Source organism: Lontra canadensis, unplaced genomic scaffold, assembly GCF_010015895.1.
Source record: "Lontra canadensis isolate GAN:19392208 unplaced genomic scaffold, GSC_riverotter_1.0 scaffold66, whole genome shotgun sequence".
Taxonomy (NCBI): Eukaryota; Metazoa; Chordata; class Mammalia; order Carnivora; family Mustelidae; genus Lontra; species Lontra canadensis.
In genome coordinates, this window is record NW_022631060.1 from 501062 (window position 1) to 573150 (window position 72089).

The 72089-nt window shown below is 41.5% G+C and overlaps 2 protein-coding genes across 2 annotated transcripts; both read right to left on the bottom strand.

Annotated features, from left to right (window-relative positions):
- Window positions 1-9721: 9721 nt before the first annotated feature.
- PATL1 (PAT1 homolog 1, processing body mRNA decay factor) lies at window positions 9722-40306 on the bottom strand. The gene is made up of 19 exons (XM_032879111.1): window positions 40095-40306; window positions 37714-37825; window positions 30094-30311; window positions 29717-29797; window positions 28966-29160; window positions 27928-28029; window positions 27382-27471; window positions 26943-27163; window positions 25624-25713; window positions 22766-22946; window positions 22168-22291; window positions 21401-21498; window positions 20781-20840; window positions 19594-19742; window positions 17924-18083; window positions 14154-14309; window positions 11962-12053; window positions 11713-11862; window positions 9722-11400 (listed from the first exon to the last, which is right to left on the bottom strand). Exons 1-19 carry the CDS (start codon window positions 40107-40109, stop codon window positions 11379-11381), a joined length of 2316 nt encoding a protein of 771 aa, XP_032735002.1. The 5' UTR covers window positions 40110-40306; the 3' UTR covers window positions 9722-11378.
- Window positions 40307-47259: 6953 nt separating this feature from the next.
- Window positions 47260-48198, bottom strand: LOC116880585 (olfactory receptor 10V1-like). The gene has a single exon (XM_032879895.1). The coding sequence runs from the start codon at window positions 48196-48198 to the stop codon at window positions 47260-47262; it is 939 nt and encodes a 312-aa protein (XP_032735786.1).
- Between the last annotated feature and the right edge of the window lie 23891 nt (window positions 48199-72089).

Genomic DNA, 72089 nt, shown 5'->3' on the forward strand with positions numbered 1-72089 from the left:
AGCCAAGAAAAAGTAATACTTACTCTGGAATGTGCACACACACACACGCACACACACACATTTATATCTGTGTATCTATTCTATGCATCTGTATATCTCTATAAAGCAATACAGCCCCATTTTTTTAAATTGATTTTATTTATCTATTTGACAGAGATCACAAGTAGGCAGAGAGGCAGGCAGAGAGAGAGAGTGGAGGAAGCAGGCTCCCTGCTGAGCAAAGAGCCCAATGCGGGGCTCTATCCCAGGACCCTGGGATCATGACCTGAGCCGAAGGCAGAGGCTTTAACCCACTGAGCCACCCAGGTACCCCAAACCTAATAGAGCCCCATGTTAACTGTTGGATGTTGGTGAGAAGCATATGGGTGTCTACTATTATTTCTACTTGTATATCTGAAAAGAGCATTTTTCTTAATGTTTTCAAAGGCTGAGTTGAGTCATCGTCGGTCACCACTGCCTCCGGAATGCAGCCCAGATCTCTTAGCCTGGCAAATCAGGACAATCTGTAGTGACTTCTTTTCAGGCAGTCTCTTGCTCTAATGTCTTGATGTATTCCGTGCTCCAGTTAAATTGGTCCCCCCGTCTGTTTCCACATCTGCCCTGTGCTTTCCCACGTGGGTGCCTCTGCGAATGCTTCCCCTTCTTTCAACACCCGGCACAATATTCCCCCTACACAGCGTCTCCTTTGATTCCTTGCCTTGAAGTAATGCTCCCTCCACAGGACTCATAGGATTTGCGGTGATATTTGTTGTCTCGCCTTAAGTCATTTGTGTTCTCCACATATGATAGCTGCTACAGGGCGAGTTCCTCCAGCATGTGACCTGTAGATCTGTGCCCACCTTCAGTTTCCGCATGCCGGGTAGCACACAGCCTGGTCTATTCACCATGTAACAAATGTTTATTGAGCATCTGCTAGAACATCTCCAGGCCTGAGCCGGGCGTTAGGGACAGGATAGTGAATGTACAAATAGGTTCTCGTTCCTCATGGAATATAGAGGATCTTGGGAACACACAGGTATTAATCAGGAAACACAGAAATGAATATATATAGTATTTGCATAGAGAAAAGATGTAATCCTATACATACATACAGTAATGTGGAGGGCAAGTGAGGTGCGATCAAAGAATTAACAGGTGTGACCTGTTTCAAATAGGGATGAACTTTCTCTAAGATCTGGGGACTGGGGAGGAGTTAGAGAAGGAAAGAATGAATAGAGATAGTAATTAAAAAAAAAAGATTATTTATTTGAGACAGAGAACATGAGACAGGGATGGTCAAAGGGGGAAGCAGACTCCCTGCTGAGCAGGGAGCCTGATGCAGAACTTGATCCCAGGACTTCAGGGTCATGACCTGAGCTGAAAGCAGTTAATTAACCAAATGAGCCACCCAGGCACACAGGATAGTCATGTTTTTAAAAAGACTTTTCTGTTTAAGTAATCTCTACATTCAGTGCAGGTCTCGAACTCAGAACCCCGAGATCAAGAGTCTCACACCCCTCCCTTGAGCCACTGACTGACCCCAAAGATGGTCACTCTTGTGTGAAGGCCCGAGGAGGAGAGGAGAGGAGAGGCGGTAACTGAGGTGGAGGGATGAAGGGCGGGGGGCACAGGCCTCCAGAGTGGTTTGGGTTCTATCCAAGTGTAATGGGAGTGATTAGGGGTTAAAGTGACCCCAATTTTTGTTAAAAATTGTCACTGGAGTCACAAGAGGGGAAAAGAACCAGCACTTGGGGACCACTTGCAGCTTTCTACAAGAGGTGCTGAGTCTGGATTGAATGTGGCGGCAGATGCACACGTTCCAGAGGCTCACTGTAAGCAGGCAGAGGAAACTGGATCAGAGGGAGAAGAGGACCTGAGAGGCACTTGGCTGCGCCCATCCCAGGCTTCCGCCCTTGACACAAGGGCTGGGGCACTTGAAGCACTGCACGGTCCGTTGTTGCTTCCAGGCTGCATCCAAGAAGGCGGCCCAGCCCGAGGCATTTCCCTGGGGTGAGGGTGATTCCCAGAGGGAGACAGGCTCAGCGGAGAGCCCAGAGCCACTGATGTTGTCAGCAGCTGGGTTGAGTACCTGCTCCTAAAGAGGGCGTTTCCAGGGCACCCACAACAGGAAACCATTTCCCCCCATAGGTCAGGCTTACATTATGTGGTTCCCTCAACCCACGGGAAAGGCAAGGCAGGCTGGACCCCTGACAGATACTGCCCTTGGTGGTAAGCCTGGACTGGGACTGCCATAGAGTCACGGGGATCAGAGCCACTCATGCACGCTTTGTCCAAACAATGCTTAAAGCCTTCTAGTTTCAGGGCTACACTGAGCGTGGAAAAGAGGAATGAATGGTTCTCTCTGTGGTTACCAAGGAATGGTCTGCCTGGCTGTCTCACTTTCCCCAGAGCAAGTACTTCATCTGTTGCCCATTGTTCTTCCACTTTAGGTCCAGTTCGAGCAGCAGGCTGATGAAATTCACCGAAAGTAGAAAGACACAAAGTGAGGCGGGAACTGCCAGGATATCAGAACAGGTCTTCAACAGAACTTCCCGGGAGGTCATTCAGCCCTCTGCTCTGGGGTGACCAAGGGGAACGGACGGTCCTAGAAAGGAAGACCACATTGTGTATCTATCTGGTAGACAGTCCCACAGGGAATAATTGTATACTTAAAAAATGGGACCTGACTACTATCAGGGAAAATCTCTAACCCCCCAGCAGGAGGCGGCATTGGCTCACTGAGGCTTTTTAAGAGTGATGCGTTACTGTGCCTCGGGACCCTGATCACTGGGGTCCCGGTTCTGCTTGTGCAAAGGGAATGCGATCTTGGGGGGATTTACTTAAACCTCTCAACAGTTTCCTAATGACCATGTGAACAGCGTTTATTTCTCAAGGTTTTGAGGGAAGGATTAAATGAAAATGCATGAATGAAATCTGTCATATAGTAAATGATCAGTACATGCTAACTGTAATTATTAATTATTCAAGACTATCTTTGAAGCACAGCAGAGCTAACCCAAGTGGGGCCCAAGACTTCCTTGGGAATATTACACATGCCATAGAGAAGCCTAGAAATACTGGGACTTCATATGATGCAGGAGTGTGTTAATACAGTGAAGCTTTATTAAAGTTTTTTTTTAAAGCTTTTACATGATTTTTAAAAAAATGTATTCATTTATTTGAGAGAGAGAGAGAGCACAAGCAGGGGTGGGGAGGGGCAGAGGGAGAAGAAATAGATTCCCTGCTGAGCAGGGAGCCCAACGTGGGGCTGGATCTCAAGACCCCAAGATTATGACCTGAGTCAAAGGCAGATGCTTAACCGACTGAGCCACCCAGGTGCCCCACAGCTTTTACTGATTGTTAATCACACTCACAAATATAATTGCATTTTTTCTTTGTCACAACCCCAGCTGCTTTATGCCCCCTTTTACAGATGGAGAAACAGACTTGAACAAGTAGGTAATTTGTAAGGGCAAAGCCCTGAACAGGCCCACAGCTAAGGCAGGCTGTCCTTTGTACCATAGTGCCATAAAAACTCTTCTCTTCTTAATAACCTAAACAACTTAAACAGTTACAGCCGGTGTCATCAACAAAACGACATGGCATTTGTTTTCATTTTGGTAACAGAAAATAAACATATTTTCTTCTATTTTTAAGAAGTATCATCAGCCTGGTCCTGCCTGTTACTCCCAGGAAAGATACCATTTTGCCATCCCTCCAATTTATAATAAATTATTAAAAGATTATTCAATACTGCTTTTCCCCTCAGTAACTTAACTCTAATATGGAACAACTGAAGAAACTGTGTAATAATTAGGATTTGGTTTATTTGCAAGTGAAAGACTTCATTTATGTTGGCTTAAACAAATTTGGAGTTTATTCTCACATATAAAAGAGATCCAGAAGTAGGCAGGAAGCTCAGAATTGGTAGAGTAGCATTCTGGGCAGCAAGAAGAAGGAAGGAGGGAAAAAAGGGTTCCCTTCCAAGGAGCAATTTTTGGATGTCCCACACAATATGTCTCCTTACTTGTCTGTTAATGAAGAAGCAATGGGAAATGATTGTACACGTGATTCAAGTTTTCTTTCTTGGCCACTCAACTCACTGCAATCTTGGACAAGTCATGTCCATGCTCTGTTTTCTTTCAAATACAAACCCCTATTATCTTCATTATGAGAGATATAAAAGGTTCAGAAATGGGGGGCGCCTGGGTAGCTCAGTGGGTTAATGCCTCTGCCTTTGGCTCAGGTCATGATCCCAGGACCCTGCATCGGGCTCTCTGCACAGCAGGGAGCCTGCTTCCCTTCCTCTCTCTGCCTGCCTCTCTGCCTACTGATCTCTCTGTCAAATTAATTAATTAAAAAAAAGAATTAAAAAAAGGTTCAGAAATGTAAATATAGAAAATGAAAACTCCCCATAATCACACCTTTCAGAGATGACCGTTCTTAACATTTTGATATATATTCTTCTACTACCCCATGGGATTTTTAAAAATAATTAAAACTTTTTACTTTATTTTTTACATTTTTTTTTAAGATTTTGTTTATTTAATTGACACAGAGAGACATGGCAAGAGAGGGAACACAAGCAGGGGGAGTAGGAGAGGGAGAAGCAGTCTTCCGCTGAGCAGGGAGCCCGATGCAGGGCTTGATCCCAGGACCCCGGGACTGTGACCTGAGCCAAAGGCAGACGCTTAATGACTGACCCACCCAGGTGCCCCGATAATTAAAAATTTTTAAAGATGAAATATTTGACACCTCTACTTACTAGTTTTCCAGGGCTACTGAAACAAAGGACCACAGACTAGGGGGCTTAAACAATAAAAGTTTATTTTCTTACAATTCTGGAGGCTAAAAGTTTGAGATCAAGTTTCAGGTATGGACAGAACTGGCTTCTTCTGAAATCTCCCTTTCACTTTTAGATGGTCCTTTTCTCTGTGCCCATGTCCCAATGTCCTCTTAAAAGGACAACCATACTGGGTTCGAGCCCACCCTAATGACCTCATTTTTCACTTAGCCTCTTCACTTTGAAGACACCATCTCCAAATACAGCCACATTCTGAGGCCCTGGAGGTCAGGACTCCAACGGGAGTTTCGAGGGACACATTTTGGTCCCTAACAGACACTGAATGCTGATACACAAAACGACACACAAAAGCTGTGAAGCACATTAGTAAAGCGAACACCTACCAATCCACCACCCAACAGCTGGTTTCCTACAACTTTATCTGAATCCCATTCCCCTAAACGCTCCCAAAGGTAAGCGCTGTCCTAGACCTAATTTTAAAAAAATGACTCTCTCGGTCACCTTGCCTGCTAAAGGCTTCGTCTTCTGCAGACCAGGAGTAGTGTTGTGAGGCCCTCTCTCAAGTAGCCCCTTCTCTTGCCTGTTTCCATCTCCACGCTGCAGTGATTTTCACAAGCACAAATCGGATCATGCCTTTTTTTTTTTTTTTAAGGATTTTATTTATTTATTTGACAGACAGAAATCACAAGTAGGCAGAGAGGTAGGCAGAGAGAGAGGAGGAAGCAGTCTCCCCGCTAAGCAGAGAGTCCGATGCGGGGCTCGATCCCAGGACCCTGGGATCATGACCTGAGCCGAAGGCAGAGGCTTTAACCCACTGAGCCACCCAGGTGCCCCGATCATGTCTTGTTTTGTGCTTTTTCCTCAAATACTCTGCAGATGAGAGCAAATCCCTTCAAGGCCCTGTGTGGTCCCTCTATCCCTGCTTCATTCCAGCAACATCAGCCGCCTGTGGTCCTTGAGCTCCTCATTCTCCTCTCAGGGTCTTGGCCGTCTTCTTCCTTTTGCCTCAGCCCCTCGCACCGCTGTCCTCTTGTCACATTCGTGCACCTACGCGTCAAAGCCTTTCCTGACCACTGTCTCAAGTACCCGTCTTCCCACCACTCGACTCCCTCGCCCTTTGTTCTTGGAGCGCCCGTCACTACCTATGAGTGTCCTCCCGAGACCTCAGGCTGCAGTGGCGGGGGCCTCCATTTGTCTTTGTCACCACTGGGCCTGGCGTAGGTTACCAGCTTGTTCCTGACCTCAGGGTTGTCATGATAGAGTGTGGGAAAATGCAGTTTGATAGGCATTGCACAGGCAGACCAAGTTATTACAGTAAAGGACCATACAGATGCTGGACAGCCATAACTCTGATCTTCACAATAATGCAGTTGGCCCCAGTAACGACCCCCTCAACCACCCCTTCTTTGATGTTCCTGAGAGGCATCTGCTTGATTTGCCTACTGAGAATGAAGGCGTTAAAATCCCATCAGAAGGCTTTGCAGATGTGTCCTTAAATGCCTGGAGCTTTCCCGCTGCTCTCGGATAAAGCAGGGACCAGGCACAGGGGCCTTCTAGTGGCCGGGTCACTAGACATGCAGCCTAAAACATCCCAGTGTCAGCCCTCACCAGCTGGACGGTCTTCTGAGCCACACAGAGCCGTGGCAGTGTACCTGCAGAACGGCCCATCCCACTCCAAAAGGTTATAGAGAGGACTGGCAAGATGATGAGTGTGTTCTTTGTACCATGAAAGAGCTATAAGGTGATCCCCTTTGTGCACTGTTGGATGAACAATAACGAGAAGTATCTGAAGATCGAATCCTATTAATAGGGGAGCAGTTAAATAAGTCACGGTGCAATGGCACACAGTGGAACACCACACGACTTGTTAAAAAGGGCGGCTTGGGGTGCCTGGCTGGCTCAGTCGGTGAGCATGGGACTCTCAATCTTGGGGTTGAGTTAGAGCCCCATGTTGGGTATACAGGTAACTTAAAAAAGTAAAAAACAAAACGGGGGAGCTCTTATATAGTGACATAGAAAGATGCCCATGATGTATCATGGGAAAAAATGGTAAGAATATCTATAGTTCTAATTACATATGTATATGCATAAAAAAAATCACTTGGAGGACAATATACGGAACTGTTAGCAGTGTGTTTTTGTTCATTTATTAGTCAGAGAGAGAGAGAGAGCACAAGCAGGGGGAGCAGCAGGCAGAGGAAGTGGGCTCCCCGCAGAGCAGGGAGGCTGACATGGGGCTCCATCCCAGGACTGTGGTATCATGACCTGAGCCGAAGGCAGATGCTTAACCGACTGAGCCACCCAGGCGTCCCCATCAATATGTTTTTGGGGCCAAGGGTGTGAAATCTTGACACTTTCCCTGTGTTATATGCGGATTTCTCTCCACTTCTTTAGATTGACTTAACATCTAAGTAATTTAAGACAGTGTATTCATAACTGGCCAAGTACACACACCACCGATTCCCTAGGTCGCTTCTAGAAGTTTCCCAACCCTCAGGTCTGAGTGAGGGTAATACTGCCTTGGAGAATGAACTTGGCTAAGGTGGGAGCTGGTGGAGTCACAGAATAGCCTTATGCGCAAGTCACCAAGCAAAAGGAAAGCAAAGGCTGTTAGGAGACCTGCGAACGCTTCACAGTTGCGCTTCTGCAGGAAGAAGGAAAAAGGTCAAAACAATGCTATTAGCTGATTTTAAGATGCTGATTCCTCAGATTAAAGACTTGCTTCCTAAACACCCTCACGGTAGTTTCTCAAAGGTCACAACATTAATATACTTAAAATGTGGCCAGGCAGAGGAAAAGCAGAAGTTGCCTTCAACTCCCTACTTTCACTTCTCACACAGTGGACTTCCCTGCCCTTCAAAAGCAGATGGTAGATGGCATCCAGTTCTCTGTATCAAATTCAGAAAGTCGTGTGTCTTGGCCTTCCTAATGACGGACAGGACAACTTCAGTGCAAGCCAGCTGGCTTAATTAAGCTGACACTTAATCTTCCTGGAGATGGAGCTGGGATCCTTCCTGATTCAAGTCAGTTTGGAAGAAATGCAGCTTAGAGGAAATGGGAAGCTTGCTGGGAGCTACGGCCCGGCCTCACTGAAGCGGTTCTCCGACCCCCCAGTTGTAGGCCATCTCAATTACGGAGTACGGAACACCGGGCCACAGTTCTCAGGTAACTGCCTTGCTCTCATGCAGCATGTTCGTGGGCTGCAAAGTCAAACGCTTTGGCTCTGAAGTCAAGCACAACTAGATCAGATGCTTCTGCCCTGCTGTGACTTATTTTCTCACTAGAAACAGAAGGCTACTCCTATTTTTAGTTCTTACAGAGGAATCACCCTTTTGGTCATAGTAGCAATACATGGTCACTGAAGACACTGGAAAATACGGAGAAAGGAACAACCACCCCCAGACACAATCCCCTACCACCCTTCCCTTAAAGGTCACCACTGCTACTCTGTCACCTTTTCCGCTAAGACTAAGTCATATACATACATATACAGAACCTACCCTACACTTAACATTGTATTTTAGTATTTTCCCATGTTAACTGAGCTCTTTAAATGCAATTTTTCCTAAAAATATTTCTCCCAAAAATATAAGCAATGCGTTTTCTCTATGGAAAACTTGGAAAACACTGAAAAGCAAAAATTAGCTTCCCGTATTCCCATCACCTGGAGACATACATCAGTAACCAACAGGAACATAACCTCCCCTCACCAAGTAGCTTCCTCATTATATATGTGTATCATTCCTTTGGAATCTTTCTAAAACCCAATTAATTAGAGGCTGTGAATACTTCTGAAGGTCTTCACATCACCAAAGCACTTCCAGAAATGTTATTTCTCCTACCAGTATAAGTGGCAGTCTCAAACTCTCACTAGCATTATTTTTAAAGATTTAGTTGATTTGATAGGTTGAAAAGGTATCTTATTTGTTATTTCTCTGTTATGGGTGAGGGTGAAGTTCTCAATGTTACTCACTTGCATCTTCCTTTATAAAAATTATTGATCACAGCTCTGTTACCTACTACTTAATACGGTCTCCTTTTTCTTAGAGGATTATATTCACTGATTTTTTTTTTTTTTTTTTTTTTTTTAAGATTTATGAGAGCAAAGAGCGAGACAGAGTGTGAACGGGGGTGGGGAGAGAGGGGCAGCAGGAGAGGGAGACAGAGACTCTGAAGCAGGCTCCCTGCTGAGCATGGAGGCTGCCCTTGGGGCTCTATCTCACAACCAGGAGATCACAACTGGAGTGGAAACCAAAAGTGCCCGCCCCACCAACTGCGCCACCCAGGCGCCCTTGGGAAGGAGCTTTTAGTACTAGCTTCCATTTGAACCTGCTGAGGCATGGGATGACTCTGTTTCTGTTTTCTGGCCAGAAATCGCTTGATCCTGAAAGTCTCACAAGAAGACCCAGTGAGGAAGAGTTAAGTGCACACGCCATGATGGCGGTGTGAGGGGAGAGCGCGTGGTCTCTTATCTGGAGCATGTTAGAGTAAAAACCACACCCCCATCTGAAATAACACAAATTTACTACGGAAGAATTATCAACGCTTCCCCATCCCATGAGGAGACGAACTGCGCAATGCCAGGCAGAGCTGGCCACGCTCTCTGAAGCCTCCGCGAGTCCCATGTGCTGGGAGGTGGAGCGGATGCAGATGGACTCCACGGTGTGTCCCCACACTTCATAACCCGGTTTTGTAGTTGGGGGGAACAGGGGAGAACTGAAAGCACCTAGGTTTTTCAAGGAAGGTCACCATGTGAACATAAGGTCTTTGATCTGTCTCGCCTACGACAGTGCAAAAGTAAAATCCTCATCCATCCCCAACACCAAGACGTCTGCCAGTCCATCAAAACAGGCTAGAGACACATTTGCAATCAAGTTCAGCCAAGAAGTAACAAGAAGGAGAAATGCAGGCACTCGGTTCTTCAAGTATACAATTTGTTTTTATTTACAATACCCTATAAAAATGTAAATTTAGAAACTTTAATTTTTATTAATTAGAACCAAACAAAAAAGATAAAGCACAGAAAGGAAGAAATAATAGTCAAGTATTCACTTGATCAGTTGTGAGGGGAAGGGAGGAAAGGCGCATGGTGGAAACAGTCAGTAGGGAAGGGCAGAGGGAAGCTAGGTCATGTCACCGGGAGCAGCTGGCGGGGCCAGGGCTCCAGAATGGGGAGAGACAGAGATGGAAAGCAAGGACAGCTGGTTATAATGGAGGACTTTACTGTTGTATGAGACATGTTTGTGCAAAATGTTGATTCTCTTTAAATATCATAACCTGTCCCCTCACTAACATTCAAAAAGGTGAGAAAAACAAAAAGTTATCATCAGGACAGTCATGTGAAACTGACTGTGATTAAATTTTCCGGAGGGCTGTAGTCCCTGGAGATCAAACCCCTTGTCCTGCTCGGCTGCTGCAGAAGAGGGGGACGGGTGGAAAGGACCACAGTGGGCTATCCCTGCCAGGACTGAGAGCCAGGCCCCTGGCTGTCTGGGAGAGGGACCTGGAGACAAAGGGGAAGGGCAGCAGTTCTGCCTGTGGCGTGGAGGAGCCTGCAGAGCAAAGCAAGCCGAACTGAGCTTCCGTGGTTACCTTTGGAGGTTGCTACCCAGGACACCAAATAAAAATGGGGAAGCAGGAAGTAAAAGCATGGCTTTATTGACGTTGTCTCAGGAAGACAGAGCGAGTGTGCAAACACTACACTGTGGAAGCAGGCTCTAAGTCCGGCTCATCTGGGGCAACCTTGCACGCCCTAGAGGGGACAGGCTCAAGTGCACTGTAGTTGTAGCAGGAAAGGGCTTAACCGTGTGCCGTATCACCGAGGCGGACAGATACAAAGGAAATATGGCGGGGAGGAGATACAGGACTTCTCAGCCTAGAGCTGGGAGTCAGCCAATTACGAGTTCTGATTTTATTAATGTGCTGCATACCCTGTATTTATATTAAAACAAGTAGAACCCACCAAATTAATTACAAGATGGACTAGAAACAGATTAAAAATACATCAGCTGGTTTGATTTCAGAGGAGGGACGTGTCAACTATGTATTTCTCAATCTAAAACTCGTTCTTCAAGGATCCTCTGGAGACCACATGAACGTGTGTAGGGGGTGTGTGTGCATACATATGTACGTACATATGTATGTATATATATATCGGTTTCTACTTAATTGGTTCTCCTATAGTTGTATTAATATGGGGCAATGGAAAGAAGACTTTAACAGGATGAGGGAAGGAATCCTTTGGCAGGCTACAATCTACTCTGAACTGGAGTACTGGGGGTGGGAAAGGGGAGAGATTATATTTGTGTCTCTAGGGCAAAGAAAATGCAAAATTGAGAAGAATTGAGGAAAAGCAGGACATGCAGAATTGTAACACAGACGGTAAGAAGGAACCAGCCGAAGTATCACCCAGCCAAATTCCACAGAGCAGTAGGGAAACATCTGGCACTGAGAGCCAACCCCAGTTGACAGGAATCGGTCCCACAAGACGCTCTGGGAAATAAGCTACCTTCCCTCCCTCATTAAAAACACTCCATTGTGAGGCGGCAGTGCAGGTGGCAGCCAAAAGGAGGTACAGGACACATTTGGAGATCTTTTATCGGATCCCCTGAACTAGCCTATGGGTATAAAGAAAGAGAGAAAGGAAACTTGTATAAATGAGTTAAAACAGAAGGCAATATTTTGCATTAAAGTTACATCCTTGTTAGAATTCTCTCAACAAAACACCTACAGTATCTCTACCTTTCCTTACTGAACTCAAGGGTGCTTCTGTACCCCATACAGCATCTCGTATCTAGTAGATACTCATGTAGTTGATATAAGTCTTTAATGTCTTCCACTAAATTCAGTTTTATGCCCCTGATCTCCTCATTATAATGTCTAAAGTGCCAACTTTAGTAAGATGTGGAACTCTTCTGTTTCAGACTTACTGCAGCTTTGTCTCCAGCAAGTTCAGTTTCTGTCGGTCAACATAGCGAGAAAAGAGGGACACCAGGTTTGTGGGTATAGAGATTGGCTTGGCCAGGGCTGCTTGGGGAATCCGCAGAAGTTCTCGGGTTGCCATGAACATCACCTCTGTCCTGAAAGAAAAACCGTTAACGACACATGAGAACAGTATGAGAAAAAGAATAAACAATGATCTAAAAGAATGTGAAAGAAGAAACACAGCCCGGACTGACCACTGGTTGTTCTGTGTTGATTCTGTAGCGGGGTCTGAACTCTGGAGGTCTTCCCCACGGCTCAGGACGACGAGGAGCAGTGACAGGCCAAACTACAAGAGGAGAGAGAGGGAATCCAACTCAGCTCCTGATCCTCCACCAGCACTGAGAGGATCCCAGCACTAGCCCACAACGACCCCGCTGCTGTGCTCTGGCGTCAGCAAACATCAGACAACCATGAGCTGGGAGGTCGTGTCCTTCTGGCTTTACTTCAGGCAGAGCAGCAACAGCATCACCAAGGAAAAGGGGAAATCCCAGGGCCAAGCGTCCTCTCCGCTCCCCCACCCCAAAGTGAGATGAAATTTCTTCCCTGCCACAGATAATGTGGGATTTAGTTTTTCTTGCATTTACTAAAACAGAAATGGATTAAAAAAAGCCAAAGATAAACTTTGATACAGAACATTAAAGTTCACAGAAAAAGAAAAAACATTAAATAGATTGATATTCTGAATTAAGAAAAAAGATGTGAAAACCGGTGGGAAAATGTACAAAGAGGAGTGACGGAAATGATTAGGCTATGAAGAGACTTCCTTGAATCTCCTGAAAAAGTTCCCTTTACAAAATTTCCATAACACACTCCTAGCGGACAGATAAAGTTTTATGTAAGACGTTCAAAGCAGAGAAGGGATACACAGATACATTCATATATGTAGGACTATTAAAATTTACGCAACCTGCTCTAGAGATTAAAGATTTGTTTTATTCAATGGGCAGTACTGGCAGGAAACCCGTGGTCTAATGGGGCACAGAACGGAACACAAATAGTGACAAGCAGCACGAGATTAAATGTATGAATCACAGCAACAGTGGATCTGAAGGGAACCCACGTATCTGAGCTCACCTCACAGAGGAGAACCCTCATGTCATTGTCAGAAAAACAACACTGGGCTACACATACAATCACTTGTCTGACCTTGTGGCTTTCTATTGCTTTTATCAACATTAAACTCAGAGCCCAAGTAATGCAGAAGGCCCACAGCCTGTCACTCCAGAAACCCCATCTCTGTCACCTCTCAACTGCCCTTGAGTCCTGCTTTGGCAGGTTTTCAGGTGTCAGGGGGAAAGAGGCCTTGACTTTCTCACTGTGCTCACACAAGTGCCCACTGAGGAAGGGCATTACGCTGAACTATCACAGTGGTAGGCCCATCTGAGTAAAAGCACAGTTCTGAAATCACCCTTGTCACCTTCCAAGTCAGGAAACTGGCTCAGCAAAGTGAAAGAATGTGCTCAGTGTCACAAACCTAGAGACTGGCAGGCAAGGAATGGAAAGCTGCTCTGAAAGCTCATGTTCTCTCTTCTACCTTACACGTCCCCGGCAAGTCTCTGGATCATGAATCTGACGTAGATGAAACATGGGACGGGATGTTCTCTTATTCACGATCTTACGAGTCAGAGTGCGGGCTACCTGTTTCCTTCCTCACGTCAGTACTTGGATTTTATCTGCGATTACAGTGGTGTGAACTCAAAGATGTTTTCCAGCCCTCTCTGCACTTACGTGTGGCACGGGAGGAAAACCTGGCCACTGAAATTAAGCAGAAGTTGTTGGTTACAACTCTTGGAAAACGTCCCAACAAGGCAGACAGCTAATCCACACGCTTGGCCCCTCTGCAGGCACCTCTCTTCCTGAAGCAGAGTGGAGCTGGAGAGGTCACGAGGTGACAGCCACCGCTGAGGCTGTGGAGAAGGTGAGCCAAAGGAACCTATATCCCTGATGACACGTGGACACTATGCCAAAGCCATTCCATGTGAGAGACAGAAAAATCCCATTTTGTTGAAACCACTTATTTCTAGCCTCTGACACTAGGCGCTTAATGTAACTCCTGGCTGAGAGACACCTTTTCCAAAAAAGACTGAATGATTTATTTTAGAGACTGCGACAGAGAGAGAGGCCTTGCGTGGGCACACACATACAAGGGAAGAAGGGGCAGAGGGAGAGAGAGATTTAAGCAGATTCTGCACTGAGCACAGAGCCAGATACAGGGCTCCATCTCACGACCCTGAGCTGAAACCACGAGCAGACGCTTAGCCCACTGAGCCACCCAGGCACTCCTGAAAGAAACCTTTTTACAAGTTGCCACAGCAGCCAGTATCTGTATCTATAACTCAAATCTAGAAGGCTGGCCAAGTTCAGGGACCTAAGAGGGTGCGAGCACCTTGTTCTGGAGCACAGCAGCGAGGTGAGGGTTGGAGGGTGCTGGTGCAGCTGCGCTTTGAGGTAGGTTCATGAGCTGTTGCAGAAGGCTGGTGACAGTCACTGACGGAAGGTGATACAGTAGCAGAGAGAAGGGACTCAGTAAGCATGGCAGCACCTACAAAAAAATGAAGAAAAGCATTATGTGCTGGCAACTGTGACTTCAGTCAGGCTGCATCAATGGACTTGGACAGGAGGATGCCCAGGGGCACCCTCAAAAGGCCTCAGGCAAGATTTAACACAAAAGGGCTGTCAAGTCTAGCAGGTACTACTACTGGAGTCTCAACAATGGGTTCTCAGTGTCTACTGAGAACTTTTTTTTTTTTTTTTTTAATTTTATTTGACAGAGATCAGAAGTAGGCAGAGAGGCAGGCAGAGAGAGAGGGGGTGAAGCAGGCTCCCTGCTGAGCAGAGAGCCCGATGCGGGGCTTGATCCCAGGACTCTGGGATCATGACCCGAGCCAAAGGCAAAGGCTTTAACCCACTGAGCCACCCAGGTGCCCCTCTACTGAGAACTTTTAAAACTCCATTTGCACAGGAAACACGACTTGTGTGAACCAAGGTTGTAAAATCACTTCTCATATGGCAAGATTCACGATAAAACATCAGTATTTGGCTTCATCCCACAAATATTTCAATGTCTACAGTGTGTCAGGCATTGTGGGCTATAGTGAAATGGTAAACAGCCCAGGCCTGCAGGGATGTACAGTTGAGTGGGGAGTCATGAGTAAACTGGCCATTTCAATACACCATGAGAAGGACTCTGAGACCGGTAAACCCTGAGCGCCGTAGAACTACCCTGATGTACTTTTAGACTTAACTGGCTCTTGTCTGATCTTTATACAGGCTCAATGAGGAAGTGGAAAATGATAGATTTTGCAGCTATTAGGCAAGCTAAGCGAGCAGATGCTCGGCATTCAGAGTTCCATAGCTAGTAGTGAGAACCAGAATCCAAGGCTGTTGAATTCTGGCCTGCGAGTCATTCAGTCCTTTTCGTCATGAGGCCCAGACTGGAAGGTTAAAACACAGTGCTACCAGTGTTAACTAGGCTCTAACACAGGAAAGGAAATCAAGTGCTTCCAGCACTCAGTGCCCATGGTATAAACAGTGACAGCTGGTTTTACTTCAGATGGCATTCAAAGATGGAGAGTAGACTTTTAGTGACCTACCACTCTAAACAAACAAAGCTTTAACAACAAAAGCAGTTTTAATCATACATAAGAGTATAATGAAGTCTGTGTACCCATCACCCAGCTTCAATAATTAAATCATCCACATTCTACCAATCTTATTAAAATTAAATCTGTCCCTCCTATATATCCTATCCCTTCATCCATAAATACTTCAGCTTATATTTCTAACAAATTCTCTCACTTAACAAAATTAACAGCCGTTCCTCAGTATCACCTAGTATCTCCTCCATATTCATTTTCTCCAGTTGTCTCAAAAAGATCTTTTAGCAACTGATTTATTCTAATCATGATTCCAATAGGACCCACACATACCATCTGGCTGGTAAGGCTTTCAAAATCTGTGAACTGGTCCCCTGCCCACTGCCTATCTTCTTTTCTCATGCTATTTGGTTGCTGACATTCCACAGTTTGGATTTGGCTAACTGCACCTCTGTGGTGTCACTTAACAGGTTCTACTATCTGTCTTTCCAATAAAAACTGATGGTTAGAATCAGAGGTTTGATAAAATTTAAGTTCATCAGGGGAAGGCAAGGGTAAGAAAACTTCGCGGATAGATCTGTGTGCTCACTCCTGCATTATGTCAAGAAGCACACAGTGTCTGGCTGACCCCTTCTTAGACGGTGATCATTTGTTTGCTGCCCCAACCACCATAAAATTCCCTATTCTTTAACCTGATGCCTTTTGCACCAGTAAGGACTGCTGTCCAGATTGACTGACTGATTGCTTTTCCATTAGGTATTGTAAATTAGAGATTTTCTAATTTTATCATTTCTTTTGTATTTATTAGCTGAAACTCTTCTAGGAAGAACTTTCTATTATCAACTTGCTGGTTACCATGATATTTAGTTGTAATGAAAAGGCAGGATAAATGTTTGAGTCTTTTCCCTATTTACCCATTTTCAGAATAATGAGTTGATGGCCTAGCAATCTCTGAAGGTGATTAAATATTTTTTGGTATCATTAAATTAAAAGTATTAGATATATTTCAATCCACTGCTGTAATTTTTCTTTCTGAAGTAAATGATCCCATTTTTGGCCAACAGGAGTCCCTTCAGCTTTGTCTGTGCATCTTTCATGTGGGACCCTAGTAATGTTTTAGCTTCCTTACTTTCTGGCACAAGATATTCCAGGATTACCTTGTATATCTTATGCCTCAGACGTGCAACCAGTTACTGCTTCAAGAAATGGTATTCAGAGATGTAGTCTATTACTCTTTAACACACATAGGCAGAAACTCCACCCTTATAATTAACCAAGTTTTCCTCACTAGCAGGCCCTTCCACTAAGGCAGACATCTTTGAATTCTAAGCTCCTAGCCCTACACGCTATATTTCTAAGATCCAAAATAGCTCCTGGTACATAGACGTGTAATAAATATTAAATAAATATTTACTGAATGAATAAAGCTTTCCCAAACTTGTTTCCACTGATGAGTTCCTCTAGGACTGAGCGTTCACCCCATGACCTTCTAAGGAAGCTGCTGGTTTTTGTCTGGCTTCCATTTTCTAGGATAAACCTCAAATCCTTAAACTTTCTTCCAATCCATTTCTCCTTCTTAAAGATCTTTAAGAAACATATTTGTCTCATCCCGCTTCACTTTTCCACACGAGGCCTCAACTTTGCATTAATTTCTTCTGCCGGTGCTACAATTTCAAAGGACCTTTTCAACTCACTATGATTTCAGAAGGAGTAATTTTCAACTTTCATGCCATACCACCTACACGGTATCCCGGAATCATGTTTTCTGTGGATCATCACCAGCTGGTTACTGATCAAGCATCATCTGTTGTGAGAGGCTCACTCTCATTAAGTTCCAACATTCTGAACCTCACACTGAGTAGTAACTACCTGTTGTACTACCCTTTTCAATTGCTTGCTCTGAACTTTTAGAATTGATTCTAAATAGCGCTAATCTTTCAAGTGCTGGGACAAGGGTAAGTAGAGAGCAGTTCTTACCAAGAGTTTACTTATAAACTTGAAAATCATGTTTCAAAGTCCAGCCTAGTTTAGATCACAATAAACGTTATTTACGAGCACTGACTTGATTCCTGTGGCACACCATTCAACTAAATCTGCAGCTAAATGTTAAGCTCCTGACAACAGCCCAGTGAATACTTTATATCCAGCAAAGTAACCAAGACCATACATCTCTAAATTTTAGTAAGCATCGGATTCAGCTGGGGATTCTCTTACAGATATAGAAGCCCTGACCTTTCCTCTGTAAATTCTGATTCAGAACGTTTGGAGTAGGACTGAATTACCTGCCTCCCAAGAAATTCTGATACACAACACAGCTTCATGACTATGACAAATACGATGGGATTACTGCTTTCCTCAGTTTAGGAACTTGGTCTGTTAGAGCAAAAATGGGATTAAAAGTATAGTCCTAGAGTAAAGTTTTGCTTTAAACAGTCAAATCCTACTGCTGAACATTAGACAAAACAACAGAACAGGAAGAGGGGAGGGAATGAAATCTGGATTCTAGAAACCTTATCAACTATGAAGACCCAAAGGAAAGAAGTCCCACATGGGAGATCACCTCATCTTGTGCATCCTTCTTGATAAGGAAAGGGAGATTCCTGGCTGTTGTCATGAGAATGTCAGCTGCTTGCTCTGTGGAGAGGAAAGGAAGAATACGGGCAACCATTCTCTTCCCTTTTCGGATACACATGATCTGTACAAAGTGGTCATCACTTGGCCTGCAGGGGAAGGAAATGCTCACTTAGGTTAGCAGGAACTATTTAACATGTCCTTTTTCTCCTCTTACATGTTACTGAATGAACATGCTGTGCTTATTTTCACCCTATGATGACCTGTGCTACAAAATAATGGGAATTACTTCCCCACCTCTCTACCAAACAATAAGTCATTTTTCAAGTTTCGCAAATGTAGAAAATCGTCTTCACAAACATACATTAAATAGACTTGTTCAAACTACAGATGTTCATTTAAGTACTATGTAACTAGACAAACAACATGGTTGATACAGCAAAATCTGAAAACATACATAAGCAAAAAGAATATAAAAACAATCATTTCAGAATTAACTTTATACTGTTATCATTTTTCAAAAATTTATTTGTATGACAGAGAGAGAACAAGAGAGCATAAGCAGGGAGAGTGGCAGAGGGAGAGGAAAAGCAGGCTCCCCATGGAGCAGGAAGCCTGATGCGAGACTTGATCCCAAGTGACCTGAGCCGAAGGCAGATACTTAACTGACTGAGCCACAAAGGTGCCCCTACGGCTACCATTTTTAAGAACCTTTGTTAGATCTGCGTGCTCACTCACTGTGTATTTTTTTCATTAAAACAAAAACAAAAAACAAAAAACAACAAAAAGGAGTTCAGAGGATTCACATGGCTTTGTACTTGGCTTTCTTCACCAGACAACTTCTTAAGACAATTTTCCATCTCAAAAGATATACTTCAACTACGTTGATCTGATGGCGCCATAACATCCCCAGCTAAGGAAAGCCCACCTTTATTCAACCAGTTGCTTGTCAACCTGACTCCAGAAATGGTGTGTTGAAAAGAAGGGGTTTATTCTTATGTTCTGGTTTGTGTGTGTCCTGGCTTAGAAGAACCACCAATTCTTTTGCATGGGCAAAGGAAAGGGAGTTTTCGGGACAGAGTCCTCTTGCATTCATCAAATAAACACTTGGGGTTTATAGAACATTTACTGTTTGCAAGATCCTGGGTGGGACAGATGACAGATACAGATAAAAGGATACATTAAGGAGCTTAGTCCCCACTGGAAGACTGACTGGCTACGATAGTGTATAAGCATTCTGTGGAAATTCCAAGAAAGTATAAATGTCTGTACTTTCCAACTTAGAAGAAGAGACTACATGAAGATTAAAAGGCTGAACAGGCTGGAATAAAGCACGAAGCAAGTACAACCTATAGGCTCAAACGCAGACACCAAATCATGCTCCCCACTGTGTCTCCAGTGCCCAGGATAGTCCCTCTCAGAGACTGAATAGGTAGGTATCAAATAAATGAATCCGGAATAAAGAGATTTTTTTCCTGGCTGAGAAGGATTATGAAATGCTTTATATGACGCGGCATTTGAGTCAGGCTGGAAGGATAGACTCTGAGCTTCCTGGGATGGTAAGGAAGATATCCAAAAGACAGAAATGTGGAAAGCTCAGGTCAGCCAAGTAAGGAGTCCAGCTGGTCTCATGTGTCCCTCCAAGTGTACAATTCTTACCTCTCTTGTCCAGGCAATTTCCCCCTTAAGTTGTCATACATGCTACAAATTTTGTGCTTTCTTTCATCCGCCAGGGCAGGTCGCTCTTCTTCTAGACTTAGGAGATACCGCCTTTCATAATCCTCCACATCCAGGAGTAAACTATAGGTCTAAGTGAGACACAAAGCAGGCCACAGCATGCTGGGTCAGGATCAGAGTATTTGATAAACAATTTCACAGTTTAAGACCACCAGGTAAAGACAAAAGAGTGAAAACGAACTGTAGTAAGACAGAGGAAAAGGGTACTCTTTTGAATCCAGAAAAACATAATGAAAGAACTTAAAGAATTCCTCCCTGTTTGTTGTCCCTTCTGACCACTAACCCAGGAGGTGAGGACAGTGAATGATTCCACCCTTTGCAAACCTCCCAGCAGCAAGAACAGCATTATAACGAAATGATCTGCATCGCTGCTTCAAGTGATGCCTTCTATTTATAAACACAGTAGTAATTTTACTCCTGGGTGCCAGGAACTGTTCTAGGCACTACGCTTATACTCATTCACCAGACACTCTCCACAACCCAGTCAGAAAGAGATGACGTTATCATCTCCACTGTTGAAGACGAAGAAAATGAGGACAGCACAGAAAGGTTAAGCAGCTTGCCTCAAGTCACAGACTCAGTTAGAAATGCAGAAGACGTGATTTACAGCCTGGCTCCATACTCCGTGCTCTTCCTCACCATGCCTATGGCCTAGACACACAATATTTACACTTTACAAACGAACTGCCTACAGAGTACCACATTTTTCTTCACACCCAGCACAGTGTCCAGCATCCAGGGGATATCCAGTAAATACCTGTGAACTGACCTAATTAACTCAATTAATTCACAAGTGGAACAATGTAATTTTTATTCTCATTTTCTTAGAAAGGTGACCTGCTCCCAAACACTTAGCGATTAACTGACCAAGCCTGGACAAAGACCCAAGACTTCCCACTGCAACTGCAGTGTTCTTTCCATGAAGCTGGAGGTGAGGCACGGCACACTCTTTTCTAGTGTGCTCTGGTACATAACAGACACGTAAGAAGAACATATTCACTAATTAAAATCACAGAACACCGACTGCTCACTTTTCCACTTCTTGCATACCTCATCTATATGACAGTTCCTTATTTGAAACTAACTACAGCAACAAATTCTAAACTTACTTTCTCAATTATGACAAGGGTTTTTCGTCTCTTGTCCCGAACTTGTTTTTCTTTTGTCTCCTAAAAAAAAAGACAAGACTACTCAGTGTGAATTCTTCACCTCTGTTAAAAATAACTTTCTAAGTATGCACATGTACTTCCATTTGCGACAATACTGTGAAAAAAATCTTAACTCTTTGAAAGTTAGTAATCTAAACCAACACTAACTGGATGAAGGTCATAGAACAGACTGAATTAACCCACAAAGACTATTAAACTGAATTTACAGGTGGGCAAAAGGTAAATACAGAATGCAGTAAAGAAGCAGACAATCACAGGAAAATCTTAAAACACACAGAAAATGGCAGTTTTTGAAACTGGAATGAATAAACCAGTGCTGTTTGCAGCCGGTTACCCAGTTTAAAGACTCCTGCCACCCCAAGTCTAGCCTGGCTGCCTTGGAGAGGAACGTGTCAGCACCTCAGCCCACCTGCAGGAAACCAGAACGCCGGGACACGTGGTGGGGAAGCTCCCAGTCACACGACAAACAACTCCGTTGTGCCTGATTCCCTCCCACAGTGACCCCTAGGCACCAGTGACAACCCAGAGTTTCTTGAACACACAGTTGTGCTGACACTTACATCATCCTCACTCCGAGACGTCACAACGGCATCGATCATTTTTCGGGGGTTATTCACACTGGAGACTGTAAGCTTTCCCAAAGAGCCCTCAAACTGCACTGTAAGGACAAAACATTTTCAACAAGTAACTCAGCAGTGTAGGCAGGAAGCTTTCTAAGACCGCTATGGTCTATATTCTTTGCTCACAGTCTAATGGTTCAGTACAGAAATCTATGTATCTAATGTGATCTCTTACCCAAATCTATCTTTTCCCATTTTTTGGTTGCAATGGTAATAAAAATCTGAAGTATTTCCCTTTTATTATAGGGATACTAGAAATTATAACACATTTTAAAAAGTTAAGGAATCTCAGGGCGCCTGGATGGCTCAGTCGCTAAGCGTCTGCCTTCGGCTCCAGTCATGATCCTGGGGTCCTGGGATCAAGCCCCGTATCAGGCTCCCTGCTCTGCAGGGAGCCTGCTTCTCCCTCTCCCATTCCCCCTGCTTGTGTTCCCTCTCTCGCTGTGTCTCTCTCTGCCAAATAAATAAATAGAAATCTTAAAAAAAAAATTAGAAGTTAAGGAATCCCAAGCAATGAAGGATTTATAAGTCCATCTACTAAACCACTCACTCCACGCAATAAAGGCAGACTTCTGCATTTCAGGACAATAGTCCTTACGAATGAGCTTTGAACGTCTGTATCCAGTCATCTCCACAGTTATTTCTATTTATTGTATGGACAGCAGGTTGAATTTCTTTTATTATGGGCCTAGGGGTAAGGCCCTTACCTGGCTTATATGCATGCTCCAGTTTGGCCACCTGTGGGGTGATGAGTTTGGTGCGCTCCTTTTTCGGGCCTTCACCTTGTACTTCTTCAGCAGCTGACAGTTTCTCCAGTTTTTCAAAGTAATTCTACCACACCAAGATGATTTCAGTTGCAACACAAGCCCAGAGTATGGCTGCTCTTTATCATACATGATTATACTGGCGGCAGCAACAACTGGGACTCTACATATGCATCGATCTTTAATTTTTGCTAGAGTGCCAGATATTTACTTCTCAAAAAATCCCAGCCTACAGTAAAGCCCAACATCAATGGAAATATCTTTAAAGTTAGACTGCCAATATGTTTAACTGAGAAAACCAGATTATTGATGCCAAAGAGATTTCAAAACATTGGCCCGAGAGCCTCTGTAAAGAATAAGAGGCAAACACAGAAACCTTCTAGTGAACAGTGAGAGGCTCTCCAGCTTCAGAAGAGGACAGATTTTGCTTAGTCAATTCTTACCCAATTGAAAACTACATCAAAAGCAGATTCTGTCAGTATGTAGGTCTACCAGTATCTCCCTGAGCGCCTCCCGAGTAAGGGACTGAATGGTCGTCTACCTGGTAATAGAAATCGTCCAGGTAGGGATCAGTGCTTTGCAGCTGCATCATCTGGATTTTAGAGACCCAATCCTTCTCTCGCTGCAGCATGAGATTGGCATAGGGATCCTTTCGGAGATGGTCTTGATGACTGCTCCGGTGACTCCCTCTATCTCCAGCACCATTGAGACTGCGATGCTGACTGAAAACAAACAGAGGGACGCATTCACTCCAAGTCACAGTATTCATTAGGCCTTGTAACAACACAGGAACAAGCCCAGCCGGTTAATAAAAAAGATCCCACTTTGCTTTCGTTAACAAAGTGAAAAGAACTGAATCTTAATCATCGGAGAACAAAGAGCTATGGGATACACACTGAAAGAAATAACCTGGAGACCTGAGTGCCTCATCACCTGTGCTGCATTCTCTCACCCACGGACTTCTGTTTAGGCCCTGCAACAACCCTAAGAGGTAGGCGGTTTTATTTTCTCCACTGAAGACAACAAACCGAGGCCAAAGAGATGTGAACTCAGGCCAATTTGACTCACAGTCTATACACTTTTTTTAAATTGCAGAAAAATAATAAAATACTTCAAATATAGAGAAAAGCCCACAATAAACATTCATCTATCCACCACCCAGACTTAGTGGAAAAAAAAGAAAAAAATTTAGTTGCCCCAATTTGCCTCAGGGTTTTAAACAGTAGTATTAAAGCAACATACTGTTGTATTTAGTTAAGGCCCTTTTGCACCCTGTCTGGATCCTGGGTTCCCGCCTCCCTTCCTTCCCAGAGGAACCATTATCCTGACTTTGTATGCACTCCCCCTGAAATGTTCTTTTTTTTTCTAAAAAGATTTTATTTATTTGAGAGAAAGAGAGACATTCTGTGCCCATGTGCATGTAGGAGGGAGGGCAGAGGGAGGGAGAGAGAGAGAAAGAGAAACTCAAGCAGTCTCCACACTGAATATGGATACTGATGTGGGGCTCGATCTCACAACTGGGGACCATGACCTGAGCCAAAACCAAGAGTCAGATGCTTAACTGTCTGAGCCACTAAGGCACCCCCTCCCTGCAATGTTTTTAAGACTCATGACTCACGTATCCGTCTTTAGATATTATACGGTATTATTCTGTGTGCCTTTAACTTTTACATAAATGCTACCGGACATGTTAAGTCTGCCCCTTGCTTCTTATTCAATGTTACTCTCCTCACATTTATCTGTGTTGACAGCATAGCCAAGTATATACCAAAAAGAACCGCTAGCATGTGGTGTATCCATGTTTTCAACCTTATTATTTACTGCCAAAGAGGCTGTAGACTAACCAATATTCTTGCCAATAATGAGTGTTGAGACATTTCAAATTTTACTTGTCTGATGATGTAAAATAGCTATCTAATTTTAATCTGTGTTTTCCTGATTATAAGCAAGCTTGAAATCCTTTTTTTTTTCCTCTGAGTTTAAGGTGTACAATATAATGGTTCAATGATTTTAAATGTTACTTGGTGCTTATCACGATAATTGTACTCTTAATCCCCATCATCTATTTCACCCATCTCCCACCCTCCCTGCTCTCTGGTCACCATCTGTTTGTTCTCTATAGTTAAGAGTTTTTGTCTCTTTTTTCCTTTGTTCTTTTGTTTTGCTTCTTAAATTCCACATATAAGCAAAGTCATATCAGCTTTACTGAGGTGTAACTGACATACAAAGAACTGTGCACATTTAATGTGTACAATTTTTTAAGTCTGGACATGCAAACACTTGCCTTACCATCACCACACATAAGATAATAGATATATTCAACATCCACCAGAATTTCTGTATCTCCCATTGTGTTTTTGTTTTTGGTTTTTTTTTTTTGGTGGTAATAACACTTTATATAATGAGAACCCCCGTCTTCAGAAGTTCTCAAATATATAAAACCATACTGTTAACTTCCGGCACTAGAAGTTTCATATCTTAACATAGTCAAATGTATTAATCTTTTCCTTTATGGTTAGCACTTTTTGTGTCTTATTTTAAGAGCCTATGTTGTTCTTCCCCTGCAAAAAATATTCTAGAGCTTCTTTGAAAGTGAGAAGGAATTACACACACAGAACCATAAAACAAAGGTTAAAGAAATCTCAAAGTTATGTTTAATTTTCTATTTTTGGTTTATGAAAGATTATAGAACGTCAACCCCATGAAGGCAGGACTTTGACATACCTCGTTCTTCTTTCAGTCCCCCAAACCTACCACAGTGCCCGATATGCAGCCAGGGCTGCACACATAAGTACATATTTATATGTGTTAGATAAAGATTAGATTACAGACAAAAACAGAGTGACTGTTGGCTTTACGTAAGACAAAAATACAAACCTAGCCAGTATATTTCAAAGTCACCTCTGAGCTGAGGTGATAAACAAAGGTAGTTAAGAGTATAAAAATGACTTAAAAAATCAGATCTATATTATATTTCTGATGTACGATAAACAGATTTATTGAATCTTAGAAATTAGTTGATAAAAAATCTTGTCATTTAAACCCAATGTATCAAGGCACTTGGGTGGCTCAACTGTTTAAGCGTCTGACTCTTGATTTTGGCTCATGTCATGATCTCAGAGTTGTGAGATCGAGCTCTTTGTGGGGCTCTGTCCTGGGTGTGGAGCCTGCTTAAGATTCTCTTCTCCCCCCACCAAAAATGAAAAAACAAATAAATAAATAAAGCTAGCGTTATCAAAAGCATAAAATGACAGCACATATGATCTTCTTTACCAGTAAAATAAACTTAGCACTAATTAAATTTACTTAAAAAGTAAACTAAATAAGTAGCACCTTGTTACAATGTAAAAAAGGAAAAATTGAATTAACAAACCACCAAGGAGCAGGATGAGTCCTTACTTTCTGTTCTGCTGCTGTCTCTGATGCAAGAGCCGACGGTGCTGTGGATGGAGGTGAGTCGTGTCTGGCCTAAACATTGGGGCCTGAGATCTAAGAAAAAAAAGGGAAAGGTTTTTAATTCTGTTGTTCTGTGATCTGAAGTTTTAGAGAATGTTGTCAATACAGGCTAACCTCACACAGCACACTCAAGGGAATATTCAAGTCTATCCTCAGATCTTTCAGAAGGAAAAGACTGTAGTGCTTTTAAATGTCTTCTACAAAGACTAATTCTCAACTCCTAAGAAGAGGACCATAAAATTTGAGTGAATTCGCAGGGAAGCAGTGTAACTATTTTCTTCTTCCTCCTAACTGTAAACAGAAGTCTCAAAAGATTTAATGTGTTTTAGTTTCAACTATTTGGGAATCACACTGAAAATTTATGTGTGATAGTCACTTTATGTCAACTTGGCCATAGGCTATGGTGCCCAGTTGTTTGGTTAAACACCAGTCTAACAATAATATTGTTATTAAGAAATAAGGAAAAAGAGGACTTTTGAAAATGTGGGTGGGCCTTGCCCAACCAGCTGAAGGCACTAAGAGCAAAAACCTGCTATTTCCCAGACACGAAGCAATTCTGCCTCAAGCCTGAAACACAGAAGTGCTGCCTGAGCTTCCAACCTGCCAGCCTAACCTACAAATTTCAGACTCAAGCATGCAAGTTCAACTCTCATCTGAACTTCCACTTTCCTGGCCTGCTTTATGGATTTCCTTAGCCATTTCTTAAAATAAATCTTTTCATTATATAAAGAAAAACGTATGTGCATATATACATATGTATGTGTGTATATGTACAAATACTTCATTGGTTCTGTTTCTCTGAGGAATCCTGATACTATATGACATGTAATAAAATACAATCTCACTAGAAGCAGAAACTTAAACCCCTATTATAAAACCAGATTAGAAGTGAGCAACTTGGCTAGCACCGAGATAGGCTGACCTCTCAGCATCAACATCTCTGGTTTTTAGCATTTGGTAATTCTTGTTACATAATAAGCACTTTGTGCACGTGGATGTTTATCAAATGGATATAAAATGAGACCTAAGAAAGGTTAGAAGAAATAAAGGGGTGATTAGCAATATGCAAATTACACAGGAAGCACGTGACTTTAGGAAAATGTTAATTCATAAGAATGCCTGGAGACCGTCAAACACTTTTGTGTCTGACAAGAAGACGATCCAGTAACATCTCAAAACAAACAGATCCCTTGCAGACATGGAAGCCTCACTGATAAAGAGCCTTGGGCGACTGATGGGTAGAGTGGCATTAGTTTGCACACCTTAGGTTTTGCAGGTGAGGCCCTGGGCCGGGGGAGTGCTGCTGTGGAGGCGGCGGAGCGGCAGGGGGCGCAGCACTAAAGAAGGCACGGAAGCCAGGTGCTGGGGGAAGCACCTGCCCTACTCGCCCTTGCAGCAACTTGGGATTCATGGCAGCAAGCGGACTACCAACAAATCCAGGGACCCGTGCAAACTGGCTGGGAGACATCCGTCCAGGCGGTAGCTAGAAAGAGGGACAAGATCTCAGATTTAGTGAATCAGCAAGCCTCTTGCTTTTATCCACAGAAAAGTGAATACTGTTTCCATCAATAACTTTGTTTGAAAAAGTGAAGGAATAAAATAAGAGGCAGTAGAGACTGATTAACAGCAAAGAGAGGTATTACCTATGAATGTTAGGAAAGCAAGAGAGCTCTTCATGGGTCGGGCTCATCACAGGCTTACCTGTGCTCCTCCAAGAAGCTGTGCTCTCTGGAGGGGGCTGAGAACAGGAGGAACACTAGGAGGGAAAGGGTGACCAAGCAGGGAAGAGTTCTAGGGGGAAAAAAAAAAAAGACAAAAAATTATACACATTCTGTGAAATTTGTAAATCGATATAAAGGAATTTAGTAGGAATGCAGAATAAACTTGGATATAAAAAACTTGGGATATAAAAAAGCTGTCTATGGAAGGAATATGAAAGAGAGCAATGCTAGACATCAGGAAGCACTATGATCATGTAACCTGAAGAAGGAGGCAGTAGGATGAGGGACTGAAATAGCAGGAAACCGGATGACCATGCAGGGTGTGAATTCTTAAAGATAAAAAAAAAAGCTCAGGTATGAAACAACTGAACATGATGAACCATGTCTTCTGACCTGGGGACCGTAACATCCAGAAATTCAAGTATGGAGACTATAATAAGCGCACCTAATTTAGGAGACCTCTGTATACTATTGGTGATCAGAAACCATATGCTGCATGTTTTCATCAGGACGTGAAGGCACATACCGGGACACTGCAGAGCTGGTTTGGAGACATCCTCTCACCATAGGGAGCAGGGTAACGTGGTGGCATCGGGGGCCGGACATGGACAGGCTTCGGACACAGGATCTATTAGGACAAACATATACACAACTACACTCAATGAAGTCAGTTTTTCCTCCACCTACTCTCCCTCCCCTCGAGTACTGGTAGAGACACAGAACTCAATGCAAAGCCCTACTTCTAAGCGAATTGCTACGGCTATGGGTTCACGTAAGAACCTTTGGTCACTTCCTCTCGTAAACACCAAGCAATGTGCCACTTGTAACTGAGGAAGATTTAGCTAATTCTCCAGTTATCCCCACCCTTCCATGCTATCTGAGGGAGGTACCAACAGATATTCTGGCTTGCAATTCTCTGCAAGAGGATATTATTTTGGTAGCAGCGAGGGAGAAGGAATGATAAGAAAGCTGGAGGATTAACTAAGTCCTATTCTGAAGCCCCTGTGATATGGCCGCCATGCTCAGCTCTTTTGTGATACATTGGGACTCCACCGTTTTACAGAATACTGAGCCTAACTAGGGCCATACCAACACCACCCTCCCCCCATACCTTCCAAATTGGCCTTCCTTTTCAGCTGCTGGTTTCAGGTGGAGGAAAGTCTATGGAACAGGACTGCACAGGCTCTAGGGAAAGCAGGGATATCTTAAAGGTAAAAAGGGATGTGGACAATGCTGTGTGTTCCCACTCCCCCCAGCTTTCAGTTACCTCTCTGCCAATGTTGAGGGCAGCCAGCAAAACACTGAAAAGGATATATACACTAAATGTGGTTAACTACCCTTTTTCTCCCCCAATTAAAAGGCAGCAGCAACAGGAGCAGCACCAGAAAAGGGCATTAGGGAATGTGTCTCTTATTTGTACTAACTTCTCCTCTAATTGGCTATCTCTCTTTCTAATCTAACGCCTACCCAAAACTTCCACCCTCCTCCCAGCATCGCCAACTTCCCAAATAATTTTGCCCAGATTCCCAATATCCTGGGCTGAGTGCCTGTTAATGAGAGGTACCTGTTGGTTGAAGCTGGGTACAGCCATCTGCTTAGGTGGGGTGCCTATGGGGACGGCTCTAACAGGAGGACTTCCAATGATAGGTGACGTTGACCGCCGTGGTAATGCGCGCTCAGAAAGGTCTCGATCGTCTTCTGGACCCTGCGGGGGCCTCTGAGGCAGGGCATATTCTAATACAGATACTGTAGGCATTTCCTAATCGACAAAATCATTAAAAAAAAAAAAAGAAAATTAGTCCATAACAAATGTTTAATAATCTGCACAGATGCCAAAAGCATCTTAAGAAATTTTAAAATTTTATTTCATATCCAGTTAACATTCCCTCTCTTTGGTGCCCTCTGAATTTTGATAAATACATATCATGGATCTACTGCCACAATCAAGAACAGAGCAGTTCTGTCACTCCCCAAACTCCTGTTGTAGTGTCCCTTAGCAGACAACCACTGGTAGACACTGACCTGTTCTTCATTCCTATGGTTCTGCCTAGAAATGACTTAAGCAATTTGAATTATACGCTAACAAATTCGAATAATAATGGCTCCCTTTCAACCTTTCAAAATAAAGCACCAATGAACACTGCATGAAGGCTGAGTAAATAAATGTACAATCAACAGGTACAGCTATGAGGAGGTCAAGTAATCAACACAATAACAGCCAATGCTATACATCAACACATTGCTTCAGTAAGGAAAGGGTCAAGACAGGAGTTTTCGGATACTAGGAATTTGTATAAGGAGAACATGTTTCATACCTGAGCAAGCAGTGGCCCTCGGATTCGCCTCAGAACTTCAGACCCATCCCAGATGCTGGAATTCAGACTTCCTGGTTGGGGCTACAAAAAAGGAAACACATACACAAAGTCTGGAGTAGTGAGAGGTTTCGGGACGCTCTAACTGCTTTTGGCGAACAAGGCTCCAAGAGAGTCTCAACTGCTTGAGAAGACGAAATTACAGCGCTCCAGACGACACCTGACTCCCCCCTTCACCTGCTCCCATCAGGGATTATAGCAACAATTTTCTACGGTATATGGAAGCTTCGCAGGGTGGCAGCTGAACCAAACGGCACAGCTCAGTACTTCACCTCAGTTACTGGTCAGCTCTAGTTCTCCGATCAGCGTGACTTACTCACTTGCAGAACTGGCCTGGTCTGCACTGCCCTCATGATAGCTGGATCTTCTAGCTCATTTTCAATCACCATCTTACTGAGCCTTTCTGCCAGATTCTCCTCATGGTCACCCAGCAAGTCCATCTCCTCCCTTTCTCCGTTGCCTGTTTGCTCATTAGCTGCCGCCGGCAGCTTCTCTTCCAGTTCAGCAAGGCGCTCATGTGCCTCCTGCCAATCATCATCTATAAGAAAATCACAAGAAACATAGTTTCTACTGAGACTAAAGGTTGGATGAAATTCTTCTGTTAACCAAATGAACAACTCTAACTTCAGAAGACAGTACATTTCTGCTTGAGAGAAACAAAGTAAGATTTAAACTAAGGGTCATAGGAAAGTGGGCTTTTCACTATTAAGGACAGTTAACATCCTACCAGGAATATAATTCAAGCACTTAGAGGGACAACTTAATTCATTACCAATGGCATTCAAACTTATTCTGAAAATAGTTTCTAAGCCGGTGACAGGTATGTACACAACAACTCACTGGTTTTGAGATTCTTTTTTTTTTTTTTTTTTTTTGGTAAGATTTGTATTTTTTTTTTTTAAAGATTTTATTTATTTATTTGACAGAGAGAGATCACAAGTAGGCAGAGAGGCAGGCAGAGAGAGAGAGAGAGAGGAGGAAGCAGGCTCCCTGCTGAGCAGAGAGCCCGATGCGGGACTCGATCTCAGGACCCTGAGATCATGACCTGAGCTGTTAGCAGAGGCTTAACCCACTGAGCCACCCAGGCGCCCAAGATTTGTATTTTTTTATCAGAGACTGCGCACATGCGAGTGCACAAGCAGGGGGAGTGGCAGGCAGAGGGAGAAGCAGACTCCCCACTGAGCAAGAAGGGACTCTGATCCCAGGGCCCTGGGACCATGTCTTGAGCCAAAGGCAGACACTTAACTGATGAGCCACCCAGGCATCCCTAATTTTGAGATTCTATGACATATCAGGCAAAAAAGGGAAGTTAAAACCCACTGCGTTAGCATACATGTTCTTTTAGATTATACCTGACATCTTCTTTACGAGCTCTCAAATCTACTCATTTCATTCAATTAATATTTGTTGAGCACCTATTATGTGTTAATGTTTTAGGCACATGGGATAGATCAGTGTACAAAAGACAAAAAGATCCCTGGTCTCCTGCAACTTTCCCTCAAGCAGGGAAGAGACAGATAATAGATAAAAAACGTAACAAATAAGTAACTTAGATTCTGTATGAGATGAAATACTATATAGGTATATGGAGGAAAAGCAGGTTGAAAACTTTAAATGGGACAGAGAGGTACACCTCATTGTGAGGGTGACATCTGAGCAAAGATTCAAGGGTAAGATAGCTAGCCGTGTAGATTATCTGGGAGAAGAGTGTTCCACGTAGAAGGCCAGTCAGTAGAAAGGACTTAAAAACAAGGGATGATTCTGAGAGTCAACTAGGACTGTGTCTGGATTGGAATGATCAAAGAGGAAGAGCAGGAAAAAAGAGTGAGGCCAAGTAGGTAGTAGGAGGGAGCTCCTTCTAGGCCTTTTGGGTCACTCTGATTGACATGGGGGGGCCACTGGAGGTTTTGATGTGGCCTTTCTGAAACAAACAGTCTGGCTGCTGTACTGAGAACAGATTCGGGATGTGAGGGGTGGGCAGGAAAAGGAGAAAAAACACCGGAGGCATGGAGGCCTGCCGGGTGGCTACTGCAGCAACACCAGGGCAAAGGTGGTGGCGACCCGCAGCTGGGTCCAGTCCTTTTCCACGCTGACAATGTCCTCGCTATTCCTGCACACTCCTATATGGTTTGTAGCTCTAGCACTAGCTTGTTTTCTCATTCTGTATGCTGACGCAGAGTTATTTTGGAGTCCTGCTACAGCACAGGTAAAAATCTTCACAACCCTCCGTCAGCTTTAGAACTAGACCTTATTTCCATCACTCTGTCATTCCAGTGCTCCTCCATCTCATTCATCCATTCTGCTTCCACTGCAAAAGTTCGACTCAATGTTTTTCTCCTTCTGGCATTCAAATTCAGATACCTTTTCCTCCTTTTGGAAACATTCCCTAAATAGCCTTTTCATTTTAATGCTACCTTCACCTCATCTAAACATACAAGACTTTCAAACTCCACAAAAACCTAATGTATCTGTATATATTTTATTCTTAGTTCGTTCTTTACGCCCTATAAAATTCAACAGAAAATGGTAACAGATCATTCTTCTCTCTCTTAATTTTTAAAAATTTTTTCTCTCTCTTTTTAAAGATTTTGTCAGAGAGACAGCAAGTGCTCAAGCAGCACGCATAAGCAGGGGCTGAGGCAGAGGGAGAAGCAGACTTCCCACTGACCAAGGAGCCCAAAGCAGGACTGGATGGTTTGGACCCCAGGATCATGACCTGAGCCAAAGGCAGACCCTTAACCGACTGCGCCACCCAGGTGCCCTGATAATTCTCTTTATAACTAACATAAAAACACAGAATTCTTTCTGCAAGTGTCCTCAATGGCAATCCTTCTCACATAATTTTTCTATGTACCTCATTAAAAAAAAAGAGGAATGAAGAACTGGAGGCACCATAACAAGAAAAGAGAAAGATGTCTGGTATACAACAAGGTTATAATAAATGGTAGCCACTTTAAAAAAAAGAGAGAGAGATTCTTTAGATTTATTGACAATTTTCTGAGAGGCTCATGTACAACTTGTTAATATTAACTTTTTTCCTGCTTACAAAGAAAATCCTATTAATTAAAAATTTAAACATCACACAAATATATAACTTAGAAAGTTCCCCAGAATTCTACAGGTATGTCAAGTTTTTCAAAATGCAAACTATAAAGTTCAACTTGTTTCTTTTTATTTAAGCAATATATCTTGGACACTTTTCATGTATATACACTTGCATGTAACTACTGATAACACTACCTCATTCTTTTTAATGCTGTATAAGATTCTGTCCTATTGATATACTAATTTAACTTATCCCTTACTGATGGAAACTTGATTATTTGCAAATTTTCAATGTAATGATTAATACTGTAATATCTTAACATCTTATGCAAATATTTATTAAGTAGTTTAAGTCCCTTTTAAAATTCATGATTTTTATTTCATAACAATGTATCACATAAAACTGGTGATCCAAAACACAAGGGAAGGGAGACTTCCAAATGTATAATTTGGTACGATCAGAATCACTGTCTAGTCTTTGGGCACTGTGGTATATTTCAATGTATCACTTGTGGTAAAGAAAAAAATTCACTTTAGAAGAAAACTACAACATTAATTTAAATTATCAGTTATCTGGAAAAATATTCTTAAAGATTAGTGTTATTAAAAATCAATTGTACTGGGTATTACATGCAACTAATGAATCACTAACCATTACATCAAAAACTAATGATGTACTCCAGTTGGCTAATTAAATGTAAATTAAAAAAAAATCAATGTTGACATTAATATTTGTGTCATCTTTGCTAAGGAAGAGTAAGCTGAGTACGTTTTAAAGGACAGATTGTTTTTTGTAATTTTACTAATTCAGTGATGCCAAAAAATGGGGACTCTATAATCCTGAATGAGGGGATTTTTTTAAACATTTATTTCCCCAATTTAAGAAGTTAATTTGTGGGTGCCTGGGTGGCTCAGTGGGTTGAGCCTCTGCCTTCGGCTCGGGTCATGATCTCAGGGTCCTGGGATCGAGTCCCGCATCAGGCTCTGCTTGGCAGTGAGCCTGCTTCCTCCTCTCTCTCTGCCTGCCTCTCTGCCTACTTGTGATCTCTCTGTCAAATAAATAAAAAAAATCTTAAAAAAAAAGTTAATTTGTTAGTGGATTGCTCTAATGCAGAAGGATTCTTAAACTTGTGTTGTTTTCATTCACCACCTCCCATACTCATGCTTACTAAGTTTGTCAGAGCCTACCAAAGATGAACAGTTTGTCCTTAATTTAAAAAAACACTCGTTAAATAGCCCTATTCTGCAAGAAGGGCTCTGTTGTGAATTAACTATTACTGTCTGAACGATGTAAGCAAAGGAATCTAAGCCACAGAATCCCATCATTATCATTTTAGGTTTTCCTTGCTCTTGTGAAAACTCATGTGAAGCAGTCAAGAGATCACAAGCCCCTACTATTAGAGGATACTTCACTCGTATCTTTTTCAAATGACCTAAAAATAAAGTTACTCAGATATAACAAAGCTTGACCCTGATCCATAATGGTCAAAATAATAAAGGGTAGGCAAAGGTATACCAGAAAAATGAAGAAAAAGAAGTTTTTGTTTTCCTTCAACTAATTAATCTCTACCTTGATGTGACCGGTTACTGAATCCACCCACAGCTAGCAACTAGCTTGCCCCACCCCCCGCAACTCCCCACTGGCTATCTCAGGAATAATTCTGAATAAATACCACATGAAAAGGCAGTACAGGTGATTTAATTTTCAGACAACCTAAGTCCCTAAATATTATAGCAGCTATCAATAGAAGGGAAGTGGAAACAATGGGGGGCTCTTCCAAGCAGAGGCAGAAGATTCCAGAGATTCCCCAAGGACTGTTTAAACATAACTGGTAGTTTACCCTGATTGCATTTACAGTTACTTCGCCTCTCTCATAGTCTTCTATCTCATTTGTAAAAATGAGGATAATAACAGTACCTACCTCACAGGGTTCTTGTGAGGATTAATAATAAAAATAAAACATTCATAATGGCGCCTAGCAGATAATAAGCACTCTGCAAGTGTGAACTTTTATTTTTAGAGAATGAGCTGAGATTACTGTGGCTATTTACTGCCCTAAAGATGATGTAAACATTTTTCCATGCAGAAGACAAGGACTAGTTTCTTAAGGAAAGATGACATCAGAGCATTAGTAGCCAGTGACTTAAAATAACTACTAACAAGTATCATTCAAGACACTCACTCTGTGAGTTAAAAACTGTCAAACCATAACATATGTCCAAGGTCTGACATTTTACCTCCTGATTTAAATTCTTCACACCAGCTATGTATCTACCTGTACGGTGCATTAAACAAATCACAGGCTGACTTAGCAATTTTTTTAATAAATAAATCTGGGGGCACCTGGGTGGCTCAGTGGGTTAAGCCTCTGCCTTTGGCTCAGGTCATGGTCTCAGGGTCCTGGGATCGAGTCCCACATCAGGCTCTCTGCTTGGCAGGGAGCCTGCTTCCCCCTCTATCTCTGCCTGCCTCTCTGCCTACTTGTGATTTCTCTCTCTGTGTGTCAAACAAATAAATAAAATCTTTAATAAATAAATAAATAAATCTGTACAATATTTGTATCAAGATATTATGAAGATGTAAGTTAAAAAAAAGATTTTATTTGAGAGGGAGCATGCCCAAGCATGCGAGAGCATGAGTGTTGGGGGGTGGGGGGAGTTTGGGGGTAGAGGAAGAGGGACACGCAGACCAAGCAGACTCTCCACTGAGCAGGGAGCCAGCCACGGGGCTTGGTCCCAGGACCCTGAGATCACAACCTGTGCCAAAGTCAGACACTCAACCAACTGGGCCACTGAAGAATTAAGATTTTAACTTGAGGGACATGTGGGTGGCTCAGTCAGTTAAGTGTCCAGCTCTTGATTTCAGCTCAGGTCCTGAGATCGAGCCCTGTACTGGCGTCCCTGTTGAGCACCAAGACTACTTAAGATTCTCTCTCCCTCTGCCCCTCCCCCCCAACTCATATGCACACATATGCTCTCTCTCTCCCTAAGATTTTAACTTTATAATTAGTGTATATTGTAAAGATTCATATTTGGACATCTTTTCCCCATTACAAACTTTGCTGACCAAGAAAAGTCTTTCTTAATCACTTGTGCCCTAAGGTACAAAGTGGGCTAACCATATGCTATTTCACTGCCTTTACTTTTTGCTACCTGTTCTTTTAAAGTATAACCCTAGTGGCTTTTTCAACGTGTGTGCACTTTTCTTTTTTCCCATCATATCATATACAGTTCTGTACACTCTAATGTCCTTTTAAGGCAATATTTTCCCTAACTTGTGAGGAACACAGAAGCAGAAAAAGACTGTCCATAGCACGCTGGAAGTCAATGAGAAGAGATAAACTATTACTCTTCTGTCCAGGTTCAAAACTGAGGACATTTTAGTATGCTGTCTCATTTTAATATAGTATCTATAAATCAATCCCACCAACTTTATTTAAACCTGAGGAATTTGCTTAAAAAAATAGTAACATTCAGTACAATACTTTAAGAGAAAAGAAGTCCTAGAAACATGCACACAATGTCTGTAACCTCTATTGTATCCTACAGGGTTATTACTAAACTAACTTCCAAATACAATTTGCAATTCATGTCAGTTCCTTGCATTTGCAATTCTAGTCAACATCTCTTCCCCAGTGATCTCCATGGAGAGAGAACAGCATCTTAGATCATGTCATCCTCTTGTAGGATCTCATCTCCTAAACTATGGCTATGATCCAAAAGGTCTTTGGTTTCCTTCTGTAATCAGTCTCACTTCTACCTTAAGTGGTTCTCCTGCTGCTCCTGAGAGTGGCAGTTTTAATCTCTACCGAATTTTGTAAACTTTGACTAAAAATACTATGTGTTCTCATTTTTCCCAGTTAATTCAACTTGGTCTAAGTTTTAATAAATTCAAGTGGGTCACATCATTGCAAAACGAGTAGCCACTTTCACACCTTTAAAACCTTTTGTTTTTGATATTAAACATCTTAAGATCAGTCACTATTGTGAAATTTCCTCTTGCTACTTAACTTTGAATATTTGTTGCATAGACAGAAATGCTGATTTCAAAGAAATCACACAGATTTACACATCCCAACAGAAACATTCTTATTGCTACTTTTCTACACCAATGGTTAAAGCAAAAATATTTGCATTAACTCTTACCTCTTTTTTAAAATACATTTTATTAGTATATTTGCTTAAGGATCTCTAATTCTCAAACTTTATCATATAAATCTGTTGCCTAAGTTTCCCATTTTAGATTACTATAACTCTGAGCCATGTTAAGTTTAGCCTGACTCTTTAATTGTTTACCCTTTATAACTCCTAAAATATTTATCTATATCTAGGGATGGGAAACTTTCATCTGTGCGAGCACTTTTCTAACTTATGAAGACTTCCTATCACCACAATTCTTAGAATAAAATGTTTTTTATTTTACTGAAGATACTATGTAAGGCAATAGCGGGGTCATGCAATATACCAATGGTTACCTGAGTTTTAAAACATACACACCCAAGGCCAAGTTTTCCTTTAGTCTACTAATTTTCCAAAACTTACATGTTCCATAAATAAAAATTTCCTTCTTCTAGGATTATTTCAAATCTTTATACAATGTCTACTTGTCTAATGACTAGCATACCTTAGAGCATCAACCTAGAGCTATAGATATTATAGCCAGAAGGCACAGGGCTCAGAAAGCATCTGGTTTTTTATATAAATGAGGCAAAAAAGGGGCCCAGGGGATTGAGGTAGATGCTTCCAGTGAAGACTGAACTATTCTGAGACCAAGAATAGAATATTTTGCTAAATTTGTGAATGTAGTTACTCCTACTAAGACAAAGCACTTACAAAAGAGAACACTGGAAGAACAAGAGACCTAGATGACATTAAAAGAGAAAGATGTCACTTACCAACAGCACCTGACCCAAATGTATCATCATTGAATTGATCAATCTCTTCATCTTCTTCTCCCAAGCCCTGAAATGCATCTTCATCTTCATCCAGAGGACAATCCTCTAAAGACTAAAAAAAGAGAAAAGAGATTAGCTATTCATGAAGTTCACACCTTCATTTAAAAAATGTCCATTTTGGGGCGCCTGAGTGGCTCAGTTGGTTAAGTGACTGCCTTAGGCTCAGGTCACGATCCTGGAGTCCCCAGATAGAGTCCCACATCCGGCTCCCTACTTGGCAAGGAGTCTGCTGCTTCCTCTACCTCTTCCCTCTCATGCTCTCTTTCTCTCTCATTCTCTCTCTCTCTCAAATAAATAAAATCTTTAAAAAAATGTTCATTTTGTCTTCCCAATCATCAGAATAGCTTATGATCTCTTGTAAACACATCATTTTTTCTACCTCCAATTTCCCTGACATTGAAAAATGGCAGTATCTTCTTTCAGTTTCTCTTTTCCGAAACACTTCATTTCTCTATCAAGAATCTAATAACAGTATTTCTTCATGCAACCAAGAAATTAGGCCCCCAACTTTCTTGATATCACTGGTTAGAATAGTAATGACAACTCAAAATGCACACTTTATCATTACTTTGAGTTTTATGTATATCTTTCAACAAAAGTATCATGTTCCTCATTTTTAGGTCAAAATTTCAACTATTTTATTATGTCCTCTTAAAGTTTTCTCTTCATTTCCCCCCTTCTGTTTTCATCTGGTGATGAAACAGAAGGCTAAAATCTCAAACCCAATTAAGTGAACTCTGGAAAAGCTATGATATGGTGAGTTCAAGTTGTGGCCCCCTTCTTACAAGTGGTGCAAACTTGGCTAACTCATATTCTGGTTAACTCATTAAACACGTCTAAGTACCTAGTGTGTCTCCAGCTCTGCATTTGCTCAGAGTGGCAACAAAGGGACAATACCTTAGAGAGTTGTAAGGATTAAATGAAGCAAAGACTGTAGATTTGCTAAACAATGCTAGTTATCACCACAATTTAGGTCAGTTGTATTTTAAATACCACCCGCCCTTTTCAGTTTTCAACTGATTTATTTTCCAAGTTCTCTTCTTTTGGAAACTGCCTACTGCAGCTCATCCTCTCTCTCCACGCTTACATCAAGTCAGTTTGGTCTTGAACCATTCCTATCAAGTATCAAGTACCTGTGGCCCCAATTTTCAAAGACTCAGAATCACAATACCACACATCGATAGCAGGTCTGTGATACACCTTGCCAGGCAACCTCCTTAAATAGGCTTTCCCAAAGGCAAGGTTAGGCCAAAAGGCCATTCTACCCGTCTTAAACCCTTCCGAACTTCCACAAAGCAGGCATGCAACAGCCTCCACAGCAGAGGCAACTTCCAGCGGCACTCCCCTCCAAATCGCCAAGATCAACTTAACCAAATCACTGTTTTTTTAAATTAGAAAGACTCTTCGGGATCACCCAGAGCAGCCCTTTCAGTCTACAAGTCTAGAAACTTTTTTTTTTTTTTTAAAGATTTTATTTATTTATTTGACAGGCAGAGATCACAAGTAGGCAGAGAGGCAGGCAGAGAGAGGAAGGGAAGCAGGCTCCCCGCTGTGCAGAGAGCCCGATGCGGGGCTCGATCCCAGGACCCTGGGATCATGACCTGAGCCGAAGGCAGCGGCTTAACCCACTGAGCCACCCAGGCGCCCCAAGTCTAGAAACTTTTTGTCCAGAGACTAGGAGTAGCTCAAGGTCATACAGCGAGTTAGTGGCAGGGGCAGGACTCTCGACTATTGCTACATTCCCGGGATGGTCACCAAACACAGGTCTCGTTCCCCTCGCCCGGAACTTCTACGGGACACGCCCCCTCCCAACTCGGAGCCCTCTTTGGTAAACCGTCTCGGGCCTCAGTAAAGGGCAAGTCCAGGCCCCCCTGACCCGCTGGGTGCCCGTGCGCACGGGTGTGTGTGTAATTGGGGGGGGAGGTGGTTCCGGGTCCAGGGCGGGAAACGCGTCTCTAGGCTTTCCCGGGAGACTCTCCCTCAAGAAGAGCCAGCGGATGGGTGCAAGGCTCTCCCCTCCGCGGCTCCTGCCGGGGTGCGGGTGGGGGATGGCCTGGTTACAGCACTTAACGGGCCCTCCCCACCCCAAAACAGAGGCCAACTCTCCCCAGCGGACTGATAGGACAGTCCCGCCCCCTGGAGCCGGCTCAGCGCCCTCGGATTAAAGCCGCGACCCCAGGCCCCAAGCGTTCTACTCGGTCCCCTGGGTCCCGCCGCCAGCCCCCTCCTTCCCCAGGGGCGCGGAACCGACGCGCGGGGGGTGAGAGAGGAAAGGGGGCGCGGGAGGGAGGGAGGGGTCACTTCCGGTCGCAAGAGCTCACCTCGTAGCGGAACATTCTTGGGGAGGGGGGGAGGGAGCGGGGAGGGGAACGGGGGAGGGAGGGAAGAAGCGCTGACTCCCCGGCTCCTCCGCGCGCGGGTCCTCCACCGGCTCGCGACCCCTGGCCGCCGCCGTACGCCGGAGCGTGCGTGGGAACGTGCACAGGCGCGCCTCGGGGAGGGCGCCCGCCCCGCTCGGCGCCCGGCGCGGCGGCTGCGCGGAGACAGATTTGGCGTCCCGCTTCCTAGTCTCAGCGGCGGGAAGGAGGTCCCGTGGAGAGAGACTGCGCACGCGCCGCCCGTCGGGGGCTTCCTCGCGAGCCCGACTCGCAGCTCCGCCCCCGGCTTCTCTGCGCCCGCCCAGCGCTCAGGTCCGAGTCACGAGTTTTCCGTCACCGACGGGGCGGAGAAAACGCCTGTGATTGTCACAGGCTATGGCATTAGAGAGTCCCAGGCAGATCCTGGGCTCGGAGAAATGGAGGTTCCTGGGCTCTTTTTCCAGCGACCAGCGCGGTCTTCGGGGGGCTCGGTGGTCCTGGCGAGACACCCTGTGCACAGAGTGGAGGGGGCAAAACCCGACAGGTGCAGGTCCTCGAAAGGGGCTGAATTCGTCGCCTCTGTGAGCGGCACGCCACCCGCTGAGTCCACAGCAGGTCGGGGCTGTGATTTATGTGTCTCGAGGTGATGACGGCGCCTGGTTTTTAAAAAAGCGGAGGCTCGTTCCGGGAGGCTCAACCGGGGTGATATTTTTAGGCGCCAGGCGCTCCGGGCACGTGGCGCGGGGGAGCCAGAAAGGGCAGCGCGGCCGTGGGCAGCAAGGTCAACGAGGCCGCCGAGCTCCACCCCGGCTGTGCCGCTGGGGGACACCGCCTCCAGAGCGGACCGAGCCCAGGAAAGAGTTTGTATGGGTTCTGGTGGTTCGTCATCCATGCAGGCACCGCCCGGGCCCTTTCGGCCCCTTAGAGCTCATGGAACTCTCTCTTTTCCCCTAAGGACTAAACTTCAACCGCGAAGAATTAATTCCTGTGCATTTCGCAACTCCTTTTCTCTGCGTGTCTGAAAATGCAGCCTGGCTTAGGAATGGCATACAGTAAATTCCTCACATGCTAATCAGACCCCAAGTCTGGACACTCTGGATTTGGAAATAGAAGTTCTGGGTGGGAATCGGTGCTTTGTCTCTGGCCATCAGATTTGGGCAAGTTACCAAAATATCTCTGAGCCTTAATTTCTTTGTAAAATGGGTTTAATGGTACCTGCCTCACAGTAGTGGTTCAATGGTATAATGACGATTGAGGTCTAACCTGGCACTCTGCTAGGTGCTGTATATGGATTATCTCATTATATCCTTCCTTATGCCAACCCCACGAGGTAGGTACTATTATTTTCTCTCTTTTGTGTGTGAGGAACCAAAGGATTAGAGATGTTAAGTAATTTGCCCCAAACCACCCAATGGCAAGTGGCAATGCTGCCAGCTGGGGACTCTCATTCCAAAACCTAGTATCTGAAGCACTGTGATCCTTTAACAAAAGCAAGTGCTTGCGTGGGCCAGGCCTGAACCTTGAAGAAGAGTAGCAGCCGGAGAATAAGGTGATTGTTGGGTTTCAGGCATGCACTGAACATTACAAAACAGTGTTAGGGAACAGCAAGTCTTAACAATGACCAAAGCATGGGTGCTATAGACCGGGGGTTGGAAACTATGACTCTTGGCTGAATCAGACAAGTTGCCTTCCTTTTTAAGTAAAGCTTTGTTGGAATACAGTCACTCTCATTTACTTATAAATTGTCTTTGCTTTAGGGCAAGGAAGGCAGAGAGGAGTACTTAGACTGGAGACCATTCTGCAAGCAAAGGCTAAAATAGTTACTCACTGGCTCTTTATGGAAAATGTTTACAAACCATGTTTTCTCATCACTGTGTTAGAAGTCAGATGTTAGAAACACATCTCTAATTCATGGACTACTTAAGAAAATATAATGGCAAGCAGAAACTACTTAGAACTGAGTGATAAAAGATATCAAGAGATTCAGGATATAGCTAAAGAAGTTTATAAAGGAAAATAGGAAAGCTGAATATAAGTGAAATGGGTGAATTTGGGAAAGAAAGAAAGAAGAAGCAGTAATTAAGCAGAAGTCAAGGTGTCATTGGATTAACAAAATTATCCTTTTTTTCCTCACCTAATACCTGTTCATGAAGGAGATTGAGAGTTCCCTAAAGAGAATAATGCATTTTTAAAAAAAAGTTGTGTAATGTAATCCTTTATTAAGTTGGGGAGGATACAATTTTTTTTTTGACAAGTGATTCTTTAGAGATAAGGTATGATGTCTCTGGAGAGTGTCCCTTGAGTGGGTGAAAGAAAAGTCTCTTGCATGTCAGGTAGGTAGAAGAGGCTTTGATAGATGGGAGAGGACATCGGTTAGATAAAGCCACTGAGTTTTCTTTAGCGCTGTCTGTCCTTTCTCCAAAAGCTACAAATAATCCCTTGTGGTATTTATAGGCTCTATAGATTATTTTTTAAAAATTGAGGTAAAACAGTCCATTTTCTTGTGAGACTATTTCATTTATTTATTTATTTATTATTTTTAGTTAACATAAAATGTATTACTTGTTTCAGGGGTACAGGTGTGTGAATCATCAGGCTTACACATTTCACAGCACTCACCATAGCACATACCCTCCCCACTGTCCATAATCCAGCCACTCTCTCCCTCCCCTACACCCCCCAGCAACCCTCAGTATGTTTCCTGAGATTAAGAGTCTCTTATAGTTTGTCTGCCTTCCTGGTCCCATCTTGTTTTGTTTTCTCCCTCCCTAACCCCCACAACCCCCGCCCTGCCTCTCAAATTCCTCATAACAGAGAGATTACTTGATAATTGTCTTTTTCTGATTGACTTATTTCGCTTAGCATAATACCCTCTAGTTCCATTCACGTCGTTGCAAATGGCAAGATTTCGATTTTTGATTGTTTGCCTTGGTTTCTTAACAGTTCCCATAGAATCACTGGAACTGGGTCAGGTGGCAGCATCCCATTCAGAATATATCCTTGCCCATTTTACTGGCAACAGCTGGTGCTAAGGAAATGGGGGGCAGGGTAGGTGAAGAGTAGGTAGTAAGGGAGGAAATCCTGTGAAAGCTGAAAAGCTTAACTCCCTGTCCAACACCTTGGTGTTCCCTGTGCCATGGGCTCAGTGGTAATCTGTTTCTGGCATTAGCTGGTCTTCTGTATTTCCCCATGTCTAAATGAGAGGAGGCAGGTAAGCTTCTAGTTTCTGGCCTTTTCCTGAGACAGTTGGGGAAAGAGAGAGATTTCAGGCTCTCCGTGGAGATTGCTATACTGGAGGGAACTTGGCTCTATCTCTTCCTTTGGGCAAACCATGCAAAAGAAAGAGTTTTGTTCAACAAAGTGTGAAAATTAGTCAAAGTTCCATGAATACCATTAACAGTCTTGAGGCATTCTATTACATACACAGAATCCTGATGTAAAATACACATTGATGTTTAAGAATTCAGGCACACTTGTTTCCCTCACTGATTAGCTAACAACTTAAGTCGGGACACTTTTGATTGAAGAGATGCTTGGATTCTGGTATTCCTTTTTTTTTCCCCCTATTAGCGAGATATGAAATGTATAATGTAAAACACGTGATATTTTGGACTTTGATGGTTAACTTGGAATGTTGTAGTTATTCGATACACATAATGGACCATCTGAATTCAGAGGTTAAAACAACAATAATGATTTATTTTGTCAATGAATCTCAGTTTGATCAGGACACAAGGGGAGCAGCTCATTTCTGCTCCAGGTGGCATCACATGGTACTGCTTGCAGCTGGGAATGACTCAGTGGTTGGTTGTTGGAACCATCTGAAGTTTCACTTACTACCTGGCAGTTGGTGCTGTCAGCTGAGACCTCAGAGGGGTTTTCAGTGCTTAACATGTGGACTTTCTATGTGGTTTCTTACTTTCTTCACCGCCTGGTGCCTGGGTTCCAAGAACAAGTGTTCTGTAAGGGCCAGTTGGAAGCATATCCCCTGTCATGACCTAGTCTCAAAAGTGACATAGCATCACTTCTGCTAGTCTGCTAGATTCAAGGGCAAGAAAGATGGACCTCACCTCTGGATGGAAAGAGTATCAGTGTCACAGTGGGAGGAGAGCATGTGGGAAGGGATATGTCATTGTGGTCGTTTTGGAAAATTGGGGCTAAGGGTTAGGAGACAAGGCTTTTTGGTTAAGAGAGGCCAAGAAATCTCTTGAAACAAAAGTCAAATCTTACAAGGTAGGTATTTTTCTCTCTTTAAAAAGTCACCATCACCACCGCCACTACCTGGGTTTATATGATGGTGTGTGAGTTGGCACAGAATCAAAGGACATCTGGGAAATTTTTGCAGTTTTGGAGCTTATAAAATCTTTGGTAAGGACATGCCCTGATTTCCGTGGTGGAATGTAGGCCATGTGCATGCAGATCCCCCCTAAAATGCAGCTTGTCAGTTCATTCCAATAATGGGGGCTATGTTATCTATTGCTGAACAAAAAATTACTTTAAAACGTAGCAGCAGAAAACTAAAATCACTTCTCATCTTACAAAGCTTTGGAGGGTCAGGATTCTAGGAGGAGCAGCTCAGCAGGGTGGTTCCGGCTCATAGTGTTTCAGGAAGTGTAGTCAAAAATGTCAGCTAGGGCCCTGTCATCTGAAGACAGGTATGTGCCAAGATGGTTTACTCACATGGCTGTTGGCAAGACGCCTCAGTTTCTCTCCACATGGACCTCTCCATTGGAGCTTCTTGGCTGTTCTTAGAACGTGGCGGCTTCTCCCAGAGTAATAAAGGAGAGGCTGCAGCCACAGTATTTTTTATGACCCAGTCTGAGAAGTCGTAAGTATCAGTTCTGCCATGTACTATTTGCTAGAAATAAGTTAACTAAGTATAGCCCACACTCAAAGGGAGGGGGATCAGGCTTGACCCGGTAAAGTGAGGGATATCAAAGGATTTTTTGAAACCACCACAATCTGTTTGAAGGCAGACTCCAAACCTTTTAATTATGACAAATTTCTGTAAAGATAAATAGATTCTAATATGATGATGATCATAAAATACCACTGGTACAAATAAGGTGGTGTTGGTGCAGAAATATATGGACTGATTTATGGCGCAGAGTAAGCACCCGAGAAGTAGAACTTAACTGAAATGTGAATTTACTATGTGATAAAGATGATGCCTCAATTCAATGGATAAAGGAAATATGATTTGAAAACTATACTGAAGCAATTGGTTATTTATTTTGAAGTAAAAGTTAAAGCCTTACAGCACAGCACACAACACAGTAAATTCCAAAATGATAAATACATTCCATGTAAATTTTAAACATAAAGCAGCAAGAACAAAATATGGATGAATATTTGTATGATTTCAGGATAAATTTTTCAGAATTTGTTTACTATAAAAATGAAATCACAAAACAAAAATTTGAACACTGAATTTTATAATAACATATACATGTATAATATATGTAAATAGTATATATAAGATGTAGTATATGTATAAAATAAACTTTCAAAATATTTTCAGCACATAGGGAAAGTGTTGAATAAAGTACAAAAACTTAAAAATAGATTTTAAAATTCTTTAAGCATTTTAGTAAAGCCCACAAAAATTTTTAAATAGCTATGGAATATATAAAAAGATCGATTTAGTAAATGTAGACAAGACTAACAGTTGCCATTGTGAAGCCATCAAATTGGCAGATGAGAAAAAACTAAGGACAGAAAAAAAGAAGGAAGAAGGGAGAGTGTGAAGGAGGGAGGAGTGGAAAGAAGGAGGAAAGGAAGGAAGTGAATTTATAAGGCAAATACCTTTGTAAATAGTTTGTGGGAATATAAATTTGTAGTCTCAGGAATGCAATTTGGAGATGCGTGTGTGTAAATAGGGGTTTAAAGTATTTTAACACTGGGGAAGTAATTAGAGTTAACACACAATCATATTTAAAGATCACCCACAGTGATACTTGTAATAGTGAAAGATAGGTAGCCGTTTAAATGCCAATAAGAATAAATGGAAATGTTATGACAGCCATGTTTTAAAAGGCTACTTCAGCAAGGCAGATGTTTATAAGTTAAGAGAATGAAGCAGGGTACTAAAGCTCAAAATATAATATGCATAATGCATAAAGTACCCAAACATTATCAGGTTTATTTTAATTGGTGGGGTTAGAAATGATTTTTAACTTCTGTCTACTTTTATATGTTTCCCAATTTTTCTAAAATTGATATGTAATATACTTAAAAATGGAAAAATTTTTTTTTTTTTTCAGAAGATTTTATTTTCAGAGAGAGAGAGCACCAGAGGGAGGAGGGTCAGAGGGAGAAGCAGACTCCCCACGCTGAGCAGGGGGCCTGATGTGGGACTCAAACCTGGGACTTCAAGATCATGACCTGAGCTGAAGGCAGTTGCTTAGCCAACTGAGCCACCCAGGCAGCTAGGAAAAATGTTATTTTAAAAGAAGAACCATAGCAAGACAGATTGGCAAGAACAGAGGAAAGAAGTTCTCATACTAGTTCTGCCAAATAACCATTAGTTCCTGACCCCTTCTTGAAATTTCCCATTCTGAGTGGGGTGAAGATATTGTTTATGATTTTAAAGCATCACCAATTACACTTCCAAAATGATGATACGTTCCAGATATTTATCACATTCCAGATATTATTTTTATAACTTTGCAACAATAATAGGTCTCACAATAAACATTTCCTAAGACTCAGTCAATGGAAAGGAGAAAAGTAAAGCTTTATGAGTAGAAACTTGAAGAATTATTAGTGCTCTTAAAGGGAACCTCTTGTAGTTATTCTGTGAGTATTTATGGAATGCCAGCAGCAAATCTCAGTATATAACCTTGTGGGGGAGATAACAAAGAAATAGAATGTCCTTTGACATCACTTGTAGGAATTCATCAATTCAATACACAGGTATTGACTATTTGCTTTAGCTCTTTTAGGCACTGGGGATGGATTTAGTGAACAAAACAAAATACCTGCCCATCAAGAATTTACTCTCTCATTTTAAATGTTAATATCTAACTTTCAGGAGCTAGAAATAGGAACTGGGGACTGAGGAAGTAGTAAATCAGTTCCCCTGAGTTTATCATTTTCTGAGTTTATCATTTATGTGAGTCCACATTTCCTAGCGCAGCAAATGTCCTTTCGTTACCTTATTTAGTGCGTCTTTCAGCTCCTTGTTCCTCATGCTGTAGATCAAGGGGTTCAAGACAGGGGTGACGAAGGTGTAGACAACAGACACCACACGACCTATTTCTGGGTTGTAGCTAGAGCTGGGGCGTAGATAGATGAGGCTACAGCAGCCATATTGGAGGAGAACCACAGTCAAATGAGAAGAGCAGGTGGAGAAGGCCTTGTGCCGCCCCTCTGCAGAACGGATCTTCAAAATGGCAACCACAATGAAGATGTAGGAGATGGAGATCAGGGAAAAGGGAATGGTAAGGATGATAACACTGACAATGAAGATCATGGCTTCTTGCATTCGAGTATCTCCACAGGCCAACCGCAAGATCGGGAGTACGTCACAGTAGAAGTGTGTGATCCTGTTGTGGCCACAAAATGGCAGGTGGAAAATCAGAGCTGTGAGTTGTAGGGCTAGAATGAAGCCAAGGACCAGAGCTCCCACTGCCAGCTGGGCACACAGCTGCCATCTCATGATGAGGGTGTAATGCAGGGGATCCCGAATAGCTACAAACCGGTCGTAAGCCATGATCCCCAAGAGGATACAATCAGCACTGCCCAGAAAGACAAAGAAGAACATCTGTGTGCCACAGCCAGTGAAAGAGATGGGTATTCTCCCCATGGTCAGGAGGTTGACCAAAGCGAGAGGAGCCACAGTGGAAGAGTAAAAGATCTCCAGAACTGCCAAGTTGGCCAGAAAGAAATACATGGGAGTGTGGAGTGAACGCTCTGCCCAGACAGTGAGGAAGATTGTGGCATTACCAAGGAGACTGCCGATATACATCAGCAGGAAGGCCACAAAAATAAGTATTTGTATCTCCAGGATAGGCGAAAATGGGTGAAAGTGGAACTGGAGGTCTATGGTTTGGTTTTCATCCCCCATAAAAGCGGCACATCAGGTTTTCTAGGACAAAAGAAAAATTATGTTAGGAAAGAAAGTACTTTGAGCTTTAGGATGAAGGTGGTGATACTGTGTTAGCACCTCTAGCTTTAATAATCTCGAAGCCGAGTTTATACTGGGCACATCACTCTCTAGTCTTGCTTGTGTTTGCCAGCTCACATTTTCAAGAGAGTTGGCTCAGGGTAACTAGAAAGCCTGCCGCTTTTAGTAAGAGCCAAGTTAATTTGCCCCATGTGGCAATGGAGCTCAGGACTTTGACTTCACTTTTGTTTTGCAAGAACCAGCTGAACTAATAACCCCTGAGTTTCTAAACATACGTGTGACCTAGCAATAATATACTGGCTATCAAATATGGACTCGTAATGATCCTGAGTCCAAGTCCTATAATATACATTGGGATCATATTGTCCCATATAAATGATGCTCCATTGTTCTCTGAGGGTTAGGTTCCTAGACAGAAAAAAGAGGTCAACGGGCCAGTGCAGCGGCACTGAGCATGTTGGCCCCATTACTGGTTTGTGATTGCAGAAAAAACTCTGAGCCTTCTAGTACATTGGCCCTTAACTATAAGCACCTCATACCTTTTACAAACCTTCCCTGCGTTTTTAACCAAGAATCAAGAGAAGTACAGTAGTTTTAGAAACAGCATCCATATAAACATTTAGAAAATTCTTCCCACTGTGACAATTGGACAATGCCCACATTCTTGCATATCGCAGAGCAAGTATCAACTATGATACCTTGTACACCTTTCTAAAACAAACTTTTTAAAATTTTTTTCTTTTATTCTATTTTTTGTGATAGTTTGTTTTACGTATGTCTTATTTATCATAGATATATGAACGTCTGCAGGATAAGGACTGTATCTTACTCCTCCCCCTCTAATGCCTACTATGGTGACCAATAAACATTTGTAGAATGAATAAATAAATGAATACATTTTTCACAACCTGGGTAGATTTTCATTTAGGCAGAGCACAGAGTCTTGTAAAGTATGACTTAAGGGTTCATGGAAAGAAAACATTCCTCTTACAAGCTGGGTGCAGCGTAGTTCCTTTATTAGAAAATATCACTGAAAATTTGTGCATCTTATTAGTACTTACTAGTTTGACTTCAAATAAATTCAGTGCTCAAATCTCAAACTGTTTTCCTATGTATGGAGGATAATCCTCTCTCTCCATTATCTCCAGATAATCCTGAATCTCTGTTTGAGGATTAGACTGATGTAAATTTCTGGTCTGGACCTTGCCTTGCTCTGGGCCTCACCACTGAAGGAGACCAAGCACCAAATTTAGAGTTTCTCTAGACTACTGGCAGTAGATTGGGCTAGAATAGACTTTCAGAAGGAGGGTAAAGGATTTAAAACAGCGAGGCCTTGTTTCACCTTCTTTGTAGTTACTGCCACACCCATAAACACACCCTCTACCCAATAGTCATCCCATAGGAAGTCATCCAAACTCCCATGGTTTTGTTAATTACTGCTTGGATCTGGGTCAGCCTCCTCCCCCCAGGAAGAAAGGTTAGACATTTACCATAGGGATAGGAGTTGAAAGGCCTTGTAAAGACTCTCATTCATAAAATTATTTTTTTCTTGGTAAAATGAAAAATGTACCCAGCTAAAATGAAAATGTGAGCTAAGATGCATGGGGGTGTGAGTGTAAATGAAAAGAGTCAGTTATAATGCCATTTTAATCTGTCAACAGCACCTTACCTGATTTTATTTGCCAGATTCAACTCAACTTCTCTTTCAGGACCTGGAAAGAGGAAACATTTAATTTTTTTTATTTAAAACCTTTTTTTTTTTTTTTTTTTTTTTAGTATGCTCTACCCCCCAGTATGGTCCCCAACACCGGGGTTGAACTCACAACCCTGAGATCAAGACCTGAGTTGTGATCAAAAGTCAGACTCTTAACTAACTGAGCCACCTAGGCACCCTTAAAAGGGGAACATTTTAGAGCACTGTGCATAGGGGAGGAAAAAGTGACATAACCTAGATATAAACCTTGAAGAACGACTAGATGTCTTATAGCAACTTAGGGATAACTTGTTATAGACCACTCTATGCTTTTTCAATGTATTTCTGTTCCACTATCTCATTTGATTGCTTTAAAATATCCAGCAGGTAGGAAGGTAGCTATTAAGACCTCCATCTTGAGGCTAAGGCACAGAAAAGGTAATTAACTGACCCATTATCATTCAGGGGTTTAGAGGTGGAAGAGAGACTAGCATTTAGATCTCCTTGTACTTACCAATGATTACTTAAATCTTAGCTTGATTCTTGTCGCAGGACCATGAGCCAGCTATGATCTTGTTACTGACACTCCCAGGGAACTCAGAACAAGCCAGCAAATGGCTTTTCTCAGGGTACGGCTCTTAATGTTTATAGAAGAATGTTCTTAATGATACTATAGGAAAAGATAAAGAGAATTCTATTCAGAATTTCTAGCTAATTCCATGAATCTACAAGGCTTATACAGTTGGGGCTACTCTAAAAATACTACTAATTCAAGTGAAACTTGATGAGAATTGGCTTAGCCTCAAAGGAGGTCAGATCATCTCAGAATTAAAGCAGTGTTTATAGGCACCAAAAGCATCAATCCCTGGTTCCTAAAAACACAGTCATACTGATTGGTCCACAGAATTGGCAGGAAAGCCTAGCAGAGTTAAAAATTTGAGGACTGGAGTTGAGAAGACCTGGGACCATCCCCTGTCGCTGCTATTTAACATCTGTGTGACCTTGAAAAGTTTTCTCTCTATGCACTTCACTTCTTCATCTTCAAAATGCAGATAATATCAACATCTATCCCACAAAGTTGTAAGGATTAAATGAAAGAATGACTATAAAGTGATTTATACAGCATGTGGTGGTGGTGTCATTCTAGGCTAGCTATTGCCATAACTGATCTTTGAAAAGTTATACTAATGGCCCTGTGTGAGTCTTGTCATAGATAACACTTATTCTGATATAAAAACCTTTGATCATGTTTTCCTGCTTTAGTTCTCTCTGTACAATTACATGTCTTCCTGCATCTGATTTACCTCCACAGGACAAAGTATAAGTACATTGGTGTGGCATTGTCATTACTCCAATTTGAACCAGGACAATCTAGTCCTGTGAGGAAATCCAGTGACTATAAAAAGGTATTCCAAGTCTGTCCAAATTTTCCAGGGTATCTTGACCTTTCTGAATTTTAATTACTATAATCGATGACTTAGGCTATTAATATTATATTTCTCTTATTTCACGTTCTCCAAGAAGGACGGGCTCATGGCTCTCATATCTCATGCATACCATTGTACACCCCGCACCTATCATTGTATCGGAATACAGGAGACAATAAATATAAGACTGAAGGCATGCATGAATGAATGAAGGGTTTCTTACTGGTATATATGAGGGAAAGGGAGAGCATATAGCATCGTCTGGGATATTTTGATGTTCTTGTAAGGAGTAGTTCAATGTAGGGCCTTATTACAATCCTCATAAGAAGTAAAAAAAAAAAATAGTAGGGAACTTATCCAGAATATTTTGAATCTTGGAGCTGGAGCCAAAAGAATTTCCACCTCATTCCTTAGGACCATACAGATTTATGTTAAATAATGGTATGTTCAGGAGTCAGCCTATTTGCCCATGAAATAGTCATTGCCATTCTTGTGACTAGATGCATAGCTTCCCAGTTCTGTTCATTTTGAAGTTGTCAGATGTTTTTCTGCTCTTAACCCAAACTGGAATGTTCATTGTTCAATGCATAGTGAAACTCTTTTGATCCCCTTTGTCTGTCTTCACGTGGACTAAATTGTGAGAACAAGGACCCATGATAAATGGCAGGTCTATAAGTCACTAATTACCTGGAAAGAAAGTCAAAACATATATCAAAATTTTCCTGGTAGAGCCAGTCTTCCAGACTTTTACAGATGTTACAAAAACCAAAGACAGAGACAGAATATTTGTTATTTTAATGGTTAATTAGAATCATCTTATTATCAAAAACTCTGATGGTATATTGCCTTTGCTATAATCTTCAGAGTTGGCTCTTAAGCACATAGGTAAGGAATCTGATGCCCTACAAGGCAACAAAGAGAGATGCTGGAATTGGCTGAGAACTTACCTTCCTCTGGAAGGAGGAACTATCTTCTAATCCAAGTGTTATTTCTAAAGATTTCCCTCAATCCTCAAGCTTTTACAATTTCTGCAGGGATCTTTGGGACCAACCTCCCCTGGGTGTCCCCAGATCCCTGTCCACAAACAATTGCCAGGTTGTGGCACAGACCTTGTCATTGCTCCTCCTTCCCCGAAGCCACACTCACCATCCAGGGTTTCTGTCAAGCATGGAGTCTCTTCAGCAATCTTGCATCTTGCTGTGTTTTAGTTCAAGGGAGGCATTTATCCCTAAGAGTCTGGTGTCTTAGAAGGGTTTCGCAATCCAGTCAAATTTCATCTCTAACGGGTTTATAGCCCTTAGAAATTGAAAGCAAGAAAAACAATGTTTATCATTCACTGTTTAGTAGCCTTTAAAGGCTTGACTTATGTTTCATGGTTAGTTTAGTTTGCCTTGATGAAGTCACCCCCTTTCTCAATTGTTTTAAAAATAGTTCTTGGGTGTTATTTTCCTTGATAGTGTCATTAAACCAAAAACCAACAACCAGAATAGTCTTTCTCCCGGAGTAAGATGTCCTTACTTACACCTTATGAAAAGGTGTCCTTTTCATAAAGAAAAAAACATACTAAGTAATATATCTAATGAAGAGTTGAGAAATTGAATCAGACAGACATCTGATTATTTTGTATTGAAGTATAATTAACAGTGTTACATTAGTTTCAGATGTACAACATACTGATTGGACAATTCTGTAACCACTGTAAGTGTAGTCACCATCTGTCACCATGCAACATTATTACAGTATTATTGACTATATTCCCTATGCTTCACTTTTTATCTCTGGAATACTTGAGTATTTTGAGGCAAGCCCCTTGACATTTTGTAGGATGTAGGCAAGATTTTGGATTAACGGCATACTTCATTGCCGTTCCTATATTCTGAAGTAGTGTAGACATATCTTTAGGTTATGTCTTTAAACTTCTTTTTCTTTGGGGGTGGTGCCTGGGTGGCTCAGTGGGTTAAGCCTCTGCCTTTGGCTCGGGTCATGATCCCGGGGTCCTGGGATCAAGCCCCACATCAGTCTCTCTGCTCAGCAGCGAGCCTGCTTCCCCGCCCCCCCCCCACACCTGCCTCTCTGCCTACTTGTGATCTTTCTGTCAAATAAATAAAAAATTTTAAAAAAAGAACTTAAACTTCTTTTTTTTAAAAAGATTTTATTTATTTATTTAACAGAGAGATACACAGCAAGAGAAGGAACACAAGCAGGGGGAGTGGGAGAGGGAGAAGCGGGCTTCCTGAAAAGCAGGGAGCCTGATGCGGGGCTCCATCCCAGGACCCTGGATCATGACCTGAACCAAAGGCAGACACTCAACGACTGAGCCACCCAGGTACCCCTGTCTTTAAACTTCTTAAATCATTATTATCTCTTCTTTCAAAAATTGGTTTGGTACCACTACCACCAGAGGGGAATGTCACCATTATTTTCAAGAGACTTAAAAATTTTCTTTATGTGTGTTGAGTTTGAGATACCACCTTACACCAGTTAGAATGGCCAAAATTAATAAGACAGTAAACAACGTGTGTTGGAGAGGATGTGGAGAATGGGGAACCCTCTTACATTGTTGGTGGGAATGCAAGTTGGTGCAGCCACTTTGGAAAACAGTGTGGAGATTCCTTAAGAAATTAAAAATAGAGCTTCCCTATGACCCTGCAATTGCACTACTGGGTATTTACCCCAAAGATACAGATGTCATGAAAAGAAGGGCCATCTGTACCCTGATGTTCACAGCAGCAATGGCCACGGTAACCAAACTGTGGAAAGAACTAAGATGCCCTTCACCAGATGAATGGATAAGGAAAATGTGGTCCATGTATACTATGGAGTATTATGCCTCCATCAGAAAGGATGAATATCCAACTTTTGAATCAACATGGATGGGACTGGAAGAGATTATGCTGAGTGAAATAAGTCAAGCAGAGAGAGTCAATTATCATATGGTTTCACTTACTTGTGGAGCATAAGGAATAACATGGAGGACATGGGGAGATGGAGAGGAGAAGGGAATTGGAGGGGGTAGATGAACCATGAGAGACTGTGGACTCTGAAAAACAATCTGAGTGTTTTGGAGGAGAGGGTTGGGAGGTTGGGTGAGCCTGGTGGTGGATATTATGGAGGGCATGTATTGCATGGAGCACTAGGTGTAGTGCATAATCAATGAATTCTGGAACACTGAAAATAAATTTTAAAAATAAATAAAAATTTAACAAAAATTTTCTTTATTAAAGAAGGGGGTACCCCTGAAACTAATAATACACTATATATTAACTAATTTGAATTCAAATTTTTTTAAAAAAAGAGGGGAAAGTTGGAGAAAAAGAGGTGAACAAATTTTTGTGGATTTAAAAACATGGTCATTAAAAAATAATGTAAAGTATGTGTAAAATATGCACATATCATAATACGCAATGCTTTCTAAGTACTTTTGCATTACTCTTTTATTCCTTACACTATCTTGTTAGCTTGAAATGATCATTCCCATTTTACAGATGAGTCAGTAGAAGCTCACCAGGCTAAGTAATGGATAGTGCTCGAGCCAGGGCTGAAATTCAGATTTCATAACATAAAGTCTTTTTTTGTTTATTATATTAAGCTAGCTTTAGTCTGTATTATTGTGACTATAATAATTGTTACTGCTTGTTATTAATTAAGCTTTTTGGTTTAATTTTATTAAAACTTTCTAGTAACCTTTTCTCTTTCCACCCTTTATCTTTTTGATTCTATATTTCTCTTAATCATATAAACTTTAGAAGAGGAACATTTTCGTCTATGACCATACCACCCTGAACGCGCCCGATCTCGTCTGATCTCGGAAGCTAAGCAGGGTCAGGCCTGGTTAGTACTTGGATGGGAGAAGAGGAACATTTTCGTGGTCACTTGGCTTATAAAGCTTCTTTGAAGTAGAAAAAAGTACTTTTTCAAGTTAAAAAGTTAAGCTGAGCACACTGTTTCTCAGTCATAATTAGAATAAACATGAATTCTGTATAAAGTATACAGATCAAATTATTGAACTTAAATAATAGAAAAATTAAATTTTTAACTACAATAAATATGTACTGGATATAATAATTTTTAAAGTGTTATTTAGACATTTTTCATTGAAATGTAGGTGACATATATTGGTTTCAGGTGTACAACATAATGATATGATAGTTACATATCTTAACAAATGCTCATCACGGTAAGTGTAGCCACCATCTGTCACCATACAAAGTTATTGCAATATTTTTTCTCTTTGATTTTATTTATTTGAGAGAGAGAGAGACAGGATGAGATAGAGAGAGAGACCAAGAGAGTGTAAGCATGAGCAGGGGGAGAGGCAGAGGGAGAAGCAGGCTCCCTGCTGAGCAGGGGCTCCATCCCGGGACCCTGGGATCATGAGCTGACCTGAAGGCGGAGGCTTAACTGACTGAGCCACCCAGGCACCCCCAAAGTTATTGCAATATTATTGACTGTATTTCCTATGTTGTATTTTGTTCCTGTGACTTATTTATTTTATAACTGGAAGTTTCTACCTCTTTGTCCCCTTGACCTGTTTTGTTCATCCCCCTATCTCCACTCTGCTGTGGCGACCACCAATTTGTTCTCTTTATTTATGAGTCTGTTTCTCTTTTGTTGTTGTTTGGTTGTTTGTTCATTTGTTTTGTTTTTTATATTCTACATAGAAGTGAAATCATATGGAATTTGTCTTAATAATCTCTTATAAAATATTTATACCTCTTGCTTCCATGGAAACAAACTTTTTCTGAGCATTTCAGTGCTTACCAGTTCTAATATCTCTGTTTTATAGAAGCCATCACTAGATTTGAAAGTCGTCCTTTTTATGCCATTGTAGACCTTAAGTTTTTTTTTTAATTTTTAAAAATTATTAACATTTAAGGTATTATTTGTTTCAAGGGTACAAGTCTGTGATTCATCAGTCTTATACAATTCACAGCACTTGCTGCAAAACATACCCTCCCCAATGTCCATCATCCACTCCATCCCCCAACCCCCTCCCCTCTAGCAGCCCTCAGTTTGTTTCCAGAGTTTAAGAGCCTCTTATGGTTTGTCTTCCTCTCTGATTTCATCTTGTTTCATTTTTTTCTCTCTTGCCCTATGATCTTCTGCCTTGTTTCTTAAATTCCACATATCAGTGAGATCATATGATAATTATCTTTCTGTAGACCTTAAGTTTTTAACAAATATTAAATTTGGGGAGCTATGTCCTCCACTAGCAACTGATATTGGCAAATTTAGAAATGAGAGTTAAAAAATCCCGAGGCCTAGATAGTATTTGAAAATGTGCCTAGTAAATTATCACTGTAAGTATATTGCACTCTTAGAACAGGAATGTCATACTAGAGCTTAGAAAACTGTTTAAGATTTTTATTTCCACATACACTAAGTTCATATCAACAGCACATTCCTTACTGTGCTCACTCAGTTTCAAGGATAAAGTTTTACATATGACTACAGTAGCTCACTTTCTTAATAATTCTTTAAGTTACACATGTCAGCTCGGATACTGAAAATTCTCTTAGGAGTATAAACCTTTCTTTGAAAGATAGTATTACTGTTTTCAATAGAGAAAAACAATAAATGGATTTGAAATTGATGAACTAATTGTAAGATTCTCAATTCATATTCGAAATGCATGTTGCTCCTGTTTTTGTTTTTTCTTTTAAATTTCTGGCTGGGAGAAGTTGCCATCACGTTCAGAGACTGAAAATTTTACATGGAATATATATATATATATGATGGTTGCTTTCTTTTTTTTTTTTTTTTTGAAATGATTTATTGGCTTCTGTCATTGCTTCCAAGGGCATTATGTACAATGAATTTTTTTTTTTTTTTTTTTTTAAAGATTTTATTTATTTATTTGACAGAGAGATCACAAGCAGGCAGAGAGGCAGGCAGAGAGAGAGGAGGAAGCAGGCTCCCTGCTGAGCAGAGAGCCCGATGCGGGGCTCGATCCCAGGACTCCGAGATCATGACCCGAGCCGAAGGCAGCGGCTTAACCCACTGAGCCACCCAGGCGCCCCGTACAATGAATTTTGATGCCTGTATTATATGGCTTAAAATATTAATTTACGTAAAATATTATGCCAAATTATAACTTGGAAAAGTGAATTTAAAAGTAGATATTTTCTAAAGTATGTCTTTGGCTTGCACTGTAGAAACTATATCCTTATTTATAACATCAGCAATTTTCTGAAGAGCATTGTATACTGTGTTTTTAGAGGCATGATAGCAAACTCCATTTTTCTGTTATATATTTGACAACAGGTCCAAATTTATCTGATAAATATAACTTGAATTTGTTCTAGCATTTTGTTGGGATTGAAAAATCATTGTATATCTCTTGGATGATATAAAAGTTCACTGGCATCAAAAGTGAATTTTGCTACTTTGTTCACAATAGAATGGTTTACAATGTTTTAGAGGATCTTAGGTTTCAGTCTATTGTGTATTCCATGCAAATTTGTACTATTGTCATATGTCTTATCCATTCAAATTATTTGTATCTGGATTAAGCTCTTTTTGTCAGAAAATATGTGTATACCACATAATATTTATTATATGGTAGGTCCTCACAAAATAGTATCTCTAAATTGTCCAAATATGAAATCTCTCCGTATTGTGATTTATTATATATTAAAATTGTTCATGTTATTTTTCTGCTCTGTGGACCACTGTTACACTATTGTTTAGAAACAAATCTTCTGGGGCACCTGGGTGGCTCAGTCATTAAGCATCTGCCTTTGGCTCAGGGCCTTTGGCTCAGGTCATGATCCCAGCAGGATCTGTCTCCCTGCTCAGAGGGAAGCCTGCTTCTCCCTCTCCCATTCCCCCTGCTTGTGTTCCCTCTCTCAGTGTCTCTCTCTCTCTCTGTGTCAAATAAATAAATAAAATATTTAAAAAAACAAAAAAATACAAGTCCTCCTTTATTCCTTCTTAAATTCCTTTAGATTTTCAGCAGAACCTCAATTTTATTCTGTATCCTAACCAGGCCATTTCCTAAACGGGTTCTTTACTTTCCCACCTACATGCTTTGGTTCATCTCATGCCATTATACTAGACATATCCTAGGGTCTCTTGCCATCAAACACCAACCTATCCAGGGACACCTCAGTCGGATAAGCATCTGCATTTGGCTCAGTTGATGATCCCAGAGTTCTGGGGTCAAGTACTGCATCCAGCTCCTTGCTTATCGGGAAGCCTGCTTCTTCCTCTGCCTCTGCCTGTCACTCTGCCTGCTTGTGCTTTCTCTCTCTCTGACAAATACATAAATAAAATCTTTAAAAAAAACACAAAAAACACCAACCTCTCCTAAAATTCTTACTTAAAGAGGTGCTTTCTCAGACAACTATCATATGATCTCCCTGATATGAAGAAGTGGAGATGCAACATGGGGGGTTAAGGGGTAGGAGAAGAATAAATGAAACAAGATGGGATTGGGAGGGAGACAAACCATAAATGACTCTTAATCTCACAAAACAAACTGAGGGTTACTGCAGGGAGGGGGGTTGGGAGCGGGAGGTGGGGTTATGGACATTGGGGAGGGTATGTGCTATGGTGAGTGCTGTGAAGTGTGTAAACCTGGTTATTCACAGACCTGTACCCCTGGGGATAAAAATACATTATATGTTTATAAAAAATAAAAATAAATAAATAAAAATAAAAAAAAGAGGTGCTTTCTCCATAAGTCTGTCCTAATAGTGTATTTAGGAATAGGCTCTTTAAACTTTCATAGTTCTTTATACAAACCTTGTCTGTGATATTATCTTACAGGTAATTGTGTACTTAAGAAATTATTAGACGACATATATAATTAAGGGCAAAAACAGTGATAAATTTATTTTTTAAAAGTTCTACACATGTAGTTACTTGATAGATATTTGTTAACTTAAATCAATCTTCTTGGCCACATAAATGATGAGGTATCAAAGAAGACTCGGCGATATGAGAAGAACTACTTTAGAATGGAAAGTGGTGCTCATTCATGGGGCTCACAGTAGAGTTTTTGTTCAAAAAATATTTGAGTGTTCTCTTTGTGCTAGAAGATGTATTAGCATTTAAGTGAGCAATTGGCCAGGCCTGAGAGGAGTAGACAATAAACAGGAACTTACAGGAACTGCCCCCAAAGAGGCAGAACTTTGAAATAGAATGCAGACTATTCTTGGTGAGATAAGAGGTTTTACCTTATTTAATTAATTAATTTATTTAAAATTTTCAGCATAACAGTATTCCTTGTTTTTGCACCACACCCAGTGCTCAACGCAATACGTGCCCTCTCTAATACCCACCACCTGGTTCCCCCAACCTCCCACCCCCACGCTGCTTCAAAACCCTCAGATTGTTTTTCAGAGTCCATAGTCTCTCATGGTTCACCTCCCCTTCCAATTTCCCTCAACTCCCTTCTCCTCTCTAACTCGCCTTGTCCTCCATGCTATTTGTTATGCTCCACAAATAAGTGAAACCATATGATAATTGACTTTCTCTGTTTGACTTATTTCACTCAGCATAATCTCGTCCAGTCGGGTCCATGTTGCTACAAAAGTTGGGTATTCATCCTTTCTGATAGAGGCAGAATACTCCATAGTGTATATGGACCACATCTTCCTTATCCATTCGTCCCTTGAAGGGCATCTTGGTTCTTTCCACAGTTTGGCGACTGTGGCCATTGCTGCTATAAACATTGGGGTACAGATGGCCCTTCTTTTCACTACATCTGTATCTTTGGGGTAAATAACCAGTAGTGCAATGGCAGGGTCATAGGGAAGCTCTATTATTAATTTCTTGAGGACTCTCCACACTGTTCTCCAAAGTGGCTGCACCAACTTGCATTCCCACCAACAGTGTAAGAGGGTTCCCCTTTCTCCACATCCTCTCCAACACACGTTGTTTCCTCTCTTGCTAATTTTGGCGATTCTAACTGGTGTAAGGTGGTATCTCAATGTGGTTTTAATTTGAATCTTCCTGATGGCTAGTGATGATGAACATTTTTTCATGTGTCTGATAGCCATTTGTATGTCTTCATTGGAGAAGTGTCTGTTCATATCTTCTGCCCATTTTTTGACATGATTATCTGTTTTGTGTGTGTTGAGTTTGAGGAGTTCTTTATAGATCCTGGATATCAGCCTTTTGTCTGTACTGTCATTTGCAAATATCTTCTCCCATTCCGTGGGTTGCCTCTTTGTTTTGTTGACTGTTTCCTTTGCTGTGCAGAAGCTTTTGATCTTGATGAAGTCCCAAAAGTTCAATTTTGCTTTTGTTTCCTTTGCCTTTGGAGACATATCTTGAAAGAAGTTGCTGTGGCTGATATCAAAGAGATTACTGCCTATGTTCTCCTCTAGGATTCTGATGGATTCTTGTCTCACGTTGAGGTCTTTTATCCATTTTGAGTTTATTTTTGTGTACAGTGTAAGAGAATGGTCGAGTTTCATTCTTCTACATATAGCTGTCCAATTTTCCCAGCACCATTTATTGAAGAGACTGTCTTTTTTCCACTGTATATTTTTTCCTGTTTTGTCGAAGATTATTTGACCATAGAGTTGAGGGTCCCTATCTGGGCTCTCTACTCTGTTGCACTGGTCTATGTGTCTGTTTTTATGCCAGTACCATGCTGTCTTGGTGATCACAGCTTTGTAGTAAAGCTTGAAATCAGGTAACGTGATGCCGCCAGTTTTATTTTTGTTTTTCAACATTTCCTTAGTGATTTGGGGTCTCTTCTGGTTCCATGCAAATTTCTGGATTATTTGCTCCAGCTCTTTGAAAAATACCGGTGGAGTTTTGATCGGAATGGCATTAAAAATATAGATTGCTCTAGGCAGTACAGGCATTTTAACAATGTTTATTCTTCCGATCCAAGAGCATGGGATGGTCTTCCATCTTTTTGTGTCTTCTTCAATTTCTTTCCTGAGTGTTCTGTAGTTCCTCGAGTACAGATCCTTTACCTCTTTGGTTAGGTTTATTCCCAGGTATCTTATGGTTCTTGGCGCTATAGTAAATGGAATCGTTGTTTTTTTTTTTTTTTTTTTTTAAGGTTTAATTTATTTGAGAGAGAGAGAGAGCATGAGTGGGGGGAGAGGGAGAAGGAGAAGCATGTTCCCTGCTGAACAGGGAGTCTGATGTGGGGCTCAATCCCAGGACCCTGGGATCATGACTCAAGTCAAAGGCAGACACTTAACCAACTAAGCCACCCAGGTGCCCCAAGACAAGAGGTTTTAAAAGAAACTTCACAGAAAAATGGCATCAGTTAATAAGAACCTAAGAGGCAATAGGAAAATCTCAGGAGACTAGGTATAGATGCTGTAGAGGTCCAAAGATGAACATGTCACATTGTAGTAATGATTAGAACAACTTAAAAACCAGATAATAGGGGCGCCTAAGTGGCTCAGTGGGTTAAAGCCTCTGCCTTCGGCTCAGGTCATGATCCCAGGGTCCTGGGATCAAGCCCCGCATCAGGCTTTCTGCTCAGCAGGGAGCCTGCTTCCCTTCCTCTCTCTCTACCTGCCTCTCTGCCTACTTGTGATCTCTCTTTCAAATAAATACATAAGATCTTTTTAAAAAAGAACAAAAAAACAAAAAAAAAACAGATAGTAAATATGTTTCAGGTAAATTGAACAAATCAGGGTTAAGAATTGGACTTCCTGGAGCCTAGAGCCACTGAAGCTTTCAGTAGGACAGAAAAGTTTAGGTTAATATAGAATTGCCAAAAGCCATAAAGAATGCTAACTATGTTCTTCTCCAGGAGACCAGGAACCAGGGATGCAGAACTTAGGTGGAAGACAAATGAGATCACAATGGGTGATCATAGAGTTCATGTCTTAAAGCCAAAATAAGAGGCATTTTTTCTTTTTTTTTGTGGGCCGAGGCAACTAAGATGATCTCCAAATGTAAGAGTCCCACCAATCCTGACATAGCTTATGATGGAAAAGAAACTGCAATGTCTGCTTTTCAACTTCAAATGGAGATCAGAAAAATCAACTGAACTTGGATACTCTACAAGTTGCATCTACCAAGTCAATCTGTGGTTTGAGTATATTTGCCATAAAATAAGAAACACAAACTCTATGAAACCTCTACCCTTTCCATTTTAGCTTTAAGAGCGGGAAACTTGAAGATATAGGGTTCTTCAGAGGGACAAAAAATAAGCTCTGTTTTATGGAATACCAGAATGTAAAACAAAACCCCACAAGAAGACGTTATAGATAGCATTTAGTCCCATAAAAAAGGAATATCTTCATTGGTTCTGGCTGTGGGCAAAACGAATTAACCATCATTTACCCTGTCCCTCCCACTGAATGCAGCTAAAAAATTTGCAAAAAGCAAGAAAGAGCCATTTGAGGACTCTGAAAAGCGAATAGTAACAGGTAGTTTGGGAAAGAAGTCCAGATTCGGAGGACAACTGAATTGGTGGTTGGTTTGCCCCTTTTTGTTCGCTCTCCTGTGTCCCCTCGCCTGGACTCAGGGCAGCCTGAAACCCAGAAGTGGTCATTGGCATGGATAGACAGGGATCCAAGAACCATTCCAGTTCAGATGGGAAGAGTAAGAAAGGGATTTCTTGCTGGTAACAATGGCAGCAGTGGGACCACCCACAGGCACCTAAAACTCAGGGGGAAAGATGCCTTTTTCTCCAATCAAAGAACATGTTGTTTCTAGAAGGTAAGGTGAACCCCTGTGGATTTTTTTTTTCTCTCCCATCTTCCTGCTGTTGGGACTCAGACCTTGGCGCAGTCAAGGGAAACACCCTTCAGAGTACATAAGTAAAGCTCAGCCTTCTGACCAAGCAGGAGAACCCAGGGAACTGAAAAATACCAGGAAGATTTTGCAGAGGGAGGAGCTCAGGAAAGTGACCTGATAAAGTCGTTTATGAATTCCTGGGCTCACCCTTGAGTCACAAATGGGTGGATAGGAATACAAACAGCATACCAGAGACTTTGAGGACTTAGACAGAACTAAGAGATAACCTTCCAGGTGCCCTACTGGACACTGGGTAGAACACATGTGGAACATATCTGAATATCACATTAAAGGCTTTGAAAATAGAACTAACATGGAAGTCACAACATAAGGGGGAGGGAATGGTGGTGGTCAAAGAATTTCCAACACTTTGAATCTAAGACACAGAGAAATTACTGAGGTTAGTGTTGATAGTAACCCTGCCAGCTCTAGTCCCCAGAGGAGAATGAGGATGAGGAACAGATGGTAAAGATTTGGGGATTGCCATCGATGTCAATCCCTTCCCAACTGGGCTACTTTCTAGAGCAGTGGATCTTACACTGTATTATGTATCAGGATCACATGGAAGGCTTGTTAAAACTCAGATCGTTGGACCCCATCTTCTCCTTCTGATTAAGTATGTCTGGGGCATGGTGGGGGGTGGGTGCTGAGAATTTGCATTTGTAACAGGTTCACAGGTGATGCAGAAGCTCCTGGTCCTGGGACCTGCACTGTGAGGGTCACTGTTGTAAAACAGCATTGCAGAAGAACCAACTTGGTTTCAAGTGCATATCATTAATTAGAATAGTTGAGAAATCTAGCCAGGATCCTCTGTGACTTAATCTTTTTGTCTAGCAGTTATGTGTTAGGTATTAAACCACACACACACACACCTTGGCCCCTAACTCCAGAAACAGCTACTTCTCACACTTCCTCTTCTTTTTCTTCATTTCCTTCTTCACCCCTTCATCCTCCCTCCTCATTCTTTTTTCTTCTCCTTTTTTAGCAGCTACTGTATTAGCTATTGAAAAAAAAATGTGATTTTCCTGACCTCCAGGGACAACAAGAATTCCTTCTCTTTATTTGCTTTCCCCTCCCTCTTCTTCTTTCCCTTTCTTCTCCTCCCTCTCTCCCTACTTTTACTCCTTCCTTGTTTTGGATACAATAACTAAACATGGTTGGAATTTTCATCAGAACAATGAGAATTCTGAGCAGGATGCTGACTCAGAAGAAGCCCCAGAATTTTTCCTCCAGTAATTATTCACAAGTTATTACAACATGGGACACAGGAGTCCCATTTCTCATAGATACCGTAATGCCTTTTGGTTCATTTAGTAGTTGGGCACCTACCTCTGAGTTTTCCAGGTGAATAATGGATCTACAGATGGGATTCAGTGGTTCATTTACAATTTTTATAAACTGAACATACTGGACATACACATAAAGAGAGATCAATCTTTAGAAAATAGAACTAAAAAACCCTGTTATTTGCAATGAAGTCCTCAACACTGGTTGTTCCTTCTGTACCTTTTTGGCCTTTGGGATTTGGGCAGGAAGAAAAGAACCTGAGAAAGGTAACAGAGGAACTAGTTTTACCAAGCCCTACAAAGAATAGGAAAACATTTTTGGAATGTCTAAGAAAGAAAACAAAAACTATATTTATAATCTTTCTGAAATCAAGAAATGAAGAATGAGTTTGTTTTCATTCTTTTCATAATTTTCCTTTTTAGAAAAATATCCACATAGACTCCATAGAATTCCAACACTGGATATTTACTCAAAGAATGTGAAAGCACTAATTCAAAAAGAGAAGCATCCTTATGTTTATTGCAACATTAAATAAAATAGCCAGATTATGGAAGCAGTCCAAGTGTCCTTCAATCAATGATTGGATAAAGATGAATGGATAAAGAAGTGGTGTATATATTTAAAATGGAATATTACTCAGCCTTAAAAAATGAAATCTCGCCATTGCAGCAGTGTGGATGGATCTAGAGGGTATAATGCTAAGTATAAATAAGTAAGTTAGAGAAAGGCAAATACCATATGATTTCACTAGTATTTGGAATTTAAGAAACAAAGTGAGTGAACACAGAAAAAAAGAAAAATAATCAGCCTCCTAAATAAAAAAAGATAGAAAGTTATCAAAAACTGTGTCTATAAAAGATTTGTAATGACATTGGAAATGAATATAACTTTCAGTGAAAAAAGATAATGTATAATACAAGTATGTTAAAAATATGCTGTACAAGAGATCAAATGGAAATTTAACAAAACATTAAAATAAGTTGTTTTTTAGTGCTGGGAATCAAGTTTATTTTATTTATTTATTTTTATTAACATATAGTGTATTATTTGCCCCAGGGGTACTTACTGGTCTGTGAATTATCAAGCTTACACATTTCACAGCACTCACCTTAGTACATACCCTCCCCAATGTCCATAACCCAGCCACCCTATCCCTACCCTCCACCCCCCAGCAAACCTCAGATTGTTTCATGAGATTAAGAGTGTCTTATGGTTTGTCTCCCTCCTGATCCCATCTTGTTTCATTTTTTTCCTTCACTAGCCCCCACACCCCCTGCCGTGCCTCTCAAATTCCTCATATCAGAGAGATCATTTGATAATTATCTTTCTCTAGTTGACTTATTTCACTTAGCATGATACCCTCTAGTTCCATCCACATCACTGCAAATTGCAAGATTTTGTTTCTTTTGATGGCTGCATAGTATTCCATTACACACACACACACACACACACACACACACACACACACCCCACATCTTCTTTATCCATTCATCTGTTGATGGACATCTAGGTTCTTTCCATAGTTTGGCTATTGTGGACATTGCTGCTCTAAACATTAAAGTGCATGTGCCCCTTTGGATCACTACATTTCTATCTTTGGGGTAAATACCCAGCAGTGTGATTTCTGGGTCATAGGGTAGCTCTATTTTCAGCTTTTTGAGGAACCTCCATACTGTTTTCCAGACTGGCTGCTCCAGCTTGCATTCCCATCAACTGTGTAGGAGGGTTCCCCCTTTTCCACATCCTTGCAACATCTGTTTCCTGACTGGTTAGTTTTAGCCATTCTGACTGGTGTGAGGTGGTATCTCATTGTGGTTTTGATTTGTATTTCCCTGATGCCGAGTGATGTGGAGCACTTTTTCATGTGTCTGTTGGCCATCTGGATGTCTTCCTTGCAGAAATGTCTGTTCATGTCCTCTGCCCATTTCTTGATTGGATTATTTGTTCTTTGGGTGTAGAGTTTGATAAGTTCTTTATAGATTTTGGATACTAACCCTTTATCTGATATGTCATTTGGGAATATCTTCTCCCATTCTGTCAGTTGTCTTTTGGTTTTGTTAACTGTTTCCTTTGCTGTGCAAAAGCTTTTGATCTTGATCAAGTCCCAGTAGTTCATTTTTGCCCTGGCTTCCTTAGCCTTTGGCGATGTTTCTAGGAAGAAGTTGCTGTGGCTGAGGTTAAAGAGGTTGCTGCCTGTGTTCTCCTAAAGGATTTTGATGGGTTCCTGTCTCACATTAATGTTTTTCATCCATTTTGAGTCTATTTTTGTGTGTTGTGTAAGGAAATGGTCCAGTTTCATTCTTCTGCATGTGGCTGTCCAATTTTCCCACCACCATTTGCTGAAGTGACTATCTTTTTTCTATTTGACATTCTTTCCTGCTTTGTCAAAGATTAGTTGACTTCAGAGTTGAGGGTTCACTTCTGGACTCTCTACTCTTTTCCATTGATCTAAGTGTCTGTTTTTGTGCCATTACCCTACTATCTTGATGATGACAGCTTTGTAATAGAGCTTGAAGTCTGGAATTGTGATGCCATGAACTTTGGCTTTCTTTTTCAATATTCCTTTGGCTATTCGAGGTCTTTTCTGGTTCCATATACATTTTAGGATTATTTGTTCCATTTCTTTGAAAAAAAATGGATGGTATTTTGATAGGGAGTGCATTAAATGTGTAGATTGCTTTAGGTAGAATAGACATTTTCACAATATTTGTTCTTCCAATCCATGAGCATGGAACATTTTTCCATTTCTTTGTGTCTTCCTCAATTTCTTTCATGAGTACTTTATAGTTTTCTGAGTATAGATTCTTTGCTTCTTTGGTTAGGTTTATTCCCAGGTATCTTATGGTTTTGGGTGCAATTTTAGATGGGATTGACTCCTTAATTTCTCTTTCTTCTGTCTTGTTGTTGGTGTAAGGAAATGCAACTGATTTCTGTGCATTGATTTTATATCCTGACACGTTACTGAATTCCTGTACAAATTCTAGCAGATTTGGAGTGGAGTCTTTTGGGTTTTCCACATATAGTATCATATTATCTGCAAAGAGTGAGAGTTTGACATCTTCTTTGCCGATTTGGATACCTTTAATTTCTTTTTGTTGTCTGATTGCTGAGGCTAGGACTTCTAGTACTATGTTGAATAGCAGTGGTGATAGTGGAAATCCCTCCCTTGTTCCTGATATTTCCTGATGATATTTGCTGTGGGTTTTTCATAGATGGCTTTGATGATATTGAGGTATGTACCTTCTATGTCTACACTTTGAAGAGTTTTCATCAAGAAAGGATGCTGTACTTTGTCAAATGCTTTTTTTAGCATCTATTGAGAGTATCATATGGTTCTTGTTCTTTCTTTTATTAATGTATTGTATCACATTGATTGATTTGTGGATGTTGAACCAACCTTGTAGCCCAGGAATAAATCACACTTGGTTGTGGTGAATAATCTTTTTAATGTACTGTTGGATCCTATTGGCTAGTATTTTGGTGAGAATTTTAGCATCTGTATTCATCAAGGATATTGGTTTGTAATTCTCCTTTTTGAGGGGGTCTTTGGTTTTGGGATCAAGGTAATGCTGGCCTCATAAAAAGAATTTGGAAGTTTTCCTTCTATTTCTATTTTTTTGGAACAGTTTCAGGAGAATAGGTATGAATTCTTCTTTATGTGTTTGGTAGAACTCCCCTGGGAAGCCATCTGGCTCTGGGCTCTTGTTTGTTGGGAGATTTTTGATGATGGCTTCAATCTCCCTACTGGTTATGTGTCTGTTCAGGTTTTCTATTTCTTCCTGATTCAGTTTTGGTAGGTTTATATTTCTCTAGGAATGCATCCATTTCTCCCAGATTTTCAAATTTGCTGGTGTATAGTTGCTCATAATATGTTCTTATAGTTGTTTGTATTTCTTCGGTGTTTGTTGTGATCTCTTCCCTTTCATTCATGATTTTATTAATTTGGGTCCTTTCTCTTTTCTTTTTGATAAGTCTGACCAGGGGTTTATCAATCTCATTAATTCTCTCAAAGAACTAGCTCCTAGTTTCGTTGATTTGTTCTACTATTCTTTGGTTTCTATTTCATTGATTTCTGTTCTGATCTTTATTATTTCTCTTCTCCTGATGTGTTTAGGCTTTCTTTGCTGTTCTTTCTCCAGCTCCTTTAGGTGTAGGATTAGGTTGTGTACTTGAGACCTTTCTTATTTCTTGAGAAAGGCTTGTATTGCTATATACTTTCCTTTCAAGACCACCTTTGCTGTGTCCCCAATATTTTGAAGACTTGTGTTTTCATTTTCATTTGTTTCCATGAATTTTTAAAAGTTCTTCTTTAATTTCCTGATTGACCCATTCATTCTTCAGTAGGATGCTCTTTAGCCTCCATGTAGTTGAGTTCTTTCCAACTTTCCTCTTGTGATTGAATTCTAGTTCCAGAGCATTGTAGTCTGAAAATATGCAGAGAATGATCCCAGTCTTTTGGTACAGGTTGAGACTTGATTTTTTGACCCCAGATGTGGTCTATTCTGAAGAATGTCCCGTGTGCACTAGAGAAGAATCTGTTTTCTGCTGCTTTGGGATGGGATGCTCTAAATATATCTGTGATGTCAATCTGGTCCAGTGTGTCATTTAAAGCCTTTATTTATTTGTTGATATTTTGCTTAGACGATCTGTCCATTTCAGTAAGGGGGGTGTTAATGTCTCCTACTATTATTGTATTACTGTTGATGTGTTTCTTTGATTTTGTTATTAATTGGTTTATATAATTGGCTGCTCCCATGTTAGGGGCATAGATATGTAAAATTTTAGATCTTCTTGTTGGGCAGAACCCTTAAGTATCATTTGGTGTCCTTCCTCATCTCTTATTATAGTCTTTGGCTTAAAATCTAATTGATCTGATATAAGGATTGCCACCCCAGTTTTCTTTTGACATCCATTAGCATGGTAAATTGTTTTCCACCCCCCTCACTTTAAATCTGGAGGTGTCTCTGGGTCTAAAATGAGTTTCTTGTAGACAGCATATTGATAGCCCTCATTATTTTATCCATTCTGATACCCTGTGTCTTTTGACTGGGCCATTTAGCCCATTTACATTCATGGTAACTATTGAAAGGTATGAATTTAGTGCCATTGTATTGCCTGTAAGGTGACTGTTATTGTATATTGTCTCTGTTCCTTTTTGATCTGTTACTTTTAGGTTCTCTCTTTGCTTAGCGGACCCCTTTCAATATTTCCTGTAGGGCTGGTTTGATGTTTGCAAATCCTTTTAGTTTTTGTTGTCCTGGAAGCTTTTTATCTCTCCTTATATTTACAATGACGGCGTAGCTGGATATAGTATTCTTGGCTACATATTTTTCTTGTTTAGTGCTCTGAATATATCATGTCAGTCCTTTCTGGCCTGCTAGGTCTTTGTGGATAGGTCTGCTGAAAGAAAGAAAAACTTATATATATACAAAAATAAGGGTAAACATGACAAAGAGATGGAATATGACTGTAAATGTAATATGATGAATATCAAAAAAGATTCTAAAAAAGGAATTGATAAGTTGGTTGAAAAAAGGAAAGGAAAAGAAAAGAGTAAAGAATGTGATCAGGCTGGAGACTAGAACAAAGCCATGTGGTAAATTTAGGTTATATTTTGATCTATTAGAAGAATATGTCTCCCAAATTTTAAAGAAAAAATGAAGTCTACATGTATGCAAAAAGTAAGATTAAATATAATGAAGTGATAAATGAGTATGACAAGGAAAATTTAAAAAGATTTTTAAAAGGGTATTGATAAGACAAAGTAGTTAAAGAATTAAAATAGGAAAGAGGAAAATTTTTAAAAAATAGAGTAAGAAAAAATAAAATTAAAAAAATTTAACTTTGAATGACTAATGAATCATGGGGAAAAAACAAGGAATTCTATGTGTTGCTTTCCCCTAGGCTGGAGTTCTGCACTGGTGAACTTGTTCTTGCAGATCTTTTGGGGAAGGGGACTGTTGCAGTGATTCTCAAATGTCTTTGCCCAGGCAGGCTTACACCACCCTTGCCAGGGGCCAGGCTAAGTAATCTGCTCAGGTTTGCTCTCGGAGCTTTTGTTCCCTGAATGCTTTCTGTAGAGCTTCTGGAGGATGGGAATGAAAATGGCAGCTTCCCAATCTCTGGCCTGGAGAAGCTGAGAGCTTGGGGCCCCACTCCTCAGTGCACCCTCAGAGAAAAGCAGTCAGTCCCTCCCATCTCCCTGGTCTCTGGCCATGCTCTGTGCTCACCCAGCCTGTGGCCAAGTGTTTCTATTTCTGGTGTGTGGCCCTGTTTGGAGTCTCCAAACCCAGCAGATTCCTGCCACGCCCCCACACCATTCCACCCGGAGGAGGAAAGGGGGTGTCTCCCTGGATCTGCCACTTCTGGGGTCCCTGCTCGAAGAGCAGTGGCCCAGCTGTGCCTCTGATCATGGTTTAAGATAACCCCGAACTGAGAGCCCACTGCTCAGCTCCGTTTCTATAGCAGTTTCCCCACTCCAACGCCTGGGAGCTTTGCCACACTCAGATACCCCTGGTCTTTTTTGTCCCTGTGGGTCCTGAGACCACACTGTCCCCGTGAGGGCTCCACCCCCTGCTTAGCCTCTGGAGCGATGTCCCTCAGTGGAGTAGACTTCTTCTTTTTTTTTTTTTTAAAGATTTTATTATTATTATTATTATTTTTGACAGAGAGAGAGATCACAAGTAGGCAGGGAGGCAGGCAGAGAGAGAGGGGAAACAGCCTCCCCGCCGTGCAGAGAGCCCAGTGCGGGGCTCGATCCCAGGATACTGGGATCATGACCTGAGCTGAAGGCAGAGGCTTTAACCCACTGAGCCACCCAGGCGCCCCAGTGGAATAGACTTCTAAAAGTTCCAACTTTGTGCTCTGCTGCTTTCTCACTTGCTGGGAGCTGGCCCCTCCTCCCATGGTCTATCTTCCTGAATGTTGCCTCGGATTCACTTCTCCACACATCCTACCTTCCAGTAAGTGATCGATTTTCTGTTCCTAGCATTAATGCTCTTCTTCTCTTTGATGTCCTGTTGAGTTTGTAGGTATTCAGAATGGTTTGGTAACTATCTAGCTGAACTCTCGGGACCTCATGATATTTTGGTCTCCTACTCCTCTGCCATTTTGCTCCTCCCCCCCATAAAGTTTATTTTTAAGGAACATTTTATTTTTATCCATTTGAATACTTTAATAATTATGCATTACTTTTATAATGAAAATAATGTCAAATTTAAACTTAACCATGAGCTTAGGTGGCTGGGCAAGTCAGGTTACTTATTTGGATATGCAATCTTCCCTGATAGTCCCATTATTAGTTTACAGAAAAGGAAGCATAAAAAATTAGAAAAAGTAGCATACTTGCCATTGGAAGACCTTGGTCAAATCATTCAAACTTGGTGTACTCTTCAAATGAGCATAATATAATGAGAAACCAGGAACATTTCAATCTTAAGGATCAAGTGCATATGAGGACATTCTGTAAATGGAAATTTGCTATTCAATTGAAAAATATTATTATTATTTCTGAGATGAAATTCCTATCTAGAAGCTGAAGGTTGATAACCATAATATCATGTTCTAGACAGCAGGCTGTGGGAAATTGTCATGTTCTTTAGTTTCTTATGGTCAGTTGGAAAGAGCACTGGGCTGATAATCAGATTGGCCTGGGTTCTAGGTTTGGTGTTGCCACTTGCTGGCCTGGTCACCTTCTGAGA

Bases quoted from the DNA above. Each gene is read 5' to 3' on its own strand.
- PATL1 (XM_032879111.1), bottom strand. The intron at 27,164-27,381 runs GTAAGCCTGTGA...CCCTCTTTCTAG, and splicing joins AGCTTCTTGGAGGAGCACAG to CTACCGCCTGGACGGATGTC. The intron at 22,947-25,623 runs GTAAGGACTCAT...GTTTGTTTTCAG, and splicing joins AGACAGCAGCAGAACAGAAA to TCAGCATCGCAGTCTCAATG.
- LOC116880585 (XM_032879895.1), bottom strand. From the start codon at position 48,198: ATGGGGGATGAAAACCAAACCATAGACCTCCAGTTCCACTTTCACCCA.